At 44.4% G+C, this 71,313-nt stretch overlaps 4 protein-coding genes and 2 pseudogenes across 4 annotated transcripts; 2 read left to right on the forward strand and 4 right to left on the reverse strand.

Moving 5' to 3' along the window:
• Window positions 1-2,557: 2,557 nt before the first annotated feature.
• On the reverse strand, window positions 2,558-4,400 carry LOC123482523 (annotated as a pseudogene).
• Window positions 4,401-4,726: 326 nt separating this feature from the next.
• Window positions 4,727-7,880, forward strand: LOC123482524 (annotated as a pseudogene).
• Window positions 7,881-11,269: 3,389 nt separating this feature from the next.
• LOC123482525 (histone-arginine methyltransferase CARM1-like) lies at window positions 11,270-28,726 on the reverse strand. Its single transcript, XM_045210676.1, is given in 17 exon segments — window positions 11,270-11,973; window positions 12,311-12,379; window positions 12,525-12,602; window positions 13,017-13,129; window positions 13,239-13,328; window positions 14,511-14,648; window positions 15,119-15,208; window positions 15,848-15,933; window positions 18,817-18,898; window positions 19,105-19,184; window positions 19,186-19,196; window positions 19,404-19,581; window positions 21,801-21,911; window positions 22,080-22,184; window positions 22,350-22,456; window positions 22,809-22,934; window positions 28,550-28,726. Coding segments are annotated over 17 exon segments (1,758 nt in total). The 5' UTR covers window positions 28,692-28,726; the 3' UTR covers window positions 11,270-11,821.
• Window positions 28,727-29,474: 748 nt separating this feature from the next.
• LOC121551334 (guanine nucleotide-binding protein G(I)/G(S)/G(O) subunit gamma-5) lies at window positions 29,475-33,285 on the reverse strand. The gene is made up of 3 exons (XM_041863940.2): window positions 33,102-33,285; window positions 31,649-31,775; window positions 29,475-31,330 (listed from the first exon to the last, which is right to left on the reverse strand). The coding sequence occupies exons 1-2, from the start codon at window positions 33,192-33,194 to the stop codon at window positions 31,650-31,652; spliced, it is 219 nt and encodes a 72-aa protein (XP_041719874.1). The 5' UTR covers window positions 33,195-33,285; the 3' UTR covers window positions 29,475-31,330; window position 31,649.
• Window positions 33,286-41,518: 8,233 nt separating this feature from the next.
• Window positions 41,519-46,735, forward strand: LOC123482526 (ATP-dependent Clp protease proteolytic subunit, mitochondrial-like). The gene is made up of 7 exons (XM_045210677.1): window positions 41,519-41,622; window positions 42,191-42,292; window positions 42,489-42,560; window positions 43,262-43,358; window positions 43,918-44,105; window positions 44,383-44,488; window positions 45,717-46,735. The coding sequence occupies exons 1-7, from the start codon at window positions 41,611-41,613 to the stop codon at window positions 45,941-45,943; spliced, it is 804 nt and encodes a 267-aa protein (XP_045066612.1). The 5' UTR covers window positions 41,519-41,610; the 3' UTR covers window positions 45,944-46,735.
• A 5,542-nt stretch (window positions 46,736-52,277) lies between these two features.
• LOC123482527 (aldehyde dehydrogenase family 3 member B1-like) lies at window positions 52,278-58,122 on the reverse strand. Its single transcript, XM_045210678.1, has 10 exons — window positions 57,807-58,122; window positions 56,712-56,875; window positions 56,322-56,435; window positions 56,045-56,165; window positions 54,236-54,321; window positions 53,984-54,065; window positions 53,456-53,848; window positions 53,024-53,190; window positions 52,708-52,807; window positions 52,278-52,600 (listed from the first exon to the last, which is right to left on the reverse strand). Exons 2-10 carry the CDS (start codon window positions 56,871-56,873, stop codon window positions 52,401-52,403), a joined length of 1,425 nt encoding a protein of 474 aa, XP_045066613.1. The 5' UTR covers window positions 56,874-56,875; window positions 57,807-58,122; the 3' UTR covers window positions 52,278-52,400.
• Window positions 58,123-71,313: the final 13,191 nt, after the last annotated feature.

The raw sequence follows: 71,313 nt of genomic DNA on the forward strand, positions 1-71,313 counted from the left end.
GCAAGACATCCAGGTCTTGGAATCAGTCACAGCAGCACTGAAGCCACTCCAGGACTTTACAGATGCCCTGTCAGGAGAAGCGCTATGTGAGCGTGTCCTATTTGAAGCCTGTCATCAATCTGTTAAATGCAGAGGTTCTAAATCTGAGCAAGGACGATACAGAACTGACCAAAGAGATCAAGATCAAGGTTCTTGATTACTTGAATAACAAGTACACTGACCCTGCAACAGATGAGCTGCTCTCCATGGCTACCTTTCTAGATCCAAGGTTCAAGACCAGGTACATGTCCGCTGAGAAACTGGAGGACATTAAGGTATTTATTCATTTGTTCTTGTTTTATTGCTTCAAATGTAAAGCACTTTGGGCTGCATTTTATGTATGAAAGGTGCTATACAAATAAAGTTTAATTATTTTCATTTTTTAAGGTGAGAGCTGCCTCAGAGACCGAAGCCCTCCTGGTGGAGAACACAGCCCTGGGAAAATCGTCTCTTGCAGAGGATCACACTGACAGGGAGAAAGAAGCTTCCACTGCTCATCAATCAGGCAGAAGCCCAAGAAGAGCCTTGGGAGCTTCTTTAAGCAGACCAGCAGTGCACCTGCCTCATGTTCAGAGAGGCAGATCATTGAGCAAGAGCTGAATAGCTACATTCTGGCAACGGCAGCAGACAGCGAGTCTGATCCTTTGGAGTGGTGGCGATTTCACGGATCTAATTTTCCACGTGTGAGTTGTCTGGCAAAGAAATACTTATGCATCCCTGCCACAAGTGCCCCCTCTGAGAGGGCATTCAGCACTGGGGGCAATGTGGTGACATGTCACAGGGCAGCACTAAAGCCAGAAACAGTCAACATGCTGGTATTCCTGGCACGGAACTTGTGAAGAAAGTTCTAGTGAAGATTTGTTGATATTGTTGATAATTGATGGTTGAGGCTTGAAAGGTTTAGTTTCAAACGGTTAGTTTTTTACATATCTACGGACCGTAGCCAAAACAAACACACGTATTTGAATTTGTAATTACCTTATTTTCTTTATCTCCTGTTATTTTTTATTTAATTTTACTTAATATCTAATTTATATATATATATATATATAGGCCTACCTACCTCATGTTTACGGAATGCATGTTTGCACAATACAAATAAAAACTTTTCAGGTCCATACGGTCCAATGCCTCACTCTTTCTGGTTATATAAGGTTCAAATACATATTTTTCCTTAACTAATATAATTTAACCAAGAAGGGATATTAAAATGTGATTCATATTTTTTTACGTCATATATCGTGATATCATATCGATATCGTCTGGACAGTGGAAAATATCGTGATATGAATTTTAGCTCATATCGCCCACCCCTACCCTGTCCTAGTGTGAATGGCCCCTGATCAGGATGAATGATGCTGTCGTAAAGATCAGATAGCGATCAGCAACTGGAGCCAAAGCAGCTTCAGTGTCAACACAACAGCAGGATCAATAACAGACATGAACAGAGAGAGAAGAGAAATGGCGTGAGAGAGAAGGTTATGAGAGCGATTCATCTGGAGAGGATTTTTCCACAAAATGAGTTAAGCTCCACAATGATAAGGGAGGTCGGTCAAAGGCAATGCGATTAACGGAATAATTACTCTCAAATGTTAAGAAGAAAGGATGCCCATTCAATCTGCCTGATGGGCAGCACAGCAATACACAGCTTCTATAATCCCAGGAAGAGGAGGCGGCAAAAACACTGATTGACTTAACTCATGGAGACAAACACTCACAGTTTATGGAAGAAGTCACACAATGAGAATTATCGATCCACGCTACGGTCACAATAGTCTGAGGAGGAAAGTATTGAAACAGTCTGGACTGGAAGAATCAAAAATGGCTACCAGTTCAACTTAAATTGAATATCTTGGTATATTCTTCCCTGAATAGTGCCTCTGCTTCCTGCCTAAGATTAAATCAAGGGGAGGCATTCAGAGTAAATTATCATCACAAAACTCACAAATTCATTACAATAGTACTTTAATTTGACAATACTTCATAAATGATAAATCCAGACCATTTAGAGGAGGCATATTGTTAAAGACATGCTCTGGAACTTTGGCGACTTCTAAGTGTTTTTTAAACCTCCCGCTTTGGGCTGGATGTGTCAATGTGTAGTTCATACATGCATTATCTATGAGCAGAATTACGGTATCACCTCAATTAGCCACGAAATCCCTAGTTTGAAAGCAATAGTTTTTCTGGAAGCTGTGCTGTGCCATTTTCCCTGCATTTTCTCCCACATGGGCCAGCGTCCTAACAATTCGAGTTCTAGCTAATGAGCTTCAGCCCCTCGCCATTTGAGTGACAGCTAGCAAGATGCACACACAGCAGCGAGAGAGAGAGAGCACAATGACATGGTGCACACATCTGCACATATGTGACGTAGTACGCAATTCTCGGGGACCACTTTTGTCTCGTGAGCACTACTTTCAGAACTACTGGCTAAAAATAATATAAAAGTACCAGAGAATCCTCTTAAGTTAGTTGAAGTTTGTAGTGTCTGTAACAGGTTGCTGACCATGGCTAAAATATCATATCTCTGTATAGAGCACTATATATCAAATAAGTATCATTAGTAAACTGTTAACAGTAATATATTTTATAAAGGAGACCCTTTATCATCATGTCATGTGTGGCTATAGTCCACAGTGTTAATAGGCTTGGGCGCTATTTAACACGTTACACAGTGCAGCAGGTACTCTTATACACACTTTACACCTCTCTCATACCATCTTGTCAAAATCCAATAAATATATCCATTTAGAGATTCTTGTTCAGCCATCTCATTATGTCTGCCAATCATGACCTTGACCTGATACTGTGTCCACCAATCATTGTCCTGCTAGTGTGAGTCCATTGGTCCATGACACATTAGGCCTTTGCTTGAGCTTGTGTCTGCTACTCCTGTGTCGCCTTCTCAGTCTTTGTCAGTGTCAGCTCCTGTGGTTCTGGGTCAGGTAGCTCCTGTGGTTGAGCTACAATGCCGGTCTTTATTTTGATTGTTTCTACAAGATCTCCACTGCCCATCTTTACTTTTTCTACAAGATCTAAACTGCCCATCTTTATCTGTTCTACAATGCCGCCCTCCTCCTCTGTGGCTGCCTTTTCCTTCTCCTCGTCCTCCTCCGTCTTCAGGGGCATCCATGACTCTTTGTGCAGCCTCTCGTTCTTCTCCACCCCCTGGACACCAGGGGGCACTGTGGCGGCCATCGCGGGCGGCAGGTGCTTGAACTCTTCGCCGTTCACATCATAGTCCTTCATCTTATGGTCCAGGATCCACCAGCGGCCCGCAAAGCCCACATCCAGTACCCGCGTGTGGAGCTCCCTCCAGGGGACAGAGAGTTTGGAGCACTGGGCCTCGTAGAGGCTGGCGTCTGGGTTGTAGTCGGCAAAGTAGGTGAGTGAGACCATGCCCAGGCTGAGGTGGCGTAACCTGCCCTCGTTGAAGCTTCGCCAGCTTCTGCACGTGCCCATCCGACGTCCCACTGCGTATCCACGGCGTCAGGAGCCCGAGCTGATTGGCCATATCCAGGACGGTTGTCTCAAAGGAGGCGTCGTCAGGGTTGGTGTAGATGCACGGCGCGCTCACAAGGAGGCCCAGATAGAGGGAAGCTTTGATTGGCCTCTCCCACGCGCCCACCACAATCTCACGACCCGCCTCCTTGTAGTCTCTGGACATGCCGCTGAACCACACACCTGATGGAGAGGGGAGAGAATTGTGAGATAAAGACAGACAGCATTCACATGAGATAAGATAGGTGATTTACTAAAACAAAGGCAGAACAGACAATATCCCTAGACATGGTAATGATGCATGCACACAATTATGTTTTGTGTGCCAACACTGTATTGTATTGCATCTCCAAGCTGACAGGGGTTGTCTCAGAGAGAGGTCACAGCAATAACCTCAGTCACGTGCCTTCCTCCACCCTGTGATTGCAAGCAGGGGCAACTGTGAAGGATCAAAAGCAAGCAATGCCTTTACATATACATGTATGAAGTACATTTTCAAATCTAACTAGTGTAAAATCCACAACGTGATACAGTATGTTTGAAGCTAATGTCACACAATCTGATTACATTATGAATGACTTTGGCAAGACAGTTAGCTAAGCAAGAAGATCATGAGTTAGTTCAGGTTCGTCAAAGGCGTGGTGGGCTAACATGGCAACCAAGAGATAGAGGATTTCTTACCCAATTTGCTATTTTTCAACCTCTCCCATCGGGTGCCCTTAACGGGTGCTGCTGCTGCTGCTGCTGCTGCTGCTTCTGCTACAGAGGTGGAGCACCATCTCCTGAGCACCCACGAGGCAGCCATGTTCGTCAGACAGAAGCGGATCGTTCCGGAAGTTCAAATTGGGACTGGCTCGGACCGGAAAAAACACAGCGTTCCTCTTGATGCATTCATTTCAATGTGAAAAGACGCAACTTGAATTTATTGAGCCAAAATTGCATGCCAGTGAAAAGTTGTATTATTATTATTATTTTTCCGTAAGGAAACAAATATCCAATATCCAGTCTGGCTTAAAATTAATGTCATTAAATGCCTGTAACATCATTCTAAACTGATAAATATGTAAGTACAAATGTTGTTGTTTTTTACATTCGGATAACACCAATATTACAAAGAAATCACTCTGAAAATAAATATATTTCCCATCACATTATCTTCCGGCTATACCTGGTCACGTGAACATGATGATCCGTCTTGAGCCAACACAGGATCCGTTGTTTACATAAGGTGACGTGGAACAGGGGAGCGATAATGGGAATTTAGCGCACAATAGTTGAAATTAACAGCATTAGCTAGCTAACTTCTTCAGACATCCAACGCAGTATGTGCTGTTGTTGTTAGGTGAGTTGATATTGAGATATAAAGACGCGAGAAAACAGTGATAGCTCGACAGCTGTCAGGCTAGCGAGGTGGTCGTGTCAGCACTGCAAGCTGACAGGCTCGCATTGCGGATAAAAGAAGCCCCTGCGACAAACAGGTATGTCTCGGATCACGACCACGAGGGCCGTATGACAATAGATCTGAAGCTAGCTAGCTAGTTAGAGTCACAGTAAACTATAGGCATAAACATGATATACACAGACTGCTAGCCTGCCAAACAGATCAACATAATCTGGCATTTGTCATATTAAAAAGTTGCACATGCATATTCGATGACGCATGCCTACACATGATGCTGTTACTTACATGCTTTAGAAGGCAGCCAACAAAGAGAGAACATCTTGTCCAGATGTAGCGAAAGCTAGCTAGCTGGCTCAGCTCTCCGGGAGAGGAACACAGACTGTGGCCATACGTCACACTCAAAAGATAAGAGTACGTTTTCTCGTCTCCTTCCAGGTCTTGTGTGAGGTGGTCATCTTTCCAGTGTTCCCATGGCGAGTCCAGATGATCTGAAGTTCCAAGGTGAGACTCATGGAGTGGCTCCCATCCTCCTCTTTCTGTTTATCCTCTCCTAGAGCGGTCTCTGTTTCATGTTCATCATCCCCTTCCTTTCTGTCTCCCGTTCCTCTCCTCCCTAGCTGTTATTTATCTTTCTGTCTTGTTTATCCTCTCTTTCACCTCCTCTTCACTCTCTACATCTCTCACTGGCAGTCCCGTTCCTCCTCTCTCTCTGTCCCTCCCTCTATCTAACCTCCTCTGTCTTCTCCTCCTCTAGAATTTGAGGAGGCCACTGACCTGCTGTTAGCAGACCATGGGGCCTCCACTCTCAGTATGTCTGGCTCCAGCAGTACGGCCCCGGCCAGTGCCACAGGGGACATCAAACTGGACATGTCTGATGATGAGGGACAGGAGGAGAGTTCAGAGGTCAGGATGATGGAGTCCAATCATATCGCTGCATTGATCATCTGCAATTTTGCCTTTGTAATGACGTCTACACAAACAGCCCAAAACCAAGCAATATGGTGATTACTGAATGTCATTACTGTTTACAGCTCATAGGAGGGGAGAAAGAAACTAGCAGCTTCTGGACCTTTGAGTACTACCAGTCATTCTTCGATGTGGATACAATGCAGGTACAATATGCTTGAAATAACACAGTATAATCTGCACTCATGAGACTGGCCTGTATGTTGCGGTTTAACATCTCCCATATAGAAACCGTAAATGTAGTGGTGATTCTATTGGTGGAGAATGGAGATAATTGCTGTACAGATTCCATTGATTGACTGACTTCCTGTCATGTCATGCAGGTGCTGGACAGGGTCAAGGGGTCGGTGATGCCTTTACCAGGACGGAACTTCATCAAACATACCCTCCGGTCGAGTCCGGATTTATACGGTAATGGGAAACAATTGTTCCTAGATAGTTAGAATGCACATTAGAATGTTACGATCATAACTTTTATTGTCGTCAAACTGGAAGACAGTTTGCCAAACTCTGCATATCTTAGATTGTGATGTGAACCACCTCTACCCAGACTAACCTTACCTCCTGGTCCCCCGTATGTCCAGGTCCCTTCTGGATCTGCGTGACACTGGTGTTCTCTGTGGCCATCAGTGGAAACCTGTCCAACTTCCTCAACTCCCCTAGGGACCCTCAGTACCACTACAGAACCCAGTTCCACAGAGGTATGGTACCTGGGGTTACAGCTTAGCTCCTTCTCAGTGGTTTCATGTGAGATTTGCTATATAAAAAAAGAGATTGTTGAGACTATTATCTTTACGTTTCAGTACAGAGGCCTTTTTCAAGACCATGTTATATTAGATGCAATAGCAGTGTTGATGTTGATTTTGCTTGCTTTTTCTCGCTCCCTCAGTGACGATAGCTGCGGTAGTGATCTTCCTGTATGCCTGGCTGGTGCCCCTGGGCGTATGGGGTTTCCTGACCTGGAGGCAGAGGGAGGAGAGGCAGCAGAGTTGTTACTCCTTCCTGGAGACAGTGTGTGTCTACGGCTACTCCCTCTTCATCTACATTCCCACCTCGGTGAGTCAGCAGACACACACTACTGAATGTCTGGGTCATATTCAGCTAGCAAAACATTCATCCCCAAGCAAAATGTTTCGCAATGGAAAATGAAGTTCAGATGGTACCTACCTCCCCGGTTTAATTGTTTTCTTGTTTTTGTGCCTAGTGAATACGACCCTGTTCTTCATAGTATATTTCTATCTGATTGGGACCCAATACCAACCAATTAATGCAGAACATTTTATTCTCAAGTAACAAACCAATCACCTCCCTCTCAGGTGTTGTGGATCTTACCATTCGAGTGGCTCAGATGGCTCCTCATCCTGGTCGCCATGGTGATCTCGGGTCAGTCCTTGTGCTCACCTTCTGGCCCGTCGTCCGGCGACGACACCGAGGTGACTGCTTTCGCCACCGTGGCAACAATCGTCGTTCTCCATGCGCTGCTAGCTAATTGGCTGCAAGGTAAGAGCCCACTATAAGAGTGCTATGGGTAAAAGTTACCTAGCCCCCATCATCCTAGGCCCTGTTCAAATATTTTAAAGAAGCATGGCAGCAGTCATGGTCCAACATGAATGTAGAAAGTAGAGCCCTCATTTCACTTATCTGTGGAAGGATGGACTTTAAAGATGTTTGAACCAGGCCCTAACCATAATCTAAATGGGAATGTCTCAGCTGTGTGAGCCTCAGGGGAAATGTCTCATCTCCTACACCCTACTCCATAGTCTATGGCTAGCTATAAACCTCATAGTTCTTTGTTAAATCATGTTGTTTCTAACCCTTTATACCCGTCTCTTCTCTGTTCCTATATGCTATCTTTCAGATGTACTTCTTCCAGACAGCGACTCGCACAGTAACACCGACAGTTCCTACACCCAACCACACAGCAGCAATATTGAACACCAAGACCCACTGACCAAGAGGAACCGGAGGGAGATAAAGGGAATGAGTTCATCGTTGTGTCCCAACACTTAATCACCCTCTTCTCATAGTCATAATGTTTGAGACCACTGGTGAATCTGAAAGGACTGGATAAAAGGTTTAGGCTAGATGGATTGCCACCATGTTGTTTTTGTTACCCACTCTGTGAGCATTGGAAGAGTAGCTAGCTAATCGCATGATGATAAGCGATATTGCCATTGACTAACTATATTGTTGTTGTTGTGTGAGTAGAACGATATGAGTTGAGAGGGAAAAGCGTTGTTGGATGAAATCTTTGTTTACGACACCTGTGTGGATGTTGTTTAGAGTTTCGGTTATTAAGCTCATAGTGGGTCACACATTATCCAGTCCTTTCAGATCAGAGAAGGGGATGTAGCAAAGTAGGGCCCACATACTCTGACGCTTTAACCAATAAGAAGGATACACAGAGGACCAACCAGTGGTCAGAAAGGTACCCATAAAGTTGTGTTGGAGGTTCTGGGTGTGTGAGGCCCTACTCTAGTACATTATGGACTTAACTGGCCCAGCAGCCCCATGAAGTGCTGTGCAATTGACTACATATGTTATCACAAAGAGAAGGGACAAGGATAGAGACCTATAAGATTATTTTGCGAGTATACAAATTATGGGTTGCAATAATTGCATTGGGGGGGAAATGTCTTGCTTATGCTTCAGAGATGATTCCGCTGTAAACTCTGCATTTGTATATTTCAATAAATCAAGATTTATCATGGAGAAGTTGGGTGCGTCTCACTAGTCAGAGACTAACTCTTATCTCCTCTCCTTTTATCTGCACTAAAAAATATAGGAAAGGAGGAAGCATTACGGTGGATGCATGAGATATCTGCTCTAACCAGCTCAGTTCTGTCAGTGCAGATTAAGGAAAGGAATCATTTTTAGACTTGTCAAACTCCTCCAGCTGCAGTCTGATATTGAGATGCACCTATTGAAGGGAAATGCTGGATGAATGTGGCCAACCTTGTCCACAAAGGTGCATGCTTTTGTTCCAGCCAAGCAAACACACCTGCCGATTCTACCAATCAAGTCTACAATCAAACCTTTTGAGGAGTTGGATCAACAGGTATGTTACGGCTTGGCTGGAACCAAGGCCTACTACACCCAAACCAGCTCTCTGCGGGTAAGATTGTTAACCTCTAACTGTGAGACTGAAAAGGCTTGTTCTAGAAGTCAAACCACTCCTATGACCTGGAACACGTGTAGTACTGTGCTGTCTGTAATGTATCCACACAACTTTTTCTTTTTGTAGATAGACTTAAGTTAAGGAAAAAGGGTTTGTCAGTGTATTTATTTATTCCTTCCTGTGTTGCCTTTTATTTTCCCTTTGTTCAGACTTCAGGGTTTGCATGAATAAACTGTCATTCCAGTCTGAATTGCTTCGTGTTCTTGGTGTTGACTACAGCCCTAGGGCAGGGGTCTCCAACTCCGGTCCTGGAGGGCTATGTCTGTGCAGGCTTTTGTTCCAGCCCAGCACTAACACACCTGATTCAATATTAGTTCAGGTGTGTTGGTAGGTACTGGGCTGGGACAAAAGCCTGCACAACAGGGCTGAGATGAACGCTGCCTTCATCTAGCTGTGGAATTTCCACCATCTTGATTTCAACCTATCTACTATTTCATATGGGGAAGTAGAGAGATCTCAGGTAGGCAGCATTGGTTCCAGCCTTCGAGTTGTCAGTGCTCTGCTTACTGTAACTGGGATTGTTTGTTCTGAAGCCTCAAGACTGGCTAGGCCCAGCAATGATCCCTGAGATTTATGGGACAGCTGAGCACTACAGAGGTAGCTGCTTTGTGTGTGTGTGCTTGGAGGACACATTTACAGTCAATGTCTGCTGACTATATAGGCTCAGTGTATGGCACACAGAAGGACCAAGATTTTTAACTTACCCTCAAGGAGACGTTATTGCAGTTATGAAAACAGATTTCATTAGTCGTCCCTAACTGCTGTTTATGGTTAGGAAAATCTGATCCTAGATCTGTGGCTACTTGTTAGGGGCAATTTCTTACCTCAAGCAATAAAAACAATGAACAAGAGACTTCCTGATGCACCTTCCATCAATTAGATGTCCCTTCTGAGGTCAGAGAAACGTAGTGTTTGAATGCTAAACTAGCAACTATCACAACATTGGTGTTATGTATGATTCTAACTGCAATATCTCAACAAAAGTAAAATATTATAAGACTTAACCCGAGGATTTTTTTTGGGACTTCTCCACCAACATTTAATTTACTCCTTTTATACTTTTTTTTGTTTGTTGCTTTTCTGTGAAAGAAATAAAACAAATAAAGACAACTGAAAAAAAGTTAACCCTACAAACTAGCAAGACATTTTCTCTTCATAAAACTTGCTAAATCAAAAAAATGTAATTCAACTCAGTCCATAAATTGTGACTGGAAGCAATGCATACATGTCCATGAAGTCTTTGTCCGAAGGTTGGGCAATTGGCTTGTCTGGGAAAGGAGGGAGGAGATTGGAGGGGTGAGGTTTAGATATGTTAGAGTCTGGAGATCATAGGTAGTGAGGAGAGGGAGGGAAAGAGGTGACTCCCTACTCCCCTCTATCCCAAACTCCCCACCTCAGTCTGAAAATGAAGGAAGGAAAGGAAACTGGGGAAGGATGTAAACTAGGATACAGCTGCTCCAACGGCCCACACCACTGTCCTTGGTCCATACTGGCAGTCTGTGGGTCCATCCCACCCCTGCCTCCATCAATACCATCAGCCCACTCCGGCTCACTGCAATCCTGATGGGGAGTGGGGGGCTGGGTCTGCTGCTGTGTCCTCGAAGCTCATTGGCTTTGGACGACACACCTCACAAGTCAATCAGTCCATCAGAGGTGAGGTTCTAACATCAGGGTTCCAGAGGTGGTGTTCTTCAAGATCACATTCTACAGGGTTCTCCTACACACTGACATCTAGGCTACGTCTCAAATTACACCTTATTCCCTATATAGTGCACTTCATTTGGCCATGTGGCTCTAGTCGAAAGTAGAGCACTGTATAGTGAATAGGGTGTCTTGAGGGACAGCCTAGGTCTACTGGGCTCAAGACTACCACTATGGATGACCAGACAAACAACTTGGGTGGGGGTGGGGGGGGTGGAGCTAGCTAGCGGTCTGGAATGGGGCCGTCTCTTAAGGAGAGGCAGGCAGGTGGAGAAGTGCCTCGATATGAAAACAAAATGGCGGTCGGTGATGGGTGTTCATAGTGTTCTACTGTACAGGAAAGCCCCGTCCTTTCAGTGCAGATCTGTAGTGGGGGACATCCAATCCAGCGATGAGGGAGGGGGGATAGCGACTGGCTGTAGTGGATGGGGTTGGGTGTGTGTTTGGTGGAGGAGGGGGAAGGGTGGGGCATCACACGGCACTATGGGAGGCCAAATGTCCAAAAGGGAGGAGAGGAGGGAGGGAACCCGGATAAAGGAGATGATACCTGCTGTACAGTCGTACAATGAGTTCTTCTTTGCAACAAATGTCTCTGTGTTCAATATGTGTGTGTAGGTGTACATGTATGCGTCTGTAAAGCATAAAAAGGTCCAGTCAAACAAAGTTCACATCAGTTCAGCTCTCCATTAAAACAAACTGCCAATTTCTTGTGCTGATCAGTCTGTCAGTTGAACGTAGAGGTGCTGCCACCCTCTGGCTGGACTGGGGATATCATAGCAGCTGCTGCACGATGATGAGAGAGGGAGGGAGTAGGGGGAACAGCTCTCAAAACAGAGAGAGTGTCTGTAGCGGCGGGGAGGGACGGATATGAGCGAATAACACCAGTGATAGATGGAGAGATGGACAGTAAAGGAGAAAGAAGGTGCTGAAGGGACAACATGACAGCACTGGTTTTGGTATTCTGGCTGTGGTGGGTCAGGGGGAGGGGCTAGTAGAGGTCATGCAGGGGGTCGGAGGTGAGGGGTGACAAGGTCTTAACTCCCATAATGCATGGTGTTGCTAGGGATGGCCATGGGAGAGGCCATGGAGATGGCGGGTCCCCCCATGGTGAACTGGTTGGTGACGGGATAATGCTGCTGCTGGTTAGAGCTGCTGCTGCTAGGACCTGACTGGCCAGTAGAAGCTCCTGGAGAGATGAGGAAGAAAGAGTGATGGGGAGAAAAGGGGCGGGAGAGAGAGGGAAAGAGTGTTATCACTTTCCCTTGATTGGTTGTGGGCCAACTATGTCACATACTTCAGAATCCATCCCCTCTATTTACACAAATGATAGGCGTTTAGGAAAATGTTGACTTGATGTAGTATAGTGCAGGTTTTCCCAAACTCTGTCCTGTCCTGCCTCCTCATCATCAACCTTTGATTATTTGAATCAGCTGTGTAGTGCTAGGGTAAAAACCAAAACGTGCACCCAGGGGGCCCCAGGACCGAGTTTGGGAAACTCTGGTATAGTGTATAAAGAGACGTACCCTGGACGATTCCTGTGCTCATGATGGAGCCCATCCTGGAGTGGGTGTGATTCACTATCCCTGTGTTCACTGAGGGAGGGCAGGAACAGAGGTAACAGTGAGACTGTGTATTAACAAACACACACAAAACGTGCACACACACACACACAGTCAGTCACACTGTCTGTGATGTCTGTCAGTCTGTCGGTTTGTCAGTCAGTTCATAGTATCCTACCGAGGGGGATGAGGTTGTTGTGGGACACCGTCGAGCCGCTGCCCATGACCGTACTGAGGTCATAGGCTGTAGGCATCCCTGAGAGGAGAGAGAGATGAGAGGGTGAGACGGGGAAGAGAGAGAGTAAGATGGGGAGAAGAGAGAGATGGGGAGTGAAAGGGAGCAAAATGGGAAAAAAGCACAGGAGAAGCATAAGCATCCTTTCTCTCACACACCGTTTTCCCCTCAGAGAGAATATGCATCCCCTGTCTGTCTGCTACTCTGTTAGCCTGATCTATTCTGGGATATTACTACAGTTTAGTAAAACATTTGGTCATGATGTTGTACGGATGCCTTTCGCCTGATGATGCTATCATGGGTCAGATTGTGTTAGTTTTTTGTCTGTGTGTGTGTTTACCCGACACAGCATTGTTCTGCCTCATGCAGTGTGTGTGGGTATGTCTTCTGTGTGTGTGTCCCCTCTACCTGTGTCCTCTATGTGTGTGTATTTACCTGACACAGCCATGCCCTGGCTCATGCTGTAGGCCCCCCCATTGTTCCACATGGTCTCAGAGGGGGAGGTGTAGTGCGACCCAGGAGGGGGAGTGGGGGTGCTGCCTGTGTACCTACAAAAACACACACAACAGCATACACGCCATGAGAGGGAGCTCCCCTTCCCCCCCCCTCGTTATCCTGAATGGCACAGGCCAAGGGCAGCGGAACAGACCAACTCACCTGAAAAAGGGGTTCTTCAAGTCCAGGAGGTTGCTGGACTTGGAGCCTGTCTGGTCCACTTGGGCAACAATACTGATGTCATAGCTTTGTCTGTGGGGAGGGAAGAGAGCCGGGGTTGGTATGGGAGGAGAGAAGGGGTTGGTATGGGAGGAGAGAAGGGGTTGGTATGGAAGGAGAGAAGGGGTTGGTATGGGAGGAGAGAAGGGGTTGGTATGGGAGGAGAGAAGGGGTTGGTATGGGAGGAGAGAAGGGGTTGGTATGGGAGGAGAGAAGGGGTTGGTATGGGAGGAGAGAAGGGGTTGGTATGGGAGGAGAGAAGGGGTTGGTATGGAAGGAGAGAAGGGGTTGGTATGGAAGGAGAGAAGGGGTTGGTATGGAAGGAGAGAGGGGGTTGGTATGGAAGGAGAGAAGGGGTTGGTATGGAAGGAGAGAAGGGGTTGGTATGGAAGGAGAGAAGGGGTTGGTATGGAAGGAGAGAAGGGGTTGGTATGGGAGGAGAGAAGGGGTTGGTATGGGAGGAGAGAAGGGGTTGGTATGGGAGGAGAGAAGGGGTTGGTATGGGAGGAGAGAAGGGGTTGGTTTTCTACAATTTCTAAAAACGTGTTTTTGCTTTGTCATTATAGGGTATTGTGTGTAGATTACTGAGGATTTATTTTATTTCATACATTTTAGAATAAGGCTGTAATGTAACAAAATGTGGAAAAAGTCAAGTGGTCTGAATTCTTTCCGAAGGCACTGTACATAAAGTGAGCTCCAAACGTATTGGGACAGTGACACATTTTGTTGTTTTGGCTCTGTACCCCAGCACTAATTTGTAGAGTCACAAGCTTGGTGTGGTCATTGCGTGCTATGACGATTGGGTCCAAATACTTAACTTTTTACTACTTTAATACACACAAGTGAATTTGTCTCCATACTTTTGGTTCCCTTAAAATGGGGGGACTACATACAAAAAGTGCTGTCATTTCTAAACGGTTCACCCGATATGTATGAAAATACCCTCAAATGTAAGCTGACAGTCTGCACTTTAACCCCATAGTCATTGTATGAGGCAAAAAATAAAATAATTGTCACTGTCCCAATACTAATGGAGCGCACTGTACATCACCTACACACACAAGTGTCATATTATAACACAAGCCTGGGCCTAGAGGGGAATGACAACACAGTAACACCAAAGCCTCCCATCCCCAGTAGAGCCCCAACAGACCCCCAGTAGACCCCCAACAGACCCCCAGTAGACCCCCAACAGACCCCTCTACAGTCCCTTACCTCTTGTTGGCGATGAGCAGTGCTGTGCCGGAGAGTGTGTCTCCTGCCTTGGTGAAGAGGGGTGACTGGAGCAGACAGCGTACCTGGTACCAGTGGGTCAGGGGCTCTGTGGGAGCCGTGGAGAGCCACACTGTCACCCTGCAGAGAGAGGGAGGGGGATTAGAGGTCAGGATACTTTAAGGTTCAATCAACATCATCCTACTACAGTACAAGCATTGTCAGATATACAGTAGGAACAGCCATTTACAACTTATTGTGAAATGTTTCTATAGTTACAACTAATTTTGAAATGTTTCTATAGCTACAACTTATTGTGAAATGTTTCTATAGTGAATGTATTGTACTAGATTTTATTGCTTTTAAGTTGCACCCGCTTTCTGTCTTGGTGTTTGCTGCAACGTCTGTGAGAAATAAAAAAACAAGTGATCAAAGAAAAAGGAAAGTGAGGGTGTAGATATAGTCAGGATCCATATAGGTCAGGAGTCCTGGATCAAGTGATCAGATTTTACAATAATTCCTGTGACCTTCTGACCACACACACACACACACACACACACACTTCAGCCCTGGCCCCCGGTGATTGGTTAAGGCAGCTCAGGCCGACTTACATTGATCCCATGAACGCTACATCGAACCAGAAGGCCAGGCCGTGCACCAGCCCTGAGTGCATCATATGGAACTTAAAGGGAATTTCTATCCTGAAAGAGAGAGAAGGGGAGAGAGAGGGAAAGAGAGAAAAGAGTGGGATAAGTGTTAGTCTAGTTAAAGGGGCAATCAGCAGTTGCTACATCCCATTTTGGACTTATAAATAATGATATGTACCCATTGAGTCTTGAAGTATTTAACTTAGAAATGCCTAATGAGCTTAGTTCAACTGTCATAACCCATCAGAACCCAAAATATTTGTTTTACTCCAATGTTTGTAAACAAAGTAAATGTAAACAATATATCAAGTCAAAACATGGTTAAAACTATAATTATGATATCATGGATGGTCAGTCCTTGCATCCATAGCTCGGTCTATGAATTTGAGAGTGGTTACATTTTTCCAGCCCCATCCCTCAGCTTTTTACCTAAAGAGGGGTGGGGAATTCACTTTGTAATCGTTTCTACTGCTGATTGCCGCTTTACGGTTATTTTTACACACTAGTAGAAGGAATTATGTACTATGTTTTGCTGATGTAGGAATTTCAAATTGGAAGTAGCACCATATTAGAGTAGTAGGACATCCCCACATTCAGTAACATGTATCATAATTCTCAACTCAATCTAAGAATAATAATTCAATAATATGAGGGAATAACAGACACAGACAGACGGCACAACGACACACACACCTGTACAAATCCTCCTCTTTGGCCTCCAGGAAGTTGACTGTGTATTTGACAGACTTGGCCATCAAGATACGGATATCAAATGTGTCCTGAGAGGGGAGGAAAGAAAAAGGAGGAAGGAGAGATAGAGGGGAGGGAGAGAGAGAGGGAAGAGGGGAGGGAGAGAGAGGGAAGAGAGAGAAAGGGAAGAGAGAGAGAGGGAAGGGGAATAGAGAGAGAGGGGAGAGGGGAGGGAGAGATGAGAGAAGAGGGAGAGAGGGAAGAGGGGAGGGAGAGAGAGGAAGAGAGAGAGAGGGAAGAGGGAATAGAGAGAGAGGGAATAGAGCGAGAGAGAAGACGGGAGGGAGAGATAGATAGAGGGAAGAGGGAAGGGAGAGAGAGGGAGAGAGGGGGGAGAGAGAGGGAGGGAGGGAGAGAGAGGGAAGAGAGAATAGAGAGAGAGGGAATAGAGCGAGAGAGAAGAGGGAGGGAGAGAGATAGATGAGGAAGAGGGAAGGAGAGAGAGGGGGAGGGGGAGAGAGGGAAGAGGGGAGGGAGAGATAGAGGGAAGAAAGGGAAGGATAGATAGAGGGAAGAGGGGAGGGAGAAAGAGGGAAGAGAGAGATAGAGGGAAGAGAGAGAGAGGGAAGGGAGAGATAGAGGGAAGAGAGAGAGAGGGAAGGGAGAGATAGAGGGAAGAGAGCGATAGAGGGAAGAGAGCGAGAGGGAAGGGAGAGATAGATAGAGGGAAGAGAGGAGGGAGAGATAGAGGGGGAAGAGGGGAGGGAGAGAGAGAGGGAAGGGGGGAGTGAGAGAGAGGGAAGAGGGGAGGGAGAGAGAGGGAAGGGAGAGATAGATAGAGGGAAGAGGGAAGGGAGAGATAGAGGGGAAGAGGGGAGGGAGAGAGAGAGGGAAGGGGGAGTGAGAGAGAGGAAGAGGGAGGAGAGAGAGGGAAGAGGGGAGGAGAGAGAGGGAAGAGGGGAGGGAGAGAGAGGGAAGAGGGAAGGGGAGAGAGGGGGGAAGAGGGAAGGGAGAGAGGGAAGAGGGAAGGGAGAGAGGGAAGAGGGGAGGGAGAGAGAGTGAAGAGGGGAGGAGAGATAGAGGGGAGAGAGGGAAGAGGGGAGGGATAGATAGAGGGAAGAGGGGGAGGCGAGATGGAGGGAGAGAGAGGGAAGAGAGAGATAGAGGGAAGAGAGAGAGGAAGAGGGGAGGGAGAGATAGAGGGAGAGAGAGATAGATAGAGGGAAGAGGGGAGGGAGAGATAGAGGGGGAAGAGGGGAGGGAGAGAGAGAGGGAAGGGGGGAGGGAGAGAGAGGGAAGAGGGGAGGGAGAGAGAGGGAAGAGGGGAGGGAGAGAGAGAGAGGGAAGAGAGAGATAGAGGGAAGAGAGAGATAGAGGGAAGAGAGCGAGAGGAAGGGAGAGATAGATAGAGGAAGAGAGGAGGGAGAGATAGAGGGGAAGAGGGGAGGGAGAGAGAGAGGGAAGGGGGAGTGAGAGAGAGGAAGAGGGGAGGGAGAGAGAGGGAAGAGGGGAGGGAGAGAGAGGGAAGAGGGGAGGGAGAGAGAGGGAAGAGGGGAGGGAGAGAGAGGGAGAGGGGAGGAGAGAGAGGGAAGAGGGGAGGGAGAGAGGGGGGAGAGGGAAGGGAGAGAGGGAAGAGGGAAGGGAGAGAGGGAAGAGGGGAGGGAGAGAGAGTGAAGAGGGAGGGAGAGATAGAGGGAGAGAGGGAAGAGGGGGAGGGATAGATAGAGGGAAGAGGGGGAGGGAGAGATAGAGGGAAGGGAGAGAGAGGGGAAGAGAGAGAGGGAAGAGGGGAGGGAGAGATAGATAGAGGGAAGAGGGGAGGGAGAGATAGAGGGGAAGAGGAGGGAGAGAGAGAGGGAAGGGGGAGGGAGAGAGAGGGAAGAGGAGGAAGAGAGAGAGATAGAGGGAAGAGAGAGAGAGGGAAGAGGGGAGGGAGGGAAGGGGGGGAAGAGGGGAGGAAGAGGGGGGGAAGAGGGGGGAAGAGGGAGGGAGAGAGGGGGAAGAGGGGAGGGAGAGAGGGAGGAGAGAGGGGGAAGAGGGAGGGAGAGAGGGGGAAGAGGGGAGGGAGAGGGGGAAGAGGGGAGGGAGAGATAGATAGAGGGAAGAGGGAAGGGAGAGATAGATAGAGGGAAGAGGGAAGGGAGAGATAAATAGAGGGAAGGGAGAGAGAGAGGGAAGGGGGGAGGGAAGCGAGAGTATCCAGGTAAGTCCCAGTGAGATATAAATGTTTTACGGCAGCATTGGCTTGAGTGGGTACGGAGACGGTCTATGCCTTATTTGAATGATCTAGAACAGAGGCTGTACCCAGAACCAGGCCCTCCGGCCTGGCCCGGCTCTCCCAGCAGAGTAACACTGGAGCAGGCACGGAGGAGGCCTGCCCAGCTGACTACCGCTGGAAAAGGGTGTGTGTGTCGCTGTCGGTGTGTGTGGTGCTGTGTGTGATAAAAGGGTTGAGATTCATATGAGCAGTGATAGTACTGTTGAATCCTCACTGTTGGTTCTGTGGTGTTAGACTAGGGGAGCTGGACTGGGCGAAAACATTGGGATCCTACACTCAGACTGAATCTAGCTTATTTATCCCAGCCTTCATAACACACACACAGTGTAACTGTGGTATCTCCTACCACAAACACAAACTCCCATACAGGCAATCTCCTATCCTACATCAGTGTTTGCCCATAGACCACACACACCTCATGTACCACCCTTGGAGGTAAACAAACACACTGGCCAGTCCGTACTATGCCACCCAATCTTCCACAAACAGCTCTTGTCCCCACATACCCCCTGACTATTTCAGGCCTTAAACACCCCTCCCATATACATTTCCTAGTTAACCGTCCCCCTGAACCCCATAATCATCTTGGGGGGGGGGGGGGGGAATATCGCTTTAACCGACATGGTGGGAGGTGCAGGCAATGTCAGAAAATAGGTGTTCAAGAGTCTGACATACAATTGAGAAATCTACGTACCACAATGGGCTGGCGAAAGTACTCGTCCACCGCTGCGCCTCGCAAGGCTGAGAGGTCCACACCATGGAAGGAAGGCTGGTACCTGAGTGAGTGAGAAATAGAATCATTATCATCATCAACTCAATCCCATCAACTACAGCAGCCCAATGAAAAGTTACTGATATCTCCTTCCATTCACTGCTTCAACTCCCAGAGCTTCTTCTCCTCTTGCCATATCCCCCCCCGTCCCTCCAACCCCATCCTTCCTCCCACTCTCCCTTTTTCTCTCCTCCCTCCCCTCCTACTCACCAGAAGTTGGCCTTGGTGAACTGCTCCATGTAGAGCTGTTCGTCTGTGAAGGGGGCCAGGTGCACGTCACCGATGGTGGGGGAACATTTTACCTGCGACACACAGGAAGTCAGTTAATGATGGTACAATCACTAGTGGCTAGTCATGATGAATATGTCTCTCAGTTTTCAAATGTAGACTTTAATATTATTTACTGCTAGGGATTCAAAATAATCTTCAGACCTCTTGACATTTTCTCCTTTCTCCTTCCCTCTCACGCTACCCCTTTCTATGCTCCCTCCAACCTTCCCCTGTCTCACCGCTAGGCTTGAGGAACTTCTTGGCGTGGAGGTAGCTCTCCAGCATCCTCTCGTTGAAGAGCATGTAGCCCATGGGCTCTGAGATGATGATGTCCACCTGCTCCGGTAGCGTAACCTCCTCTACTTTACCAGGGATCACCACCACACGGTCCCCCAGACGGTTAGTGTTCACCAAGACCTAGAGGAGGGGAGACCAGACGGTTAGAGTTCACCAGGACCTAGAGGAGGGGACACCAGAGGGTTAGAGTTCACCAGGACCTAGAGGAGGGGAGACCAGAGGGTTAGAGTACACCAAGACCTAGAGGAGGGGACACCAGAGGGTTAGAGTTCACCAGGACCTAGAGGAGGGGACACCAGATGGTTAGAGTTCACCAGGACCAAGAGGAGGGGAGACCATTAGAGTTCACCAGGACCTAGAGGAGGGGAGACCAGACGGTTAGAGTTCACAAGGACAAAGAGGAGGGGACACCAGAGGGTTAGCGTTCACCAGGACCTAGTGAAGGGGACACCAGAGGGTTAGAGTTCACCAGGACCTAGAGGAGGGGACACCAGAGGGTTAGTGTGTGTGTGGGAGGAAAATAGTGTGTGTGTGCATTAGAGTGAGACTGATACATTTGCCAGACTTATGGCTACCTAGCATGTCAAGAAGAGGATAGGGTTAGAGCAGGGGTGGGCAAACTTTTCATCTCGAGGGCTTCGAAATTCAACGGAGGACTGCACAGATTTTTTTGGGACTGATTTGTTTGTCAAAATCAATTTGCGGCCCAGAAAAAGTGCAGTTAATTGAAAATATATACACTACCAGTCAAAAGTTTGGACACATCTACTCATTCAAGGGTTTTTCTTTATTTGTACAATTTTTTACATTGTAGAATAATAGTGAAGACATCAAAAATATGAAATAACACATATGGAATCATGTAGTTGCCAAAAAAGTGTTAAACAAATCCAAATATATTTTACATTTGAGATTCTTCAAATAGCCACCCTTTGCCTTGATTACAGATTTGCACACTCTTGGCATTCTCTCAACCAGCTTCATGAGGTAGTCACCTGGAATGCATTTCAATTAACAGCTGTACCTTCTTAAAAGTTAATTTGTGGAATTTCTTTCCTTCTTAATGCGTTTGAGCCAATCAGTTGTGTTGTCACAAGGTAGGGGGGGGTATACAGAAGATAGCCCTATTTGGTAAAAGACCAAGTCCATATTATGGCAAGAACAGCTTAAATAAGCGAAGAGAAACGACAGTCCATCATTACTTTAAGACATGAAGGTCAGTCAATACGGAACATTTCAAGAACTTTGAAAGTTTCTTCAAGTGCAGTCGCAAAAACCATCAAGCGCTATGATGAAACTGGCTCTCATGAGGACCGCCACAGGAATGGAAGACCCAGAGATACCTCTGCTGCAGAGGAAAAGTTCATTTGAGTTACCCAAATAAATGTTGCAGCCCAAATAAATGCTTCACAGAGTTCAAGTAACAGACACATCTCAACATCAACTGTTCAGAGGAGACTGTGTGAATCAGGCCTTCATGGTCGAATTGCTGCAAAGAAACCACTACTAAAGGACACCAATAAGAAGAAGAGACTTGCTTGGGGCAAGAAACACGAGCAATGGACATTAGACCAGTGGAAATTTGACCTTTGGTCTGATGTGTCCAAATTGGAGATTTTTGGTTCAACCACTGTGTCTTTGTGAGACGCGATGTGGGTGAACGGATGATCTCCACAGTGTATTTCCCACCATAAAGCATGGAGGAGGTGGTGTTATGGTGTGGGGGTGTTTTGCTGGTGACACTGTCTGTGATTAATTTAGAAAAATCGAGGCACACTTAACCAGCATGGCTACCACAGCATTCTGCAGCGATACGCCATCCCATCTGGTTTGGGCTTAGTGGGACTATCATTTGTTTTTCAACAGGACAATGACCCAACACACCTCCAGGCTGTGTAAGGGTTATTTTACCAAGAAGGAGAGTGATGGAGTGCTGCATCAAATGACCTGGCCTCCACAATCCCCCGACCTCGACGCAAGTGAGATGGTTTGGGATGAGAAGTGCTCAGCATATGTGGGAACTCCAAGACTGTTGGAAAAGCATTCCAGGTGAAGCTGGTTGAAAGAATGCCAAGAGTGTGCAAAGCTGTCATCAAGGCAAAGGGTGGCTATTTGAAGAATCTCAAATATAAAATAAAGTTTGATTTGTTTAACACTTTTTTGGTTACTACATGATTCCATATGTGTTATTTCATAGTTTTGAGGTCTTCACTATTATTCTACAATGTAGAAAATAGTACAAATAAAGAGAAACCCTTGAATGAGTAGGTGTGTCCAAACTTTTGACTGGTTCTGTAGGTCAATTTTAATTTCGACATGGTTTTGTGTGTGTGTGTTACCTCTGCGTGCTGGGCCATGGTGCTGGCCTCCACAGCGTAGACCTTCCTGGCCCCAGCCTGAGCAGCAAAGAACGACAGAATCCCTGAACCACAGCCCACATCCAACACCACCTAGAGAGAGAGGGGAATGGATTATAATTCTTCCCTGATAAAGACATCAATGAAATCCAGCAGTGTCTACATCCCAAACCAATTAAACATCAGTTTAGTTTCAAATACTCAGCAAAGGACTCAATTCAGAGGAAGCTATATTTAAGTTCCAGGACAGTGCATCAGTACCTTATCCTTGAAGTCAGTGTGGTTCTGGAGAATGGCCCTCTGATAGGTTCCTGTCCTGACGTAGTCCTGCATCATGTTCTGCTGCTGGGAGAGGTAGCCATAGAACTGGAAGAGCGAAGGAGAGAGAGAACGAGAGAGAGAGAGAGAGAGAGAGGAAAAGAAAGTGACAGAACAGCTTATTTTTCATGAGTTGTTTTAATATTGTCACTGAGCTAATCAAGGTTGGAATAAATGAATTCTTGCAATGAGTGGCAGATTCTGCGTGTGTACCTGGAAGTACTGTACTGCGGATGATTCCTCTGTCCTGTCGCTGAAGACCGACTGCTCTCCACTGTGGCCGCGGCAGTTCTTCAGGAGGTTATAGAACGATGAGAACTCTTGAGAAGATAGTCATAACAGGTTATAAGCAGGACAAATCAGACATAACAGATCTAAACGGTCTTAAGCCAGTCATAATGAAAAATCAAACGACCAGTTATAACAAATTATAACAGTTCACAAACATGACAGAGGCAAGACAAGTTTGAGAAACAATAAGAATCTCATTATGAGGACAGGAACATGTGCACCAGGACAGGGACTCAAGAAACACACAGGAGACAGAGGGTCAATGACAGAGACTGATATAGCTTACTGGCAGGCAGTCAAAGACAGATGGAAACACCAGACAGACAGACAATGACAGCATTCTCTGAGACAGAGCGGTGGTTGTTGCCAGGGGTTACCTACCCGCAGGTGAGGTGAACTGTAGCAGGACGCTGTTGCAGCCCAGCGTGATGATGAACGACTGTTTCCCCACGCGACTGCACTCTGTGTCCCGGGAGACCGAACACTTGAACACGCATGTCTCCTCTGCTGTGGGAGGAGGCATACATTAGTTAGGGCACGGCAACACGCCTACAACAGGTCATTCATGGAATATGCATGGCACAGGAGTACGTGGTAGGTCACACAACATGAAGAACAACATGCTAACACAGAATTGGCCCGATCGCACACAGTGCTTTATTGACTCAATTAGCATCAAAGCAACTCAACCATAACAGCAAGCAGAGCGCTATTTTTAACCTCCTTTAGCAGAGGGAAAGTGAGTAATGTATTCTGTTGAAGCTATTTCACACACACTCCTGGATGATAAAGATCACAGAGTTTTAAAGACTGGATATGTGAAAGCAATACTTTGGCAAGGTAGGTCTAGTGCTGTGCAGGCATGGCAGTGAGATAATCTGCGGTTTAATCCAGCAGTTGTGATGGGATTAAGACTAGCGCTGTTACTTAGATTAGCCAGATGCAGCATGTTTTATTAACAGACCAAACTAGCTACTGACACAGGATTAACCTGCGATAAATACATATGAGGGAGTGTGTGTGTTGCTTAACAAGTGTGTGTTCGACGCAAGGGCTGAGAGAGAGATAGAGTGCATGCTTTAAAATATTTAGGCTACAACCATCTCCCTCCACTCGACAGGTCCTGTCAACAAGGCCTACAGCTGAACATTGTGGGCAATGACAGAATGACAGATGGGGACAAGGACTGTCACTATAGACATGTTACAGATATGTAACAACCAGATGATAGCCATGTCAATGTTCTAACAAGGTAATGTCAGGTCATCATAAAAATTAAAATTAAATTAAATATTAAATTAAAAATAAAGACACTTGTCAAAGTGAAGAGCAAAATTATGATATTTTTGCTGGGCCAAGACATTGCCCCTCATGGACAGGATTTAAATACACCCATTCCAGTATGATGAGCCCACTATAATAAATGTCAATAGCCATTACTAGTGTGCTGTGTTTTATTGAGGTGCTATTGTGGCTATAATAACGCAGAAATAAAATGATTGTGTGGCAAGACACTAGGGGTGGGCGATATGAGCTAAAATTCATATCACGATATTTTCCACTGTCCAGACGATATCGATATGATATCACGATATATGACGTAAAAAAATATGAATCACATTTTAATATCCCTTCTTGGTTAAATTATATTAGTTAAGGAAAAATATGTATTTGAACCTTATATAACCAGAAAGAGTGAGGCATTGGACCGTATGGACCTGAAAAGTTTTTATTTGTATTGTGCAAACATGCATTCCGTAAACATGAGGTAGGTAGGCCTATATATATATATATATATAAATTAGATATTAAGTAAAATTAAATAAAAAATAACAGGAGATAAAGAAAATAAGGTAATTACAAATTCAAATACGTGTGTTTGTTTTGGCTACGGTCCGTAGATATGTAAAAAACTAACCGTTTGAAACTAAACCTTTCAAGCCTCAACCATCAATTATCAACAATATCAACAAATCTTCACTAGAACTTTCTTCACAAGTTCCGTGCCAGGAATACCAGCATGTTGACTGTTTCTGGCTTTAGTGCTGCCCCTGTGACATGTCACCACATTGCCCCCAGTGCTGAATGCCCTCTCAGAGGGGGCACTTGTGGCAGGGATGCATAAGTATTTCTTTGCCAGACAACTCACACGTGGAAAATTAGATCCGTGAAATCGCCACCACTCCAAAGGATCAGACTCGCTGTCTGCTGCCGTTGCCAGAATGTAGCTATTCAGCTCTTGCTCAATGATCTGCCTCTCTGAACATGAGGCAGGTGCACTGCTGGTCTGCTTAAAGAAGCTCCCAAGGCTCTTCTTGGGCTTCTTGCCTGATTGATGAGCAGTGGAAGCTTCTTTCTCCCTGTCAGTGTGATCCTCTGCAAGAGACGATTTTCCCAGGGCTGTGTTCTCCACCAGGAGGGCTTCGGTCTCTGAGGCAGCTCTCACCTTAAAAAATGAAAATAATTAAACTTTATTTGTATAGCACCTTTCATACATAAAATGCAGCCCAAAGTGCTTTACATTTGAAGCAATAAAACAAGAACAAATGAATAAATACCTTAATGTCCTCCAGTTTCTCAGCGGACATGTACCTGGTCTTGAACCTTGGATCTAGAAAGGTAGCCATGGAGAGCAGCTCATCTGTTGCAGGGTCAGTGTACTTGTTATTCAAGTAATCAAGAACCTTGATCTTGATCTCTTTGGTCAGTTCTGTATCGTCCTTGCTCAGATTTAGAACCTCTGCATTTAACAGATTGATGACAGGCTTCAAATAGGACACGCTCACATACGCTTCTCCTGACAGGGCATCTGTAAAGTCCTGGAGTGGCTTCAGTGCTGCTGTGACTGATTCCAAGACCTGGATGTCTTGCCAGGTAGGTACAAGGTGCCGTGTCTTTTGTCCCCTGCCAGGACCTGTGTAATGGCCTTTTCCTGCTCCAGGACTCTTTCCATCATTTTCAGACGAGATCCCCCACCTTGTCGGAGATTCTGTGATGAGCTTGTGCAGGGGCAGGCTTAGTTCATTCTGTGCTGTCATCAGGGCCTTCTGCTTTTTCCAGCTGTATGAGAACGTGCTAACCACCTTTTTGCAAACCCCTGTGGCCCGGGAAATCGCACACCCCTGTGGCCCGGGAGCGTTTTGGACACTCCTCTCTGGAAATTGGGAATAAGAAATCAAAATAATAGGGTGAAAAATAATCGAATCACAATACAATAATAATTAATAATAATGCATTTTTATATAGAAATCACAATACAATATAACTTTTAATCTTTGTTTGAGGATTTACGGCATTTACATTCAACTGTTACACATTTTACAAATCTGATGTGCTTAGATTTAGCCTACGGTACATGGCTGATGTGAGCTGTATTTTTCTTAATAATAAGCATCATACAGGGTAGGCCTAGGCTACAGTCCTGAAACTTACCAATAGCATTGTGCAGCCTGTGTCCGAAACATCCAAGGTTTGCCCACTTGTTCAGCTGCAATGCCTTGATCATGTTCGATCCGCTGTCGGTCGTCATACAAACTTGACGCGACTCTTTTAATCCCCAGGACGACAGTATGTCCCTCAGCCCACCTGCAATTATTTCCCCGGTGTGGTCGTCTGGGAAATAAGACGTCTGTAGGCACTTACTTTTCAGTTTCCAGTCACCGTCTATGTAATGGATTGTGAGGCTTATATAAGGTTCTGTGGTACGACTTGACCATAGATCGGCAGTAGTGGAGAAGAATGGAATGTTATTTATCTCACTGTAAACTCTGTCCCAGCATTCTGTGTAAAGCTGTGGCAGGCATTTTTGGCTAAAATATTTGCGGCTCGGGATCTCATATCTTGGGTCCAGAGTTTGAATCAACTTTCTGAACCCCTCTTTCTCCACAGTTTGAATCGGTACCATGTCCTTCGCTATGTGATTTGTAATCGCAGCTGTGATGTCTATCCATTTTTGCTCGTCTTCTCATAGCAAGTACCGGCAGCAAATGATGATATAATTGATTGTTGAGTGCGAGTCTGGCTTGTCTTCGGGCGAGCTCCTGGGCTTACTGTCTCACGCATTCTGGTGCATTGTTCATACTCACGGACATGTATGTTTTTTAAGTGATTGACACAACTTGCATAGGGTAGTGTTTTGGTCGGGGTCGGAGATTTTAAAGCCAAACCAGTTCCAAACAACAGAGGTGCCCCCTTTCTTCTTAACCAATTTATCCTCCTGCTCTTGAGCAACATCAATTTCTGTGTTTTCGCTCATCCTGGATTGTAAAGTTTTTCCCCCAATAGTTAACCTGCCTCCTAACTGCAGCTGCCTGCACACTTCTTTGTTGCTAGCACTACATGCGTGCAACAAGTGCATGCGACGTGCGCTCATAAAAATAGGTCAACATATTAACATACATTCTTTTATTCGTAAGAACCAAGAAAGGTTGGATAAAAAATAATAAAAAAAAGATGTAGCTACTTAGTACTATCACTCAGTTGAAATTTGGAACAAAAAAATATTGATGCAAAATTCGAATTTATGAATTCTGAATAAATCGCGGTATCCATGATATTGCTAAATCCATATCATGGCGCGGCACAATACCGGTTTTTACTATCAAACCGGTATATCGCCCACTCCTACAAGACACTGAGGTTATTTTTCCAAATGGAAAACGTAAAATTGGTCAGATTACTTTAGACTCTCAGTCATGCTGGTCTAAGTAGCAATTCAATCGAGAGTTCATTCCTGCCTGGTATGGAAACGTTTCTCTTTCATCATCATGGGAATGTTGGGAGGAGGAAACTGCTGTTGGGCCTATGGACCAGACCAGGCAATCACACACATCATAAAACTTTGATAGGACACCTTGAAAAACACACTGCCACACACACACATTTCCACTTTCCCCACAGCCCAAGCTTGACTGTATCAAAACTAGGGACATCACGGCTTCTTGAAAGGGCCATCCCATCTGTGCCTCAGTGTAACAAAAGCTGCAAGCTCTGACCGCGAGCAAACAAGAGAACGACAGGGGAGAGGGTAGATGGGGGACTAGTTGGCTATTGTTCAGGGGAGAACAAAGATGAATAACTAATACGAGCCTGGTTTAGCTCATCGACACGCAAGGCCTCCTGTTTAGCCTGTTCTTTGGAACGATTTCGATTATCGCCAATTATTAACTCAGCTAGGTAGCTACAGTAGATGAGAGAACCATAAAGTAGCACGCACGAGCCACCGGGTTTAGCTTGCTTGCACCGCTACTATGATCTGTGCGCAAAGACGACGACGTTCCAAAACAACACACACTTAAGATACACATCTCAAAGGGTCAAACGTTATCTTACTTTATCATAAAAAAACATCTAACTAGCTAATAAAGAGGGCAATGCCCATATGACGCAGTTGGTTTTAACTGTTAGTACTGTGTGGCATGAAGGGCACAACATTGCGTAGTAGGGCTGACAGTTAGTTTTTTGGAGCAGAAATGAAAGCGCACGCTAACATGTCAATTAGCATTGGCTATCTGCATCAATGTGTAGCGAGCTGGCTAGCAGGCTTGGCTGCGGGACAGGATGGTGCATCATTGAAAGATAATCTGGCGCTAAATTGTTAGCAAGTTGATATTAGTAAACAAGGGTAGCTAGGTAACTAATATGTTTGGTCACACTTAGTTAGCTGTCCAGGAAACGTCTCGTGTGAGCAAAAACAGACTACTTCGCATGAAATAACTACTTTAAAGAATATTCTTCAAGACAAATAGCTAGGTAAGATAAAACGTGGTCCACAAGCCACGAAATGAACGCAGTAAGCTTGATAATGCTAACCACCGATAGTTAGCTAAGCTACCAACAGTGTGCGCTGTCGCGGTGCTGGAGAAGTAGCTAACGAAGTTATATTAGCTAGCTAGTAGCGATAAGCGAAAACAACAGTCCCCATTACGTTGGATTCTATAGGTGGAACCAGTCGGTTTTGAAGTGGAACCCCCATCCGCACACATGTGCAAGACAAGGCACTCGCATCGGTTAGCTAGCTAGCTTGTTAGCATTTAGCTCTGGCTAGTTAGCCAGGGTAACGTAAGTTAGCCAGGAGCCCAGGCCGAACCGGGGTATGGAAGAGCTGTCTCAAGACCACTCACCATTGGAGAGGTTGATCAGGGCAGCGTCCTGTGTGGCTTTCACCTCCAGTCGTAGAGGCTGCTGCTCGGAGTGACGCTGTATTTCTCCGTTTGCGTCTCCGATAGAGAGGAGCCGCACGCCGGGAAACACCGACACCGCCATCTTCGATCTGGGGAAGAGACAGCTCACAGTGGCGCTCACATCCAGCATTGGACACGCACTCACGACAGGAAACGGGATACACGCAGCTTTACTGCCACTCTGTGGCCGAGAGGCAAACTGCTTAGTGCAAATACAGTAGACTTTGCACCGACTTCTGTTGTACTGCTGTATACTGTTTCAGCATAGACATTATAGTTAGTTGAACAAATAGAGAAATAGGGGATCTTGAATAATCGTATGAATAAAATAAGAATGTCAGACTGTCAGCCAGGCTGCGTTTCGTATCCTGATCTGTTAAATCTATGTGAATAGTATATGTTCTGCTGTGTAACATGTCATGCAGCAAGTACCAAAACCTACAACTTTGGGCAGTAGCCAAATACAGTTTCTCTGGCAGACTATTGGCAAATATGCACTGGTATTACTTGAGCAGCATTCTATATGACAGGGATGAGCAAGTCTGGTCTACAGGGGCCTGAGTGCATGTCTGCTGGCTTTTGTTCTCTCAAAATCAGCATCTGATTTATAAACCAGGTATAATATAATAATAATATGCCATTTAGCAGACGCTTTTATCCAAAGCGACTTACAGTCATGCGTGCATACATTTTTGTGTGGCATAAGTGGATTAATTAAGTGCCAGGCAAAAGAGAAAAGCAGCAGACACTCAGGTCCTTGCAGGACTGGAGTTGCCTACCCCTGATACTGTGTGTTCTGGCCAGTCAGCTTAAGGGGGCCTCTCTTAAGCAAACTCCTTGATAAAACATGAGACTCAAGGAGATGTTGAAGGTGAAATAATACATTTATTAAATGATTCAGTCAATACATGGTACCATTCTAAGACAAATACAAAAAAATACAAAATAAATGTTAAGGCACAAGAGGTTGACAGTGTTTCCACATGTAAAAATCCTTCCACCAGAGCATTTCAGTGACTAATATTTGTAAAAAGAGGTGCTCGGCTTTCCCATGCATTATGGACACTGTAGTTCTCAAAAATGTATCTCTTCACTTTATTATAACGTCAGAGGAATTCAGAGCTCAGTGTCTGTCACCATAGTGAAAATAGCTTCCGTTCCTCCATCTCCTTTCCTGCATGGCCACTGATATGAAATGACTTGGTAGGCAAGATAATAGTACTGTGAAAATCTATTTAGGCCTAGTCCTTTCACCTATCAGTGGTCATGTCAGAGGATATTATTAAAGACATATGTTTCTGGGTATTGGAACACGTTCAAGGGCTGTTCTCCAGTTTTTAGCAACACTTCATGTTGTAATAAAAACACAGTATGGTTCCTAAACGTTACTCATTCTCTGGTGTTGTTTTTCAACTCCTTCAGGTCCTCTTTAAGTGTTTCTGATTAATCAAGTGGGAAAGTAAATGCAGATTTAGGCCTCAACAGGTCTCGTGTTAAAATCGGGGCATTTAAATTAACAGAAGTATGGCACATACTAAGGCACATTAGTTTGAAGCAGTAGAGTAAAATGTAAAAGGGGTGGGGTGGGGAACCCTAAAAATGACTTTCAAGCATTTACAATGTGTGCTTACTTTAACTTAGATGCACCAATGGAGTAGCAGGCTCTTTCCACTGAGTGTCCTGAGGTAAGGCTTATTTATAATGATGATACACAGCAATTATACTTATCTATAGTGTCAGTACAGTAATCATAATCCTTCATATTCTTGTTATGATCCTTCATGTCATTATTCTGATGTTGACTGAGAAACACCACAAAACCAGCATTGAAACAGATCTTTTGCACGACCTGAGTTTGAGATCTCTATATGCCAAGACTCACAATAAACCTCTAACATCCTCTCTAAGTCACTCGTTTCAACACATAGTAACACTATCTCCTTTTTAATTCAATTTTGCATCACAGTGGTTTAACTGTCAACTGAGGATCTTAACAGTGTAGTCGAGTGATTAACACATGAGAATCCGCGTAACATTTCAGTCAAATGGCTCAATTCTCTTGAGACGCTCATAGAGTCACCACACTCTTAGCAGAGAATCATAAATGACACTTATCGAAATGCTTCACAATTTCATCTGACAAAAATCACAGTGACAGTGTTAAGGTGAGTTTGTGTGGAACCTTCATTTGTGTTTGCGACCAACTGAGCACCATTTTGAAAAACAAGCACTGAGATAAAACTCAGGTGTAATATCTTGCAGTGTGTTGAATATAGCTTCACAACAATGATACTGTAGGCTATACTCATGTAATGGCACTTGGTCAACCACTTTAAAAGACTCGCTAACAACAATGTGTAAATCCTAATACAGTTCAATTTCACTTTGAGTAAAAGAAAAGTAACAAAAACGTAGAGACTACAGGGAGAGTTGGGTTGAGACTGCCATATTTATACTTTAAGGAGTGCTGCCATTCTAATGATCTCAACACACAAAAGACTGCAAATGTTATCCTTATTGAGCTGAAGAAATCCAGAACAGAACACATGTCAAAACTTACTCAGCATAGGGTTAAATGCTTGTGATTGTGTTCTGGCCTTGAGGTCTTCAGTGACTGGACGTGGTGGGGTAGGGTGTAGGAGATGCCGAGGGGCTGGGAGAAGAAAGGCATCCTTAGGGAATGTTCAGACGTGTTTTACGAGCCTCCATCATCACCATTGCCTGCAGTGAGAAAGAATGGAGTCCGATCAGATCACAGGCACAGCAGTTAGACGAGATATGGCTGCTATGGGTTATGTTCTCTCTGCAACAATCAAAGCCATAAAGTCAAAGGTTAGCAAACAGAGAGAGAAAAGGAGAGTGAGGAACAGGGGTAGAGAGGAAGGTAGAGAAAGAAAGCAGGACAGAAAGAAACAGAGAGAAAATGTGTGTGTGTGTGTATGTGTGTGTGTGTGCGTGTGAGAGAAAGAGACAGAAGAGAGAGATTGAGAGGGAGTTAGTTGAAGCCTACTCTAGCATATCATCAGACTGTCATCTCACCTCAGAAGAGGGCGCAGGACTTGGGGGGTCTGAAGGGGTTGTCGCTGGAGGGCACCCCTATGAGGAGAGGGTCTTTATGGGCGTTCTGCAGGCAGAAGGTCTTCAGGTCCGTTGCTGCCTGGGACACCTGAGAGTGGAAACAGAGAGACACTGTCAGTTCCCTTATACTTTAATTCCGTGTCATAAGGGCTACATAACACTGTTGTAAAGATGACATATAGATGTCATGGGCATTCATGAGAATGAGTCATCATTGACAATGACAGCGTTTTCTATAATGAAGTTCCAAGTAAATTGAGATCAATCCTGTTCTACTTAACTTCTACTTGCTTTAACGCAGCTTTTCAAGAGAGACCTGGTCCACGCATCAATAAATAGAGGGGCCAACCCTTTCACTCTGCCACAATACTCCTACTGATACTCAGTCTAATGAACCTACAGTAATATGGTCCAAGCTCACACTGCGAGAGAATCTGAGAAATGAGCAGCTATTTTCCTAAAGTTCCTACCTGGAACTTGACTCAGCAATAGCATAATAATTTGGTACTTTACTAGAGGGCTTGTTTCATGGGTGAAGTCTACAACATTGTCCCCATTAACACAAGATGGCACTTTAGGACCAAGTCACAAATGGGCTATACATTGAGTTTGTTATTTGTCTAGTTAGTTGATAATATTTCATAGGCTATAGATACAAGTCACCCTATATTTTTCCTGCATTCTAATATGTCCTTCAAAGCACAGCTTGCTTGACTGCTCCAGAGTAGTTTAAGGTCTGCGGACTAATCTCTAAAAGAGTAATTCGGCCAACAATCGCACTACTGTCACAGCTACAATCAACAAAGGCCACCACTGTGCTGCACCAGCGCGGAAACTAGCCTACGAGCTGTTTGCTTTCTCCGGATTACACAGCCTACAGCAGGAAATCATCATATTTCACATTATTAAATTAGATCATAATTAACAGCAAATCGTTAACATCTAAATATATCTTAAATACATCCATTCAAAACGGTGTTAAACTAAGTGAAGAGCTGAGGAGTAGCCTAAATGTGCCATAACACCCTATGCATACAGCAAGACTAGAACTACGTTATAATCTTACATTCTTCTTTAGGTAACAAAGTGTTTAATTGGCTTTCGTGACTCAACATGACAGTTGAAAGGCGGCGCTCGATTGAGCACGTCAATTTACAGGATACTCCTCTAGTCTACTGGACACCTCTGCAGTTAGTTACAATTCTGCAAACAGCTGGCATAATTCCAATGGAACAGCATTTTGTAACAAATGGCCTGGAAATAGCAAAATAACGCGTTGTTTTCCATAAAATAGTGAAACTTTACATACAATATAGCTTTTCACTAGTTACTAAAGGGCCATGTTGACAAGTCAGTAAGTCACACCCAATGCAGAATAGTTTTTTATCAGTCTTTCTGAATGTCATTTATTTACCTTGATCCTGCGAACACTCGCCTCTAGCCGAAGTTGTTTTACCACCTTCTGAGCGATAACCAAGTTGCTGCTGTTTGCGCTGTTATTCGACATGTCTGCGTGGTCTGTCCAACGGCCAAGTGAAAGTGTCCGGCTATCACTTGAAAGAACGAGATTTCTGACGAGGCCAATGCGACTGAAGTGCTCCCCCTCTCTCTGAAAAAACGCACGGCTTTTCTTGCGCCATGTTCTCCCCACTGCTTTCATAATGGCCCCTAATTAAATATGGTTATCAGTAAAGAGAGGCACTTATGTGTACATACATATACAGTGGGGAGAACAAGTATTTGATACACTGCTGATTTTGCAGGTTTTCCTACTTACAAAGCAGGTAGAGGTCTGTAATTTTTATCATAGGTACACTTCAACTGTGAGAGACGGAATCTAAAACAAAAATCCAGAAAACCACATTGTATGATTTTTAAGTAATTAATTTGCATTTTATTGCATGACATAAGTATTTGATACATCAGAAAAGCAGAACTTAATATTTGGTACAGAAACCTTTGTTTGCAATTACAGATATCATACGTTTCCTGTAGGTCTTGACCAGGTTTGCACACACTGCAGCAGGGATTTTGGCCCACTCCTCCATACAGACCTTCTCCAGATCCTTCAGGTTTCGGGGCTGTCGCTGGGCAATACGGACTTTCAGCTCCCTCCAAAGATTTTCTATTGGGTTCAGGTCTGGAGACTGGCTAGGCCACTCCAGGACCTTGAGATGCTTCTTACGGAGCCACTCCATAGTTGCCCTAGCTGTGTGTTTCGGGTCGTTGTCATGCTGGAAGACCCAGCCACGACCCATCTTCAATGCTCTTACTGAGGGAAGGAGGTTGTTGGCCAAGATCTCGCGATACATGGCCCCATCCATCCTCCCCTCAATACGGTGCATTCGTCCTGTCCCTTTTGCAGAAAAGCATCCCCAAAGAATGATGTTTCCACCTCCATGCTTCACGGTTGGGATGGTGTTCTTGGGGTTGTACTCATCCTTCTTCTTCCTCCAAACACGGCGAGTGGAGTTTAGACCAAAAAGCTCTATTTTTGTCTCATCAGACCACATGACCTTCTCCCATTCCTCCTCTGGATCATCCAGATGGTCATTGACAAACTTCAGACGGGCCTGGACATGCGCTGGCTTGAGCAGGGGGACCTTGCGTGCGCTGCAGGATTTCAATCCATGACGGCGTAGTGTGTTACTAATGGTTTTCTTTGAGACTGTGGTCCCAGCTCTCTTCAGGTCATTGACCAGTTCCTGCCGTGTAGTTCTGGGCTGATCCCTCACCTTCCTCATGATCATTGATGCCCCACGAGGTGAGATCTTGCATGGAGCCCCAGACCGAGGGTGATTGACCGTCATCTTGAACTTCTTCCATTTTCTAATAATTGCAGTTGTTGCCTTCTCACCAAGCTGCTTGCCTATTGTCCTGTAGCCTATCCCAGCCTTGTGCTGGTCTACAAACAAATCGAAATATATTTTATATTTGAGATTCTTCAAATAGCCACCCCTTGCCTTGATGACAGCTTTCCACACTCTTGGCATTCTCTCAACCAGCTTCACCTGGAATGCTTTTCCAACAGTCTTGAAGGAGTTCCCACATATGCTGAGCACTTGTTGGCTGCTTTTCCTTCACTCTGCCGTCCGACTCATCCCAAACCATCTCAATTGAGTTCAGGTCGGGGGATTGTGGTGGCCAGGTCATCTGATGCAGCACTCTATCACTCTCCTGCTTAGTATAATAGCCCTTACACAGCCTGGAGGTGTGTTGGGTCATTGTCCTGTTGGGTCATTGTCCTCATCCGTTCACCCACACTGCATCTCACAAAGACATGGCGGTTGGAACCAAAAATCTCAAATTTGGACTCCAGACCAGAGGACAAATTTCCACCGGTCTAATGTCCATTGCTCGTGTTTCTTTGCCCAAGCAGGTCTCTTCTTCTTATTGGTGTCCATTAGTAGTGGTTTCTTTGAAGCAATTCGACCATGAAGGCTTGATTCACACAGTCCCCTCTGAACAGTTTATGTTGAGATGTGTCTGTTACTTTAACTCTGTGAAGCATTTATTTGGGCTGCAATTTCTGAGGCTGGTAACTCTAATGAACTTATCCTCTGCATCAGAGGTAACTCTGGGTCTTCCATTCCTGTGGCGGTCCTCATGAGAGCCAGTTTCATCATAGCGCTTGATGGTTTTTGCGACTGCACTTGAAGAAACGTTCAAAGTTCTTGAAATGTTCCATATTGACTGAACTTCATGTCTTAAAGTAATGATGGACTGTCATTTCTCTTTGCTTATTTGAGCTGTTCTTGCCATAAAATGGACTTGGTCTTTTACCAAATAGGGCTATCTTCTGTATACCCCCCTACCTTGTGACAACACAACTGATTGGCTCAAACGCATTAAGAAGGAAAGAAATTCCACAAATTAACTTTTAAGAAGGTACACCTGTCAATTGAAATGCATTCCAGGTGACTACCTCATGAAGCTGGTTGAGAGAATGCCAAGCGTGTGCAAAGCTGTCATCAAGGCAAAGGGTGGGTATTTGAAGAATCTCAAATATAAAATATGTTTTGATTTGATTAACACTTTTTTGGTTACTACATGATTCCATATGTGTTATTATGAAAATGTATGCACTCACTAACTGTAGGTCGCTCTGGATAAGAGCGTCTGCTAAATGACTAAAATGTAAAATTTCATATTTTTGATGTCTTCACTATTATTCTACAATGTAAAACATAGTAAAAATAAAGAATAACCCTTGAATGAGTAGGTGTGTCCAAACTTTTGACTGGTAGTATATATATGTGTATATATATACAGTGCCTTGCAAAAATATTCATCCTCCTTGGTGTTTTTCCTATTTTGTTGCATTACAACCTGTAATTTAAATTGATTTTTATTTGGATTTCATGTAATGGACATACACAAAATAGGCCAAATTGGTGAAGTGAAATGAAAAAAAAAAACTTGTTTCAAAAATTCAAAAAAATAAATCACGGAAATGTGGTGCGTGCATATGTATTCACCCCCTTTGCTATGAAGCCCCTAAATAAGATCTGGTGCAACCAATTACCTTCAGAAGTCACATAATTAGTTAAATAAAGTCCACCTGTGTGCAATCTAAGGTCACATGATCTCAGTATATATACACCTGTTCTGAAAGGCCCCAGAGTCTGCAACACCACTAAGCAAGGGGCACCACCAAGCAAAGGGCACTATGAAGACCAAGGAGCTCTCCAAACAGGTCAGGGACAAAGTTGTGGAGAAGTACAGATCAGGGTTGGGTTATAAAAAAAAATCTGAAACTTTGAACATCCCACGGAGCACCATTTAATCCATTATTAAAAAATAGAAAGAATATGGCACCACAACAAACCTGCCAAGAGAGGGCCGCCCACCAAAACTCACAGACCAGGCAAGGAGGGCATTAATCAGAGAGGCAACAAAGAGACCAAAGATAACCCTGAAGGAGCTGCAAAGCTCCACAGCGGAAATTGGAGTATCTGTCCATAAGACCACTTTAAGCCATACACTCCACAGAGCTGGGCTTTACGGAAGAGTGGCCAGAAAAAAGCCATTGCTGAAAGAAAAAAATAAGCAAACACGTTTGGTGTTTTCCAAAAGGCATGTAGGAGACTTCCGAAACATATGGAAGAAGGTACTCTGGTCAGATGAGAATAAAATTGAGCTTTTTGGCCATCAAGGAAAATGCTATGTCTGGCGCAAACCCAACACCTCTCATCACTCCGAGAACGCCATCCCCACAGTGAAGCATGGTGGTGGCAGCATCATGCTGTGGGGATGTGTTTCATCGGCAGGGACTGGGAAACTGGTCAGAATTGAAGGAATGATGGATGGCGCTAAATACAGGGAAATTCTTGAGGGAAACCTGTTTCAGTCTTCCAGAGATTTGAGACTGGGACGGAGGTTCACCTTCCAGCAGGACAATGACCCTAAGCATACTGCTAAAGCAACACTTGAGTGGTTTAAGGGGAAACATTTAAATGTCTTGGAATGGCCTAGTCAAAGCCCAGACCTCAATCCAATTGACAATCTGTGGTATGACTTAAAGATTGCTGACACCAGCAGAACCCATCCAACTTGAAGGAGCTGGAGCAGTTTTGCCTTTAAGAATGGGCAAAAATCCCAGTGGCTAGATGTGCCAAGCTTATAGAGACATACCCCAAGATACCTGCAGCTGTAATTGCTGCAAAAGGTGGCTCTACAAAGTATTGACTTCGGGGGTGAATAGTTATGCACGCTCAAGTTTTCTTTTTTTGGTCTTATTTCTTGTTTGTTTCACAATAAATAATATTTTGCATCTTCGAAGTGGTAGGCATGTTGTGTAAATCAAATGATACAACCCCCCAAAAATCTATTTTAATCCCAGGTTGTAAGGCAACAAAATAGGAAAAATGCCATGGGGGGTGAATACTTTCGCAAGCCACTGTAAAATATATATATATATATATATATATATATATATATATATATATATATATATATATATACACAGTGGGGGAGAACAAGTATTTGATACACTGCCGATTTTGCAGGTTTTCCTACTTACAAAGCATGTAGAGGTCTTTAATTTTTATCATAGGTACACTTCAACTGTGAGAGACGGAATCTAAAACAAAAATCCAGAAAATCACATTGTATGATTTTTAAGTAATTAATTTGTATTTTATGGCATGACAAAAGTATTTGATCACCTACCAACCAGTAAGAATTCCGGCTCTCACAGACCTGTTAGTTTTTCTTTAAGAAGCCCTCCTGTTCTCCACTCATTACCTGTATTAACTGCACCTGTTTGAACTCGTTACCTGTATAAAAGACACCTGTCCACACACTCAATCAAACAGACTCCAAACTCTCCACAATGGCCAAGACCAGAGAGCTGTGGAAGGACTTCAGGGATAAAATTGTAGACCTGCACAAAGCTGGGATGGGCTACAGGACAATAGGCAAGCAGCTTGGTGAGAAGGCAACAACTGTTGGTGCAATTATTAGAAAATGGAAGAAGTTCAAGATGACGGTCAATCACCCATTGACCATGCAAGATCTCACCTCGTAGGGCATCAATGATCATGAGGAAGGTGAGGGATGAGTCCAGAACTACACGGCAGGACCTGGTCAATGACCTGAAGAGAGCTGGGACCACAGTCTCAAAGAAAACCATTAGTAACACACTACGCCGTCATGGATTAAAATCCTGCAGCGCACGCAAGGTCCCCCTGCTCAAGCCAGCGCATGTCCAGGCCCGTCTGAAGTTTGCCAATGACCATCTGGATGATCCAGAGGAGGAATGGGAGAAGGTCATGTGGTCTGATGAGACATAAATAGAGCTTTTGGTCTAAACTCCACTCGCCGTGTTTGGAGGAAGAAGAAGGATGAGTACAACCCCAAGAACACCATCCCAACCGTGAAGCATGGAGGTGGAAACATCATTCTTTGGGGATGCTTTTCTGCAAAGGGGACAGGACGACTGCACCGTATTGAGGGGAGGATGGATGGGGCCATGTATCGCGAGATCTTGGCCAACAACCTCCTTCCCTCAGTAAGAGCATTGAAGATGGGTCGTGGCTGGGTCTTCCAGCATGACAACGACCCGAAACACACAGCCAGGGCAACTAAGGAGTGGCTCCGTAAGAAGCATCTCAAGGTCCTGGAGTGGCCTAGCCAGTCTCCAGACCTGAACCCAATAGAAAATCTTTGGAGGGAGCTGAAAGTCCGTATTGCCCAGCGACAGCCCCGAAACCTGAAGGATCTGGAGAAGGTCTGTATGGAGGAGTGGGCCAAAATCCCTGCTGCAGTGTGTGCAAACCTGGTCAAGACCTACAGGAAACGTATGATCTCTGTAATTGCAAACAAAGGTTTCTGTACCAAATATTAAGTTCTGCTTTTCTGATGTATCAAATACTTATGTCATGCAATAAAATGCAAATTAATTACTTAAAAATCATACAATGTGATTTTCTGGATTTTTGTTTTAGATTCCGTCTCTCACAGTTGAAGTGTACCTATGATAAAAATTACAGACCTCTACATGCTTTGTAAGTAGGAAAACCTGCAAAATCGGCAGTGTATCAAATACTTGTTCTCCCCACTGTATATATATATACTACTGTTCAAAAGTTTGGGGTCACTTAGAAATGTCATTTATTTAGAAAGAAAAACATTTTTCTTGTCCATTAAAATAACATCAAATTGATCAGAAATACGGTGTAGACATTGTTAATGTTGTAAATGGCTATTGTAGGTGGAAGCGGCTGATTTTAAATGGAATATCTACATAGGCATACAGAGGCCCATTATCAGCAACCATCAGCCCTGTGTTCCAATGGCACGTTGTGTTTGCTAATCCAAGTTTATCATTTTAAAAGGCTATTTGATCATTAGAAAACCCTTTTGCAATTATGTTAGCACAGCTTAAAACTGTTGATCAAATAAGCAATCAAACTGGCCTTCTTGAGACTAGTTGAGTATCTGGAGCAACAGCAATTGTGGGTTCGATTACAGGCTCAAAATGGCCAGAAACAAATAACTTTCTTCTGAAACTCGTCAGTCTATTCTTGTTCTGAGAAATGAAGGCTATTCCATGCGAGAAATTGCCAAGAAACTGAAGATCTCGTACAAAGCTGTGTACTACTCCCTTCACAGAACAGCGCAAACTGTCTCTAACCAGAATAGAAAGAGGAGTGGGAGGCGCCGGTGCACAACTGAGCAAGATGACAAATACATTAGAGTGTCTAATTTGAGAAACAGACACCTCACAGGTCCTCAACTGGCAGCTTCATGAAATAGTATTCGCAAAACACCAGTCTCAATGTCAACAGTGAAGAGGCGACTCCAGGTTGCTGACCTTCTAGGCAGAGTTGCAAAGAAAAAGCCATATCTCAGACTGGCCAATAAAAAGAAAAGATTAAGATGGGCAAAAGAACAGAGACACTGGACATAGGAAGATTTGAAAAAAGTGTTATGGACAGACGAATCGAAGTTTGAGGTGTTCGGATCACAAAGAATAGCATTTGTGAGACACAGACCAAATGAAAAGATGCTGGTGGAGTGCTTGATGCCATCTGTCAACCATGGTGGAGGCAATGTGATGGTCTGGGGGTGCTTTGGTGGTGGTAAAGTGGGAGATTTGTATAGGGTAAAAGGGATCTTGAAGAAGGAAGGCTATCACTCCATTTTGCAACACCATGCCATACCCTGTGTACGGCGCTTGATTGGAGCCAATTTCCTCCTACATCAGGACAATGACCCAAAGCACAGCTCCAAACTATGCAATAACTATTTAGGGAAGAAGCAGTCAGCTGGTATTCTGTCTATAATGGAGTGGCCAGCACAGTCACCGGATCTCAACCCTATTGAGCTGTTGTGGGAGCAGCTTGACCGTATGGTACGTAAGAAGTGCCCATCAAGCCAATCCAACTTGTGGGAGGTGCTTCAGAAAGCATGGGGTGAAATCTCTTCAGATTACCTCAACAAATTGACAACTAGAATGCCAAAGGTCTGCAAGGCTGTAATTGCTGCAAATGGAGGATTCTTTGACGAAAGCAATGTTTGAAGGACACAATTATTATTTCAATTATTTCTAACCTTGTCAATGACTACATTTCCTATTCATTTTGATATATGTCCTATTCAAATTCATTTCATGTATGTTTTCATGGAAAACAAGGACATTTCTAAGTAACCCCAAACTTTTGACCGGTAGTGTGTGTGTGTGTGTGTATATATATATATATATATATATATATATAGAGAGAGAGAGAGAGAGAGATAGATCAGTCAGTAAAACAAATGAATGGGCTATTTTCAGAAAATGTAATGTTCCTTTGGGTTTTATATTGTGTCGCCAATAATGCACTGGTTTATAGGCCTACAGTTGGCTATGGTGAAGTAAATGTACAGAAACGTATTTTATGAGAATGGCTCTCAATTGCTGTTTTATAAAACTCAATTGTATAAAGAGCCTTTTTCAAAACAACCCTAGAACCACGAGAATTTCATTAGCGAAATAAAGTCCCGTCATGTGCTCCTTTTTTCATTTGTTTATTTATAGAGACCAGACCACCATCTACAATGTCACGAGTTTTTGCTCTTCAACACACATTTCTGTCTTTTAATGAAATTGAATGTTAAGCATTATTCATCACATTATTCAATTGTATATTTATATAACAAGTAGGCTGTTGTATTTTACAAATATTTGATATCTGAAATGTATTGAATTATCAAGTCAACAATAAACAATAGTATTAAATTAGTGGGTTTTTCTTGTGCACGATTGCCATCTAGCGCCAACAGCCAGTAACTATATATTCGAGGCTTTAAACACAAACTCGTCACATGACAGAGGAATATTGCTCAGCGACTTCAGGAACAGTTCAACGCTCAAAATATTATTGTTTCCGGTTGAATTGGGGTCAAACAGAGGGGATTGCACATTACAATACATCACAATGCTTATACGAGTAAGTATTGGAGAGAAAGACTGAAAACACCTTTTGGAAATGCATCGTTTGTGTTGTAAACTATAGGGATTACAATGCGCAAAGGTTATTTGCCTTCTGAGCGGTGCATTCTCGCCTCAGGTGAATAGTTTACATCATGCACCTGCGACGATGAAATAGCCAGTGAGCTAGCTAGCCACACTTGTGTAACTTAACCAAAATTGTGTAGCTAACCTAACCCATTCCCATCTTCAGCTAGCTAAATCTGGCGACACTTTTGAAAGAAAAACATTTTCCTAGCTGTTAATGTGAAATCATGAGCAACTGTAACATTTTCTACTTGGGAGTGGCAAGAAAAAGATGTGTGTAATGTTCAGAGTAAGATCATAATACATTTGATAGCTTTGTCTTGAACACACTTCAAGAGGCCAGGGTTGGAAAAAAATAACCATGCTATCTCTGAATGGAACTTTTCCATATAGAATTATTGAAATAACCTAAATGTAAACCGTGTTGGGCAGGTTTAAGACCTTACAGAGACAAATGTCAATAACTCTCTTTCTCCCTTCTCTCCATCCCTCTCTCTTAGAGGGTGTTACAATGTGGAGTGACAGCTTTAAAGTCACACAGGACCATCCACCACAGTGCTCAATGGAGGAGTCCTCTCATACCTATCGTTGTGGAACAGACGGTAAGAATTGGAACCCCAACAGAGTTCTATTTAGGACTGCAACATTTCTATGCAACCTGATTCACTCTCGGTTTCGAACGGTTTCGAAATGAGTTGTTCAGCTGTCAGTTCCTGGTCCTAGCTGGTCTAACTGCTTTCCAATGTTCAAATATCTTCCTCTTGCTTTCTTTTTCCCTGTCTTTCTCTTCTTTCTTAGGGTCGAGGAGAGCGGGCATATGACATCTACTCTCGTCTGCTAAGGGAGAGGATAATCTGTGTAATGGGGCCGGTAAGTCTAGCTGTGTGTCACTGTCTGTGTAATGGGGCAGGTAAGTCTAGATGTGTGTCACTGTCTGTGTAATGGGGCAGGTAAGTCTAGCTGTGTGTCACTGTCTGTGTAATGGGGCAGGTAAGTCTAGCTGTGTGTCACTGTCTGTGTAATGGGGTCGGTAAGTCTCGCTGAGTGTCACTGTCTGTGTAATGGGGCCGGTAAGTCTCGCTGTGTGTCACTGTCTGTGTAATGGGGCAGGTAAATCTAGCTGTGTGTCACTGTCTGTGTAATGGGTTGGGATTCAAACCCTACACCAGGAGAAATTGAGTATGTTTACATGCACACTAATAATTCGATATGAAACTGATTATGGCAGTAGGCAGAGTATGGCATTAGTCATGACACATGTATACACCTTACTCTGCTTATCTTTATCGGCATAATCGACACACATCGACAACAGTCACCCTCGAAGCACCGTTACCCATCGCTAAACAAAAGCCGCGGCCCTTGCAGAGCAAAGGAAACAGCTACTTCAAGGTCTCAGAGTCAGTGACGTCACCGATTGAAACGCTACTAGCGCGCACCGCTAACTAGCTAGCCATTTCACACCGGTTACATTAGGACATGTAAACACAATCGGAGTTCCAGCTGAGTGCTGTTGCAGTTAAGATTCATTTGTTAATCTCTCTCTTCTCCCTCTCTCTGCCTTTTTTCAGATTGACGACTCTGTGGCCAGTCTGGTTATTGCTCAGCTGCTCTTTCTGCAGTCAGAGAGCAACAACAAACCCATCCACATGTACATCAACAGTCCTGGTAAGAGAAGAGTGAAAGAGGGAAGGAGATGAGGGGGACCTTCCATAAAAATGGTGGAGGAACAGATGGTGGCAGGGGATGGTTGGCGAAATAGGGATGGGTTACTTGGTAAAAAGCATGTTTCTTGATTGGAGGGGAGAGAACACAAAAGGGACAGATGGATCAGATGACAGTGATAGGAGATAAAGGGTGCATTCAGAATATTTTTACCTTGACTTCAAATGAACATCATAGGTTTCAACGTTAAAGCTGAGATCCGTGATAGGCTCAACAGCCCCAGATGCATTTGTTATTGTTTTGAGGAAATGAGCATCCAGCATCAATGGTAAAAAAAAAAGTATGTTTTATTGTGCGTGCAATGATGTGAGAGGAAGAAAAAAAAAGTGTTGAAGTAATGTCTTTGTTGTAATATCGCAAACAGACGTGGCAGTTTCACCGCTATGGATTCCAGCTTTAAGGAGAGATTAGAAAAGTCTGGGAGAAGAGAACCATTCATGAACAAAATCCAACAAACCATCAATCCTGATTCACCTTGATGTTCCTATTCCCCCCCCCCCAGGCGGTGTTGTGACTGCAGGCCTGGCCATCTACGACACCATGCAGTACATCCTCAACCCCATCTCCACGTGGTGTGTGGGCCAGGCAGCCAGCATGGGCAGTCTTCTTCTGGCTGCAGGCACTGCCGGCATGAGGCACTCTTTGCCCAACGCCCGCATCATGTTGCACCAGCCCTCTGGAGGGGCCAGGGTAAGGAGGGAAAGGTGCAGGGGGGCAAGTGGTAATGGGACCAGGGAGGCAGCAAGAATAGGAGCTGGGGGGGTGAAGTCCGACAGGTAAGGGGATAGGGGGTTAGAGAACCTGGGACAACTGTTGGTTGGTTAGCTTGTGTTGCTATCAAAAGCCAGACCTGTAATTGTCCATAGGCTATTGGTATGAGTTCAGTATTTTGACACCTCAGCTGATAAATAACAGTTGTCAGTTGCCTTTACATAACATCTCTCTTCTCTCTCCTGTGTGTTATTAGGGTCAGGCTACAGACATCGCCATTCAGGCTGAGGAGATCATAAAGCTAAAGAAACAGATCAATCAACTCTATGCTAAACACACTGGCCAGCTGTTGACACATATAGGTAAGTAGCTAAGGCATCCAGTTCAGTAGAATCTGGCTCAGAGGGAAAAGCAGACAAACGTTCCCAATATTGAAAACAGACCTGTGTTCAAATACATGCTTATTTAATTATTTTTTATTTAAATACTTATTTTCTGTGTATTAGAGTATTTTCAAATAATGTGGCCAAATCAGCTACTTCCATTTGAAGTATCTGAAAGTATTTTCTTATAACTTCCTATAAATAGCCAAAACTAATTTCAAATACATATTTCCAAATACATTATTTCAATGGAGTGGCTGAATTCTCTGGACACCTCCTTTTGATAGCTAAACAACCAAACCTTCTGGGCATGTGGGATTTTCTACTTTACAAACAAGCCCATTGTCAAACTCTGGTTACCATGCGCAGAACTTTAGGCTGTACACAGGTACAACAGGCAACTCTGGCTAATTTCAATTATGTGCTGTATCAAATCGTGTGGCGTTGCTTGATCATTGAGAAGCGAAAGTTGTTTTGCCCCAATGCAATGTGTAGACCGCCTCCTGCTTATGTTTGTGCTACTGCAATATCCTTAGTTACAACCGACAGAGAAAGTTATAGCCTACATCCCAAATTAGGGAATGTTAGTTTAAGTCGCTGCAGGGTTTTTATTTCAGCTGTTCATAAATATGAGGCAGAGACGTGATTCGGTTGTTTAGCTCTGGGGAAGAGGCGTCCAGGGGGGCAGGACAGGAGTGGAACGGGGCAGTTTGATTCGATCGTTCAGCCTTATTTCAAATACCCCTAGGACCAAACAGACCTGGGTTCAAATGCATGAAATTATATTTGAAAATACACTTGAAAATACACGTATTTGAGTATTTTCTAATATATGCCAATACTTTCCAAGTGTATTTCCAAATACATCCCAATATTCAACATTTCAATATTCCAATAAAAAATCTCAAAATACTTACTTTGAAATGTCTTTGAAAGTAATTGAAATACCCTAAATTGTCTGATGGAAAATGTTCCATAGCCTCCGAGTCCCATGTTGACAAGGCCTATCAATTAGTGACTCCGCTAACTAAATTCAAGCGCTAATTCAAGGTTAAGTGATTTGATGATTGACTGAGTCCTTCCTCACTCAAAGCACTTTGTAATAATGTGAGAGGAGTGAACTCACCTCAGCCACCACCAATGTGTCACACATTTTCACCAAAACTCATAACCACAAAATGATTCCCTCCTGTTTTCTTTCTCCCAGAGGGTGTGATGGAGAGAGATCGTTACATGAGCCCTATTGAGGCACAGGACTTTGGGATCATCGACCGAGTGTTGGTGCATCCTCCCCAGGCGGGCCAGGACGACCCAGAGCTGGTCCAGAAGGAGCCCCCTGCTGCCACCTGCCCCTCGTCAGCCTCCCAAACCTCCGCCACCGAGCAGGGCCCTCCAGGGACAAACCCCCCCTCCTCATACAAACCCGAACCCTGACCTCTGAGACTACCAGGAAACAGTCCCACGCCATCCCCTAGCTTCTACCCACCTATAGGCACTTCTGTAGATCGGAATGGATTGGACAGGTACAGGCAATATGCCGCACTTCTGTAAATCCAAATGCATTGGAGTGGATACTAATATGGGAGAAGTTACAGGGTAGCCTACCAGAGGGCAAAGTGGAGCTATTACCATATTGCTTATACCTATCCATTCCTTTGAGATCTACAGAAGTGCCCTGGGTGGATAGGGGCTAGGGGTCGGTTTGGAACAGAGGACCTGCGTTGTATACCTCCGTGCTGGAGAAACCTCTGGGAGAGGAGGCGGCAAAATGCAGCAGTATTTGAATATTTACATTTAAGAATTTGATAATTTTTGACCAATCTCAGATTTGTACTGTCCCCCATAATATGTACACTGTATTTACCACAAACACTAATGAGACTGCAGAATTCTACAGTGAAGGAAGCAATATAGCCCCTATTTGTACTAGCCATGACAGTTGTGATGTTGATTTTCATAAACTGGAATAAAATACATTTTCTTTGAATCACACACCCAACCTGGGCCTGTATTCATAAAGCATCTAAGAGTAGGAGTGCTGATCTAGGATCAGTTCCTCCAATCTTATTCATAATGACAGACAAGGCAAAACTGATCCTAGATCAGCACTCCTACTCTTAGATGCGTTATGAATATAGGCCCTGATGTAAAAAAACAAAAACAAATTGGTATCAATGTGTGATTCACCAGTCTGTAACAAGTAAAGTCTATTGATTGCTTCAGTGATGAGATCAACTGAACTGTTTTCTTTTGCAATATACACGTGACTTGTGTAAGCCTATAGAGTGCCTCACTCTGTCAGCCCAGATTCTATGATGTGACTTGAGGGCTTTTGGAGATAAAGAAAGCCGTCTTGTAAGAGTTTCTATGCGTTTTCATGATGGAAATTGTAAATATTTATTTTTTTGTCTCCATGACATTGACAAACTTTTTTCAGTCACCTTACCATTATATTCAATAGCATTACCTAATATTCTGTATGTTCAGAAAGTAATTGAGTAAAGCACTAATGATGCAATGACTTGCATAGAAAAGCAACATGCTGGGATGAGGGTGAATGGGGCAAATAACAGTGCAATTGACACTACTTTAACAAGCTTAAAGTATAAGCCAATAAATGTATTCATGTAAAGTAAGGTTTTATTAGTTAAACATGCCTTCTGGACAAATAACTTTATAAAATTAACAAAAAACATCCATCCACCACCTAACATACAATATATCATACAATATACACACTACATACAGCATCTAACAAAACCCAGTAAAATTGTTACATAATACCGTAATGTGAAGAACTATGTTAAACAAAGCAGGTCTTGTGCAACAATGCTAAAAACCCTTTAGCTCTCCAGATCCTGGTAGCCAGTCCATTTAAAAAGCTGGGGAAACATTTCAATATAGTGGCTTCCACTCATCTATACTGATCTGATAAGATGGGTCAAAGCAAGACGAGTGGAGGAAGCAGATGCAGAAGTGAACACACAGAACTGAAACCACACCCTGGGTGGATGGCAATAGTGGCTCTCCTTCCCTTTAACTGCAAAGACTTGAAAGAACAGGACAGGTGAAAGCCATTGGCATCTACCACATTACTTTCACCTTTCTTCATTTTTCCAGATCATTGTAATGGAGAGGAGATAAGGGAAAGAAGCCAATCAAGACTATTGAGATGCAGCCTGTGTCCCTGCCTTGAATAACCTGGTTAAACCAGAACCACAGGTAGCACCTCTTTCCCCTTTTCTCACAGCTCCTTTCTGCTGAGTCAATGGCCCTATCCAAATACAGCCTTCTTTTCAAGTACTCAAACCAAACAGGCACATTGAAACTGACTTGTGACAAACAGTTAATGGAGAAACCTTGTGTGGCGTGTGCCCATGAGAAACCACAGACCAATGAAACCAAACAAGTACCGGGACAAAAGTAACAAAAAAAGATAAAATGTGTGTTGAACTCAGTCCAGTTGGTAAGAAATGAGCAGCAAACACTGCATTGTCCAAGATGTGACAGTGTCATTGATAGTAAGATTTGTTGACAGCAATACAATATACTATAAAACACCACTTTAAAAATTACTCTTCTGAGAGTAAATGGTCAGGTAGCAAGCTGATTAATGTAAACAGTTAATGCAAAGGTCATGCACTAAATGCATTAAAGTAACTGTCCAGTGAAAGTCTCATTTTTAAAAGCTCATTCTGTTTGCTCATACCCAAATAATGTTGTTGACTCATCATTTACTTGTAGTTGTGGCCAAAGCATAAATGAGAGAAAACCTGCTCAGTTAAACCCCATCTCAAACAAACCGTATCAAAAAATGCTTGAAATTTGCTTGGAGAATGACATCATCCTCCTTAGCCGGGACAGGCCCGCCTGATTGGTCCAGCAGCTTTTCTCCCAAATTCTCTGATGGGGAGCAGAAGAGTACACTAGGGGAGCCACGGGCTCAGAGGGCACACTGCAGCGCACAAGCCAAGCAATCCACAGGTTGTGTTAGCAAAAAGGAGTCAGTCTATACAACTTCCATTTCAAATGATGGGGTTTGTAACTTCGCTAGCTAGCTGAGCAACAAGAAAGCAAATCCTCCACACAAAAACCATCGCCATTCCCTATTTTCAATCCTGTGGTTTGTAGCTAAAAGTTGGATGTGAAGAACCGAGGAAACCTAGTTAGCTGTTGTTGATAGATGTAGCAGCAGCTATCTAGATAGCTAGCTTTGCTCCTAGCAATCGCGACTTGCTTGCTAGCTGTAACTAACGTTAGCTAATAACAAAAATATCAGGAATTTAAATAGTGAAAGATCAAATGGACACAACTCAATGTTTATTGCTGTTATAGTGAATTGCTCTAGAAGTTCCATTATGAGTTTCCAAATCCTTAATCCCATTTAACTACAGGCAGTAAGTAGCCTTCGGTATTGGTACAAAAATGGAGTGGCCGCAATTTTCTGGAACCCAACTTGCCATGGCAAGAATATATTATTTTTTGTAGCTGCTGTCCACTCTGCTGCTTACATACACAAAAGTATGTGGACACCCCTTCAAATTAGTGGATTCTGCTATTTCAGCCATACCCGTTGCTGACAGGTGTAGAAAATCAAGCACACAGCCATGCAATCTCCATCGCATACAATAACATTCTAGACGATTCTGTGCGATTCTGGAGGCTGTTATAGCAGCAAAGGGGGGACCAACTGCATATTAATGCCCATGATTTTGGAATGAGATGTTCGACATACTTTTGGCAATGTAGTGTAGCTTCTGCTTAGTGCTCCAACTGCTCCGCTGCCGCTCCCCCTCTCCTTGACATGGAGGGGGACACTTTGTGTTGTACACTAAAGATATGGTGGGCATGTTCGAACTATGCATTCCATGCCTCAAGTGCAATTTCATGTTCTTTTTCAGGAGGGGTGTTAGGCTAACATGCAGCTATCATGTTGTACACAGAAAACATGATCAACATGTTCGTCCAAACTTTGTTGTAACAGTATATTTAGGCAAGTATATCAAACACAAGTAAGACATACAGGCAGTCAAGATAGCAATTATTTTTCTTGTCATTGCAAACATTTGGCTAGTTCTTTTTTCAGCAACTCTCGCTACAATATGGCAGCATAACTATAAAAATGATCACAAATATACTGAACAAAAATTAAAACACAACATGTAAAGTGTTGGTCCCATGTTTCATGAGATTAAATAAAATATCAAAAAATTTTCATAAGCACGAAAAGCTTATTGCGCTCAAATTTGTTTACATCCCTGTTAGTGAACATTTATCCTTTGCCAAGATAATCCATCCACCTGACAGGTGTGGCATATCAAGAACAATAAAAGGCCACTCTAAATGTGCAGTTGTGGGAGCGTGCAATTGACATGCTGACTGCAGGAATGTCCACCAGAGCTGTTGCCAGAAAATGTAATGTTAATTTCTCTACCATAAGCTGCCTCCAACATTGTTTTAGAGAATTTGGCAGTACGTCCAACCGGCCTCACAACCGCAGACCACGTGTAACCAGCACAGGACCTCCACATCCGGCTTCTTCACCTGCGGGATCGTCTGAGCCCAGCCACCCGGACAGCAGATAAAACTGTGGAGTATTTCTGTCTATAATAAAGCCCTTTTGTGGAGAAAAACTCATTCTTATGGGCTGGGCCTGGCTCCCCAGTGGGTGGGCATATGCCCTCGAGTCATGTGAAATCCATAGATTAGGACCTACGGAAATGATTTCAATTGACTGATTTCCTTATATGAACTTGATAGATTAATTTGTATTTTAAGAATAATGACTAAAGGATTTCACCCCAAATACAGTATAAATGTGTGAGGTGTTAGAGTTATAATGTAGTGTCAACCCACTAACAGAGGGGGGAAGTTAGAAACTGCTGAGAAAGCATTCCAGGGTGAAGGGGACTAAGAAACGGTTTAAAGGTGGGCGGAGCAAAGTGCCTTTGTGTGTCAAGGGATATAAAAGCTGTATGTATGTTTTTTGGCGCCAGAGCTCTCCATGATTAAAAATACAGATCATTCTTGCTGGTTGCGGACCTTTGTTTAATTCATGATTAAACCAGAGAATTTACACCCTCTGGGAATTATTCAGAGCATTAAGTTTGATTAATTAAAGATAGAAATTCTCGTGACAGAACTGTAACTCAGTAAAATCGTTGAAATTGTTGCGTTTATATTTTTGTTCAGTGTAGCAGGCAGTAGTTGACAAACGATAAGGGCGCCCATTGTCAGGCTCTGGTTACCGGTCCGGATACACATGCTCGGGCTGCCTAGAATCTTAGGCAGACTGGAGGTGGAACCGCTAGGTAGCCTACTCATTCTGTACTTGCATGATCATTGAGAAGTGAAATAGCAGTTAGTAGGGCCTGTGTGTGGTTGAAACGCAGAGAGTTCCTATGCAAAAGTGGGGAGTTATTCTTTTTTCACGAACTCTACTCCTGTACTTCTCCTGTATTCTCTCGCAATACTACTACTACGATATGGCAGTAACTATAAAGATTAGCCTACATCAGGGGTACTCAAGTACTATTTGAGAAGGTCCAGTCACACACATTTCCTAGGTGGCAACGGTCCGGATGGATAATGTAATTTATCGATGTAGTAACAAACCCCCACCTCACAACCCATGCGACCCCAAACTGTTCACACCCCTCTTGTTGGCGGAGAGAAAATGTTGCAGTTTTAAAGCTAACTTTCCTGCATTCTACACATTATGCACATGGCAAAGATTTTTTTTGCTGTTTTAAAGCAAAACGTCTGCAATTCTACACATTCTTTCATGTCTTGTGTGTGTTTATATGACACCAGGGGTCGAAGGCCGACCAATCCGGTACACCAGTTGAGTATGGGGGGGCCTACATCACACAAAACGCTGTTTGTTTAATGAGTCCCGCTTGTGCAACTAAAATATCTGTTACAACCGAGAAAGGTTGTATAGCCTTCAATAAATATTTTGGGGAATGGTCATTCAGTTTTTATTTTATTTCAGCTGTTCAGAAACATGAGGCAGAGATAGGCACCATCATCATGGTTCAGAAGAGGGTGAGTAAAGACAGAACCTAAAGGACGGGGGAGTGTAAGCAGCAGTCATGTAGTGTGCATAAAATAAAGTGCAGAATGTGATCCGGATCCTTAGTGGACGGGGCGGAAAACGTATTCACAGCCAAGGCCCCCAAAAAGAAGGCAAGCCTGCTGCTCCACATGGAGTTGGTAGCTAATTTGAATATTCAAGTGTTTGTGCATCTCATTGGCTGAGCTGGCAAGTCAGCTTTTTTTACCAGTATACGCCCAAACCACTGTTTCCAATCAGGCCAAGCAAGGAACAGAGAAAAGCTGTTTTTTAACATCCTTAATTAAATTCATTTTAGGTAAATTATTTAATAGAAATCTGGAACACTGGACAGATACTTTAAAGGCCCAGTGCAGTCAAAAACATGATTTTCCTGTGTTTTATATAATTCCACACTATGATGTTGGAATAATACTGTGAAAAATTATAATACCCTTTTAGTGTAAGAGCGGTTTAAAAAGACTGCCTGAAATGTAAGCCCTTTTAGGTGGGATGGGAGTTTTGTAATACCTGGTGACAACACCAGGCGGTAAATGAGTTACTAGACCAAAAAGAAAGAGTTCCAAACCTCTCTGCCAAGAACAGCTTGTTTTCCACTCCCAGACAGTCCTAGCAAAATTCTTGCTTGAGAAAATGCTCTTTGCTAAGAAACTATTTTTGTTGCTTTTTGACCATTTTAATTGAAAACAAATCACAGTAAGGTACTTAACTGTTACCCAAAAATGATTTGATATTGAGATAAAAATGGCTGCATTGGACCTTTAAGGAAAGCCCATTTGGCTTTGGGAGTACAGTCATGCACGCACTGAGTGTCATTCACATGACTGAGCAGCCTCCCCAGCTGTTCTTCTTGAATGTGGTGGCCCAGCGCAACCAGCCTAGGTTGTAGTCGCTGTAGGGCGGGTAGCGCAGGACGTTGACCCTCTCCAGCAACCAGCTCCGGTTCATACAGCCCCGCCTGTGGCTGAACGTCTCAAAGCCCCAGCGGCCGTGGTAGCTGCCCATCCCACTGGCACCTGGAGGGTAGATGACAGGGCAACATGATACACGGTGATCAGATCCATGTCTAGTGCTTTTCTTCTGATAATGACTACTTTATTTACGTTGTCAGACACACACTTACCAACTCCTCCAAAGGGCAGGCCTGGCAAGGCCATGTGTACTATACCATCATTGCCGCAGAAACCCCCACTACTGGTATTGTTCAACACTGTGGTCACCACCTGACAGCGAGAGGGGAGGAACATGCATTTATTCCATAAGAGTGGAGCCACAGTGAAGGCAGAGGCGGCCATAGAACTACATATACAACTTTAAATTATAGGAGCTCTGTGGAGGAGGCCAACATGACTATAACAATATAAGAAAATAACATATATGTGCTGTAATGAAGGTCCCCTATGTGCTGTAATGAAGGTCCCCTGTGTGCTGTAATGTACCGAGGTCTCGTCAGAGAAGACGTAGAGAGCCAGGGGTTTCTCTTGGCGGTTGATGTAGTCTATGCCCTCCTCCAGAGACTCTATGGTTAGGATGGGCAGGATGGGGCCAAAGATCTCCTCCTGCATCAGAGCATCTGACTCCTGCACGTCCACCAACACTGTGGGAGCTAGAAACACCATAGAAACATCAGACTCCTGCACGTCCACCAACACTGTGGGAGTTAAACACCACTTGGTCAGCAAGCATTTGCTTCTATATGCCCGCTTACTCATATTTGAATGTCAAGCCACTTTAACAGCAAGGCTACCACCTAAACCTATTTCAACAATCTTTCAACTTGCATTCACACCCACAAGGTGGCAGCAGTATACAAACCAAACAACACCACTGCCTGCATCTCATAGTCCTCTCCTGTATCACCCCAAACTCACCGATATACCTGTCCTCCTCGCGGCTGTCCCCTCCGATCACCACCTTCCCCTTGGACTTCCCCAGCATGTCCACCAGGCGTCTCCAGTGGCGCTGGTTGACGATGCGCCCCATGTCTGGGCTCGCCCCGGGGTCCAGCCCGTAGAAGGTCTGTAGGGTCTCCTGGAGGGCGGGCAGCAGGGCGTCCCGGGTCTGGGCAGTGCAGAGGAGGTAGTCGGGCGCCACGCAGCTCTGGCCAGTGTTGAAGAACTTGGACCAGCACAGGCGCTTGGCGGCCTTCTGGATGTCGATACGGCCATAGATGAAGCAGGGGCTCTTGCCGCCCAGCTCCAGGGTGACCGGGGTCAGGTGAGGCGCCGCCGCTAGCAGGATGGAGCGGGCTACTGCCTGGGAACCTGGGGAGGAGATGGGGGAGGGTGAAGGGAGAGGAGGGGGAAAAGGGGCATACAGCCGACATTTTAAAACATACTAAAAACAGGAATTGAGGTAATACATATTATTGGTCTAGGGAGTCCTCTGTGTGACTTTACCTGTGTAGAAGATGTGGTCAAATTTATTCTTCAGCAATGACTTGGTGTCCTCTGCTCCCCCACATAGTACTGCATAGCAGTCCTACAATAATCAGAGGGCAAAACTCAAACATTAAAAACAAACTGTAAGTGACAGTAGTGATAAATGGGTGGATGGGTATTGAGCAAATATGGCACAGTTGTGCTGCATTGCACTGATGATCCACAACTGGTAACAGAAGCAGGGGGGAACCAAAGCAGTGTGTGCGTTACCTGAGACAGGTATTTGGGGAGGAGTTCTGCCAGGAGTTGCTCGGTGGCCTGACAGATCTCTGACGGCTTCAGAACGGCACAGTTTCCTGGTTCATGACATCATGGAATAAATATAATGTCATCATCACAAAATCAAACCTAATCAATAATGACATGCTAAGAGAATAAGCATTCACTTTACATATACAGTACCAGTCAAAAGTTTGGACACACCTACTCATTCAAGGGGTTCTTTATTTTTACTATTTTCTACATTGTACAATAGTAGTGAAGACATCAAAACTATGAAATAACACATATGGAATCATGTAGTAACCAGAAAAGTGTTAAATCAAAATAAATGTTATATTTGAGATTCTTCAAAGTAGCCACCTTTGCCTTGATGACAGCTTTGCACATTCATGGCAGTCACCTGGAATGCATTTCAATTAACAGGTGTGCCTTCATAAAAGTTAAATTTGTGGAATTTCTTTCCTTCTTAGTGCGTTTGAGCCAATCAGTTGTGTTGTGGCAAGGTAGGAGTGGTATACAGAAGATAGCCCTATTTGGTAAAAGACCAAGTCCATATTATGGTAAGAACAGCTCAAATAAGTAAAGAGAAACAACAGTCCATTAATACTTTAAGACATGAAGGTCAGTCAATCTGGAAAACTTCAAGAACTGAGTTCTTCTTCAAGTGCAGTCGCAAAAAACAAACGCTATGATGAAACTGGCTCTCATGAGGAACGCCACAGGAAAGGAAGACCCAGAGTTAACTCTGCTGCAGAGGATAAGTTCATTAGCGTTACCCGCCTCAGAAATTGCAGCCCAAATAAATGCTTCACAGAGTTCAAGTAAGACATCAACATCTACTGTTCAGAGGGGACTGTGTGAATCAGGCCTTCATGGTCAAATTGCTGCAAAGAAACCACTACTAATGGACACCAATAATAAGGAGAGACTTGCTTGGGCCAAGAAACACGAGCAATGGACATTAGACCGGTGGAAATGTGTCCTTTGGTCTGGAGTCCAAATTGGAGATTTTTGGTTCCAACCGCTGTCTTTGTGAGATGGAGTGTGGGTGAATGGCTGATCGCTGCATGTGTAGTTCCCACCGTGAAGCATGGGGGGGTGCTTTGCTGGTGACACTGATTTATTTAGAATAAGGCATACTTAACCAGCATGGTTACCACAGCACTCTGCAGCAATACGCCATCCCATCTGGTTTGGGCTTAGTGGGACTATCATTTGTTTTTCAACAGGACAATGACCCAACACACCTCCAGGCTGTGTAAGGGCTATTTTACCAAGGAGAATGATGAGTGCTGCATCAGATGACCTGGCCTCCACAATCACCCGACCTCAACCCAATTGAGATGGTTTGGGATGAGTTGGACCGCAGAGTGAAGGAAAAGCAGCCAACAAGTGCTCAGCATATGTGGTAACTCCTTCAAGACTGTTGGAAAAGCATTCCAGATTAAGCTGGTTGAGAGAATGCCAAGAGTGTGCAAAGCTGTCAAGGCAAAGGATGGCTATTTGAAGAATCTAAAATATATTTTGATTTGTTTAACACTTTGGTTACTACATGATTCCATGTGTTATTTCATAGTTTTCATGTCTTCACTATTATTCTACAATGTAGAAAATAGTAAAAAAGAAAAGAAAAACCCTTGAATGAATAGGTGTCCAAACTTATGACTGGTACTGTACATTACTGACAAGGCAACATTGGTGGTGGATGTAAAATGCTTTGAGCTACTGTAAAAACGCTATAAATCCAATCCATTATTATTAACAAAGCCTATAGGTATACAAATGATATATGTGTACCTGCAGCAATTGCAGCAACCAAAGGTAAGAGAATAAGATGGAGAGGGTAGTTCCACGCCCCGATGATTAAAACTACCCCCAAGGGTTCCCTGCGTATGAAACAGTCGTCCATCCTAGTGGCCTAAAAGGATGGAGAGGAAAAAGGGTTTTCTTGGACAGTTATTACAGAAGCAGCATGTCAGTAAAAAATATTCCAATTGTGTGTGTTTACATGTTGAGACATAGTAAAAAGTGGTAGAGTCAAACAGTTGACAGTGAACGTTGACGGAATCTATACCAGATTCTTGCCAATGTTGTATTCCGGCTGCATCCAGGTCCTGAGGTTTTCCATGGCGAAGTACAGGTCATTCAGCGTTATCTGAATCTCTGACAGGACTGACTCAAACTTGGGCTATGGGGGGAGAGAGGAGAGAATCAAATCAAATGTTATTTGTCACATACACGTGTTTAGCAGATGTTACAGCGGGTGTAGCGAAATGTTTGTGTTAACCAAAGACTGAACAGGTGAAGGTGAAACAATAGCGGGAGAGAGGGAACAGGACAAAAAGAGAAATAGAGGGGAGAGGTGAAGAAGAAGGGACAGGGAAAGAGGACGAGGGGCGACCAACAGAGGAAATAATGAGAGGTGGAGAGAGGGAGGCAGAGGGGACAGAGTGTATAGTAGTACCTTATGGAGGTCCTTATGGAGAGCATCTTGTATAAGCTGCTCGTTTTCTTCGACCAGGGAGAGAAGGTTCTGGAGCTGGGTCATACGGAACTGCTCTGGAATGGTCACGCCCGACCGGAACGTAGCCCTCAACCGGTCAATCACCTCACTCTGGCTGGCCATCTCTATCCACTCACAGACAGACATGGACACAAAGTGAGTTAGTGTTGAGACACCACACAACCAAAATAACCAGTGATGAGAGAAGAGCATTGCTATTGCACATTCACTTGGCCAATAGTAATAGAGTTGTAAATTCCAGACATAAATAAAATTCAATTTTATTGGTCAAATACACATATTTGGCTGCTGCTTTGTGCAATCTTGGCCATTGTCTAACTAAACTTCGGTGTCTTTTAAAAACGCCCACATGAAGTAGCCTTGAGCACAGTTTTATATTTTCAGTCAAGATGCGTTAGTTGCTCATTGAGAACACACGATGAATCCAGGGGTGTATTCATTAAGTATTTTAACGGAAACCTTTTACCAGTTAAGAACGGAACAGGGAGGGACCTAGTGGAATGTGTCCAATATAAATGTTCGTTTTCGTTGCGAAATAGGCGTAATGAATTGGCCTACACATCAGGGCCCGGTTTCATCGTTAGAATCACCCGGCCCAGGTCAGGTGTAGAAAATGCAAAAGTAGGCTAAGAAGGTAAGATTACATTATATGCGCTATAAAGAGGGAAAATTAGGCCCTGCCGCAAGTTATTCACGGTTGATTACTCACAGCTGTGTGAATTATGGGTAATTTGGAAGAGCGCGGCAAAGACTTGCATTTCCTTCCGAAATTATGTGAAAGCGTGGGCGGGATGTCACTAGTGTGACAGTCATGGATGATGCAACTTTGTAACGATTTAAACCGGAGACTATCGAATTGTTACACATTCAAACAGTTTGTCGGAAACCCTCTTTGTTAGGCTATTGCACTCTTTCAGGATGGATCAAGTTGTGAAGTGCTACCTGAATTTTCCCGTAAATGGATGCTGCTGATGAATGAATAAAAAATAAACTAAGTTAGTCGAAATTTCTGAAGAAATGAAAGTTCAAACTCACCCGTTTCTGCTCAAAAGTAGCCTAAATGGTCGTATGTTGCCCTGTCGAGACACTCTTAGACCTGTCTCTGAACTCAGATAAATCACATTCCAATTTGCCGGTGGCTTTGACTTGGTATGGGAAGCCGATGAAGGTGGAGCATTTCCGGGTGCCAGTGGTTTTCCTACCCACGCGGCTGGTTTATCTGGAAACGAGAATAGACTTTTGATAGAACTTGAAAAACAAGCCTGGAAACCTGTCTGAGGGAAAAAGAGAAACATGGGTATCCATAGACTATATGCTCCTCAAATTAAAACCTGGACCTAAAGCCAGTTCCGCTGCTTTTTTTTCCATTATTCCCCTCTAATCAGGGAATGATTTAGACCTGGGACACCAGGTGGGTGAAATTAATTACCAGGTAGAACAAAAAACATGAAGTAGGCTAATTCAGACCTCATTGGGTAATATTTGAATACCCCTGGTATATGCCTATAGTGCAGTGAAATGATGCTTGCAACTTTTGCCCATACTACTACTCTGTAGCCTAATCATAGTCTAGTATAAGCCCCCAGTCCAAAGATTGACTCTGTAATACCTATTATTAGGTTTAGGCTACTTGCACTGCATGCCTGTTCTATCTCAAGTTCAAAGGAAATACAATTCAGGTTCAAGTGGGCAGACGGTCTTAGTTTCCATAGACTAGCCTACTGAATACAATTCATTGCATACATTTATGTATACAGCATTATCTCGCAAGCAGCATTATTTAATCGTATGAATAGTAGATGTATACTGAACAAAAATATTAATGCAACAATTTCAAATATTTTACTGAGTTACAGTTCATAGAAGGATATCAGTCAATTGAAATAAATTCATTAGGCCCTAATCTATGGATTTCACATGACAGGGGCGCAGCCATGGGTGGGCCTGGGAGGGCATAGGCTGACCCACTTGGGAGCTAGGCCCAGCCAATCAGAATGAGTTTTTCCCCACAAAAGGGCTTTATTACAGACATAAATACTCCTCAGCAAAGCCCCTCTCCCTCCTCAGATGATCCACAGGCGAAGAAGCTGGATGTGGAGGTCCTGGGCTGGCATGGTTACACATGGTCTGCGGTTGTGAGGCCGGTTGGATGTACTGACAAATTCTCGAAAACGACATTGGAGGTGGCTTATGGTAGAGAAATGAACATTACATTTTCTGGCAACAGCTCTGTTGGACATTTCTGCAGCCAGCATGCCAATTCCACGCTCCCTCAAAACATGAGATCTGTGGCATTGTGTTGTGTGACAAAACTGCACATTTTAGAGTGGCTTTTTATTATTCCCGGCACAAGGTGCACCTGTGTAACGATCAGCTTCTTGATATGCCACACCTGTCAGGTGGATGGATTATCTTGGCAAAGGAGAAATGCTCACTAACAGGGATGGAAACAAATTTGTGCACAACATTTTTGAGAAATAATATTTTTTGCATATGGAACATTTCTAGGATATTTTATTGCAGCTCATGAAACATGTGACCAACACTTTACATGTTGCGTTTATATTTTTCTTTAGTAGTAGATATCTTCAAGTACACACACACACACACATGCACACACACACCGGCCCTGCTCTGCTTTTCTCAGTTGTGTCTGTTTCTCTCACACACCCCACCCCTCTCTCTTCCTCTCTGTGCCCCTCACAGCTGTGTGGCACCACGCTTGGTGAACTCCAGTCTGTCACCTGGGTGTTTCAGGGTCCCAGTTTAGCATCTCTGACGATTAAGATAGACAGACAGTGAAAGAAGTTAAGTAGCCAAGGGACTGTCCCTGTACACATTCATGATCTAATTCTCACTACCTTGTTTCAGCTGAGGAGAGACCGCCTTTTGCATAAGCCAGCTGGTGGCTGGTTACCATACAATGTTTCAACCACATGAACACGATTTGCATTTGGTTTGAATAAATGGTGAGATAGATAAAAAAAATCAGACAATTTCATCACTATTTCATTTATATTATAGACCTTGTCAACAGTTGTATTAATTATATTATTTAATATTTTCAGACACTCACATACTTTTCAAGAATTGCATTGAACAATGAGTCCTTAACTAAAATAACAAATTGCTCTATGTGGTTTCTCATAGCTGTTCTGGGCACCTCCCCCTAAATTATTTAGTATGTCCCTGATTATAATTATTCATAGGGGAGAGAGTTTAAGAATGTGTTTTTATAAGGCATCTATCAAAATTAGTTTTGGGTGCAACAGTTCAAAGCTACGCAAGCATGACTTCTACCCCAGGATGCACCTGCACTCAGATCAAGCCATTTCCCTGATATAGTATCTTGATTAACCCAAAAAATTACCAATGTATCATTGTAAAAGTGCAGTAACACATTAAAAAACTACACACAACAGTGATGAATTGCAGATGTGGGAGAAAATGACAAATTATGAATTGAAAAAGTAATTGAGTGAAGTTTAGCCATCTAAGGGAAGTAGTTTGGTGACAGTTGCCGACCATGTGATGTTGAAACAATGGGAACACATTTCAGGGTACAGTACTTCAGGATTTGAATGGACTTTTTTGGTTTGTTATTATCTTTTTTTATGTGTTGTTTAAAAAAATATATTTGTAAGGTCTTTTCTGACTTTATTCAACAGATAGAGAGGATGACAGTGATGAAAGATAGAGGTTGTGTCAAAAGGCAGTAGGCCAGATTCAAAACTATTCCGAAAACGAATGAGACAACAAACCACAATTTCTTACAGATACCACTTGTATGAATGTGTTTGTTGTGAGAAATATCAACATTTAATATGATTTATTTCATGGCTCACTGTTGAAAACAACACACAAAAAACAATGAATTTACTGTCTGAACAATATAGAAAATGTTTGCTGATTGACAGTGATCACTGGCTTCATCAATAAGTGCATCGATGACGTCGTCCCCGCAGTGACCGTACGTACATACCCCAACCAGAAGCCATGGATTACAGCCACACTGAGCTAAAGGGGAGAGCTGCCGCTTTCAAGGAGCGGGACTCTAACCCAGACACTTATAAGAAATCCCGCTATGCCCTCCGACGAACCATCAAACAGGCAAAGAGTCAATACAGGACTAAGACTGAATCATACTACACCGGCTCTGAAGCTCGTCGGATGTGGCAGGGCTTGAAAACTATTACAGACTACAAAGGGAAGCACAGCCGCGAGCTGCCCAGTGACACAAGCCTACCAGACAAGTTAAACACTTCTATGCTCGCTTTGAGGCAAGCAACACTGAAGCATGCATGAGAGCATCAGCTGTTCCGGATGACTATGTGATCACACTCTCCGTAGCCGATGTGAGTAAGACTTTTAAGCAGGTCAACATTCACAAGGCCGCAGGGCCAGACGGATTACCAGGACGTGTACTCCGAGCATGCACTGACCAACTGGCAAGTGTCTTCACTGACATTTTCAACATGTCCCTGACTGAGTCTGTAATACCAACATGTTTCAAGCAGACCACCATAGTCCCTGTGCCCAAGAACACTAAGATGACCTGCCTAAATGACTACCGACCCGTAGCACTCGTGTCTGTAGCCATGAAGTGCTTTGAAAGGCTGGTCATGGCTCACATCAACACCATTATCCCAGAAACCCTAGACCCACTCCAATTTGCATACCGCCCCAACAGATCCACAGATGATGCAATCTCTATTGCACTCCACACTGCCCTTTCCCACCTGGACAAGAGGAACACCTACGTGATAATGCTATTCATTAACTACAGCTCAGCGTTCAACACCATAGTGGCCTCAAAGCTCATCACTAAGCTAAGGACCCTGGGACTAAAGACCTCCCTCTGCAACTGGATCCTGGACTTCCTGACGGGCTTCCCCCAGGTGGTAAGGGTAGGTAACAACACATCTGCCATGCTGATCCTCAACACGGGGGACCCTCAGGGGTGCGTGCTCAGTCCCCTCCTGTACGTCCTGTTCACCCATGACTGCATGGCCAGGCACGACTCCAACACCCTCATTACGTTTGCCGACGACACAACAGTGGTAGGCCTGATCACCGACAACGATGAGACAGCCTATAGGGAGGAGGTCAGAGACCTGGCACCACAAAGTAGTGGTCGGAGACCTGGAGGGGAGTTGCAGTGAGATTAGTAGAAGAACAGCATCTAGTAAAGATGAGGTCAAGCGTATTGCCTGCCTTGTGAGTAGGGGGGGACGGTGAGAGGCAGAGGTCAAAAGAGGAAAGAAGTGGAAAGAAGGAGGCAGACAATACGCTTGACTTTATCTGTTCAATAAAGTCAGAAAATACATTACAAATGTATTTTTTTTAACAACACATAAAACAATGAACAATTCACATCCTGAAGTACTGTACCCTGAAATGTGTTCCCGTTGTTTCAATGTCACATGGTCAGCAACTATCGCCAAACCAGTACACGTCCAAACTTCACTCAATGACTTTTACAATTCATAATGTGTCATTTTCTCCCAACATCTGCTGTTGTGTGTAGTTTTTAAATGTGTTACTGCACTTTCACAATGATACATTGGTCCTTTTTAGGGTTAATCAAGATACTGTATCAGGGAAATGCCTTTACCAGAGTGCAGGTGCATCCTGGGGCAGAAGTCATGCTTGGGTAGCTTTGAACAACTGTGCCCAATGCTCATTTTGATAGGCATGACTGATAAAAACACATTCTTAAACTCTCTCCCCTATACACAATTATAATCAAGACATACTCAAGTATTTAGGGGGAGGTGCCCCTAAATTTGGTCAAAATCTGTGACTATCCTATTTGGCTGCTTGTACATTTTACTCCTTAAAAATGACATAAAAGTCACTATGTTGTTCGACGAGTTTAAAATGAGGCTGAACTTGTTTTTCAATTAAATACTTGTAGGATGTGTCTCTAGTATATATGCTTCCAATCCACTCCAGTGCTTTCCCTGCAGGTTGTCGAATCCAAGATGTGGTTTGTGTTGAAGCTGAACTGGTGGGAGATTATCTTCTCCAGGACTCAGAGGGATGTGTTATGACACACACACAGAGCCTGTTTATACAGTATAAGGGGAAGGGAGAGGGAGGGAGGGAGAGAGAGAGGTAAGAGACATTTGCATAATAAAGATAGTCAGGTATAAAAGGACTGAGAATATCAGTGCAAAATGAGGGGAAATGTTCTGTTCATTTGTCCGTTTTTGACACTACACTTATAGGAGATATGGGAGATATGTAGTAACTCCTTATAATGGTTAATAATTCTCTATGGGACACAAATGACATGGGTGCTCATTATTGGTAATCCTGGCCGTGACCCCACTCTCTGAGGGTGTATCAGGGGGAGTGGGATACGCAAAAATACATATTTACATTTCACACGTGTATAATACTCACCTGTACATGTGTGAAATAGGACAAATGTAAGCACCCACCTAATCATTATTATTATTAATCCTTTACTATATGTACAGTATCTACACTATGTGTGTTTTTTTTTAAAGTATGGCTGAGCTTGTGCTTTTAAACCATTCATCTGAAAGAAATTAGGTTGTCTGTGCTAAATGGGGAAGTGATTTTGTACAGCTCTCCCACCACTCTCTCTCACTGTGTGTACCGGGCACAGTAATACACTGCTGTGTCCTCACTCTTCAGGCTGTTCATATGTAGGTACAGCTTACTGCTGGAGTCGTCTCTGGAGAGGGTGAATCTACCCTGAAATGACTGGGAGTAGTAAGTAGTAGCACCACTAATATGACCAATCCACTCAAACTCTTTCCCTTTAGCTTGTCTAATCCAGCCCATATAATAGCTACTGAAAGTGAACCCAGAGCCTGTACAGGTCAGTTTGTGGGATTCGCCAGGCTTTTTAAGCACTGGTCCAGACTCAGTCAATGTGTGACCATGAACAACTGTGGAAATAGAAATCAGAGATCATGTTGAAGTTGAAACTAAAACCTGATGTCAACTTGTTTATTTGATAAACAGCATAATTAAACATATTATATCCTCACCTGTTAAACAGACTGTCAGTAAGAGTATTCCTGTGGTAGGAAACATGGTGAGCTGTTTAGTTCTCTAAAGGTAGTTGAGACAGTCCTCAGCAGAAACAGCCTTCAACAGAGACATTAATAAAGATGGAGGACTGGAGAGTTTTGCATGAGCTCCTCCTCACTGGGAGGACCAATCACAAAAAGTTATACAGCTGCACCATCGAGAGCATCCTGACTGGTTGCATCCCCGCCTGGTATGACAACTGCTCGGACTCCGACCGCAAGGCACTACAGAGGGTAGTGCGTACGGCCCAGTACACCACTGGGGCCAAGCTTCCTGCCATCCAGGACCTCTATACCAGGCGGTGTCAGAGGAAGGCCCTAAAAATTATCAAAGACTCCAGCCACCCTAGTCATAGACTGTTCTCTCTGCTACCAAACAGCAAGCGGTACCGGCGTGCCAAGTCTAGGTCCAAAAGGCTTCTTAACAGCTTCTACCCCCAAGCCATAAGACTGCTGAACAGCTAATCATGGCTACCCAGATTATTTGCATTGCCCCCCCACCCCATCCCCCTCTTTCACGCTGCTGCTACTCTGTTGATTATTTATGCATAGTCACTTTAACTCTACCCACATGTACATATGACCTCAATTACCTCGACTAACCGGTGCCCCTGTACATTGACTCTGTACCGAAACCCCCTGAATATATCCTCCCTACTGTTATCTTATTTTACTGTTGCTCTTTAATTATTTGCTATTTTTTACTTATCTCTTTTTTTTCTTAAAAAACTGCATTGTTGTTTAAGGGCTTGTAAGTAAACATTTCACTATAATGTCTACTCCTGTTGTATTCGGCGCATGTGGCAAATACAGTTTGATTTGATTTGATGTTTGGCTTTGACTTAGAATTGATTGCCTTGAACACCGTTTATATGCATGTTGCATGCTACCACGCAACCATGGTTGTCTTCCATCCTAAAAAGATGACAGGCAAACTACACCTCCTCCTGGTCTTGCTGGGCCTCTGTAGTATGTACTCAATAATCTAGCAATTTATTGTAACAAAGTATTTTACGAATAGAGATAATTATAATATCCATTGAGTTAACATATTTGTAATCAAATCAAATCAAATGTTATTTGCCACATGCGCCAAATACAACAGGTGTAGACATTACAGTGAAATGCTTACTTACAAGCCCTTAACCAACAAAGCAGTTTTTTTAAAAATAAAAAAGTAAAATAAAAAAGTGTTAAGTAAAAAAAAATAAAAGTCAATAACTAAAGAGCAGCAGTAAAATAAGATAACAGTAGGGAGGCTATATACAGGGGGTTTCGGTACAGAGTCAATGTACAGGGGCACCGGTTAGTCGAGGTAATTGAGGTCATATGTACATGTGGGTAGAGTTAAAGTGACTATGCATAAATAATAAACAGAGCAACAGCAGCGTAAAAGAGGTGGATGGGGTGGGGTGGGGGGGCAGTGCAAATAGTCTGGGTAGCCATGATTAGCTGTTCAGGAGTCTTATGGCTTGAAACTGTTGAGAAGCCTTTTGGACCTAGACTTGGCGCTCCGGTACCACTTGCCGTGCATTAGCAGAGAGAATAGTCTATGACTAGGGTGGCTGGAGTCTTTGACCATTTTTAGGGCCTTCCTCTGACACCGCCTGGTATAGAGGACCTGGATGGCAGGAAGCTTCGCCCCAGTGATGTACTGGGCCGTACGCACTACCCTCTGTAGTGCCTTGCGGTCAGAGGCCGAGCAGTTGCCATACCAGGCGGTGATGCAACCAGTCAGGATGCTCTCGATGGTGCAGCTGTAGAACATTTTGAGGATCTGAGGACCCATGCCAAATCTTTTCAGTCTCATGAGGGGGAATAGGCTTTGTCGTGCCCTCTTCACGACTGTCTTGGTGTGTATGGACCATGATAGTTTGTTGGTGATGTGGACACCAAGGAACTTGAAGCTCTCAACCTGTTCCACTACAGCCCCGTCGATGAGAATGGGGGCGTGCTCAGTCCTCTTCTTTTTCCTGTAGTCCACAATCATCTCCTTTGTCTTGATCACGTTGAGGGAGAGGTTGTCTTCATTATTTTTTTCTCTATTAGGGGTGTATGGTCAGAGTCTGGAGGCCATTCCCTCCAGTCCTGAAAAAGCCTGTAGAAACTCTCTCCATTAAAAAAAGATCCTGCTTCACATTTAGTAGCTACAGCATTGGCTGGATACATCAACCTGCAGGAAGCACACTTGAATGGATAGGCATTATATGGACTGATAGTGGAACTGTGAACGCAAAAAGTGTTGAAGGATTTATAGAAGTTATCATAGAGATTTCTAACAGCATGGTGTATCTGAAGCTGTCTGGTCTGAGATCAGAGGACTCTGCTGTGTATTACTGTGCAGGAGAGGCAGTGGTGTGAGTGAGTGGAAGAGCTGTACAAAATCCTAACCTGGTCTCAGAGCGTTTCATATTGTTCTGTATGTTTCCGATACACTCCATTTAGTACGATATGTTACATTTCATATGGTATGTATTAATTTGTGGATGTCCATCATTCATTTTATATGATATGTTCCAAATTACAATTTGTATGATATGTTACGAATTTCCCAAACTTACAATATGTTACGAATTTGCTGAACTTATATATTTAAGGTTTATTTTGAATTGTACACATTTGCAGCTAAACGCTGAATTGCAGTATACATAGGCCTACGTAAGTAATTAAATACAAAAATGAGATATACTCTACATGACCAAAAGTACACCTGCTCGTCGAACATCTCATTCCAAAATGATGGGCATTAATATGGAGTTAGTCCCCCCTTTGCAGTTATAACAGCCTCTATTCTTCTGGGAAGGCTTTCCACTAGATGTTGGAACATTGCTGCGGGGACTTGCTTCCATTCAGCCACAAGAGCATTAGTGAGGTCGGGCACTGATGTTGGGCGATTAGGCCTGGCTCGCAGTCGGCGTTCCAATTAATCCCAAAGGTGTTCGATGGGGTTGAGGTCAGTGCTCTGTGCAGGCCAGTCAAGTTCTTCCACACTGATCTCGACAAACCATTTCTGTATGGACCTCGCTTTGTGCACAGGGCATTGTCATGCTGAAACAGGAAAGGGCCTTCCCGAAACTGTTGGCACAAAGTTGGAAGCACAGAATCGTCTAGAATGTCATTGTATGCTGTAGCGTTAAGATTTCCCTTCACTGGAAATAAGGGGCCTAGCTCTTACCGTGAAAAATTGCCCCAGACCATTATTCCTCCTCCACCAAACTTTACAGTTGGCACTATGCATTCGGGAGGTAGCGTTCTCCTAGTTTCCGCCAAACCCAGATTTGTCCGTCGGACTGCCAGATGGTGAAGCATTATTCATCACTCCAGAGAACACATTTCCACTGCTCCAGAGTCCAATGACAGCGAGCTTTACACCACTCCAGCCGACGGTTGGCATTGTGCATGGTGATCTTAGGCTTGTGTGCGGCTGCTCGGCCATGGAAACCCATTTAATGAAGCTGCCGATGATCAGTTATTGTGCTGACGTCGCTTCCAGAGGCAGTTTGGAACTCGGTAGTGAGTGTTGCAACCGAGAACAGACGATTTTTACGCGTTACTAGCTTCGGCACTCGGCGGTCCCATTCTGTGAGCTTGTGTGTTCTACCACTTCGCAGCTGAGCCATTGTTGCTCCTAGATGTTTCCACTTCACAATAACAGCACTTACAGTTGACCGGGGCAGCTCTAGCATGGCAGAAATTACACAAACTGACTTGTTGGAAAGTGGCATCTCATGACGGTGCCACATTGAAAGTCACTGAGCTCTTCAGTAAGGCCATTCTAATGCCAATGTTTGTGATGGAGATTGCATGGCTGTGTGCTCGATTTTCTACACCTGTCAGCAACGGGTGTGGCTGAAATAGCCGAATCCACTAATTTGAAGGTGTGTCCACATACTTATATATATAGTGTAGTATACAATATTACAGTTAAGCAGCATTAAGCAGTCTCACAAAGGCATTGGGCTGTTGTAGTATCTGTCAGTCTGAGTAGGGGTTCTTGATCTTGCTGCCTTTATCTCTTTCTGGGTTTTGTTCCTCAGAGTGCGCCATGAAGGCCAGTCTTTTTCACTGGAGGCGTTCTATCTGCTTTTTATCAGCTCTTTGATTCTAGGTGCAATCCACTCCTTATCCTGTGCGTGAATCCTAACCATGTTTTGGGAAGTAAGCTGTAATGGCGTGATTCAGGGCGTTATAGAAGTTGTCTGTTTTCTCCTGTGTGCTCTCCATATTTGTTACTTCCGGCCATTTATGGAGGGAAAGCCACTGACCACATGCTCTGATGCTTGACTCTTTCATTGGTTGAATAACTTTTTTCCTGGTTGTGTTAGTGACATAATGAGATTTCAGTGTGGTAACAACAATATGATCACTGAGACCCAAAGGTGACATTCCCTGAGCATAGTCCAGACACATCAACATGGTTAAAATCAACCATGATAAGGATCCAAGCATCAACATACTTTGCTCTGATAGTATCAAGGCTGTCCGTTAGATGTTGGATAAGTTCATTTTCTGAATTGGATTGAGGGGGGGAACATACCATCTGTTATAATTGATCCAACTTGCCTTGCTAACCGTTTAGGTCTAAGCCTTAGCCACAAACACTCCAATTCAGGTCGTACCTCTATGAGTGGGAGAGCGTGAGTGCAGAAATGTCCTCTCTTATATAAAGTGCCACACCCACTCCCCTTTTACCTTGTCTTGGTTTGGAGTAGCTGTTGAAACCATAGATTTCCCAGAGTTCAGGTGGTACATCTGAGTCAAACCCTGTCTATGACACAGCAGCAATTTAAGCCCTCTCTGACAGCGGGATTTATTTAAATTCATCCAACTTGTTAGCCATTGACCATGCGTTGCATACTATGACCTTAGGAGTACTATTAGATTGTTTCCTATTCAATTTAGGTGAGCAAGTTTGTTTCCTACCTGCGTTGTGGGTACAGTGGCTTGTGAAAGTATTCACGCCCCTTGGCATTTTTCCTATTTTGTTGCCTTACAACCTGGAATTAAAATTGATTTTTGGGGGGTTTGTATCATTTGATTTACACAACGTGCCTACCACTTTGAAGATGCAAAATCATTTTTGTAGAGCTACCTTTAGCAGCAATTACAGCTGCAAGTCTCTTGGGGTATGTTTCTATAAGCTTGGCACATCTAGCCAGTGGGATTTTTGCTGATTCTTCGAGGCAAAACTGCTCCAGCTCCTTCAAGTTGGATGGGTTCCGCTGGTGTACAGCAATCTTTACCACAGATTCTCAATTGGATTGAGGTCTGGGCTTTGACTAGGCCATTCCAAGACATTTAAATGTTTCCCGTTAAACCACTCGAGTGTTGCTTTAGCAGTATGCTTAGGGTCATTGTCCTGCTGGAAGGTGAACCTCCATCCCAGTCTCAAATCTCTGGAAGACTGAAACAAGTTTCCCTCAAGAATTTCCCTGTATTTAGCGCCATCCATCATTCCTTCAATTCTGACCAGTTTCCCAGTCCCTGCCGATGAAAAATTGGATGGTGTTCTCGGGGGTGATGAGAGGTGTTGGGTTTGCGCCAGACATAACGTTTTTTAGTCTCATCTAACCAGAGTACCTTCTTCCATATGTTTGGGGGAGTCTCCCACTTGCCTTTTGGCAAACACCAAACGTGTTTGCTTATTCTTTTCTTTAAGCAATGGCTTTTTTCTGGCCACTCTTCCGTAAAGCGTAGCTCTGTGCAGTGTACGGCTTAAAGTGGTCCTATGGACAGATACTCCAATCTCCACTGTGGAGCTTTGCAGCTCCTTCAGGGTTATCTTTGTTCTCTTTGTTGCCTCTCTGATTAATGCTCTCCTTGCCTGTGTCACGATCGTCGGGAACAGAGGACCAATGCGCAGCGTTATTTGCGAACATATTTATTAAATAAGATAACACGAACAAAAACAACAAAACGATAACGTGACGTCCTTAGATAAACACAACCTACTTGGAACAAGATCCCACAAACACTGTGGGAAAACTGGCTACTTAAGTATGGTTCTCAATCAGAGACAACAAGCAACAGCTGATACACGTTGCCTCTGATTGAGAACCACACTGGCCAACATAGAAAACAACTGACTAGAACAGAAACACATGAAAACTCACACCCTGGCTCAACATACTAAAGTCCCCAGAGCCAGGGCGTGACAGTACCCCCCCCTCAAAGGCGCGGACTCCGACTGCGCCAACCAAACACCACAGGGGAGGGACCGGGTGGGCACTCCGCCTTGGCGGCGGATCCGGCTCCAGGCATGATCCCCACTCCCTCTCTAACCCCCCAAAGTACCCCTGGTCCGGTCTGGCCCTGCTAGCCGGAGCTGGACTGAACACTGGTGGAGCGGATTGCTCTAGCTCTGGCGTGGAGCAGCTGACCGGTACCGGACCAGGCACCGGTGGAACAGGCACGGGCTGTGCCGGACTGACGACGCACACCACTGGCTTGGTGTGGGGAGCAGGAACAGGCCGAGCCGGGCTGGCGACGTGCACCATAGGCTTGGTGCGGGGAGCAGGAACAGGCCGGGTCGGGCTGGCGACGCGCACCATAGGCTTGGTGCGGGGAGCAGGAACGGGCCGGACCGGGCTGGCGACGCGCACCATAGGCTTGGTGCGGGGAGCAGGAACAGGCCGGGCCGGGCTGGCGACGCGCACCATAGGCTTGGTGCGGGGAGCAGGAACAGGCCGGGCCGGGCTGGCGACGCGCACCATAGGCTCGGTGCGGGGAGCAGGAACAGGCCGGGCCGGGCTGGCGACGCGCACCATCGGCTTGGTGCTGGGAGCAGGAACGGGCCGGACCGGGCTGGCGACGCGCACCATAGGCTTGGTGCGGGGAGCAGGAACAGGCCGGGCCGGGCTGGCGACACGCACCACAGGCTCGATGCGAGGAACAGGAACAGGCCGGACCGTACTGGGGACACACACCACTGGCCCTACGCAGGGATCAGGAACGGGCCGGACCGGACTGGTAACACACCCCAGTACCTCTCGCCGTGCCTCTACACTCTCCCTCTCCTCTGTGACCAGTGGCCCCCTTAACCTGGCGGCCTCCTCTACAAACCCGCTGGACCGCTCCATCGCGGCCTCCTGCTGCCCCGTCGTACACGGCGTGAGCCCCCTAAAAAAAATTCTGGGTGTCTCTCCTCCCCATGGACCAAGCCTCCCTATCTCTCGCCAGACTCTTCCTCCACTGCTCCAAAGTCCAACCACTCTGCTCTTCATTTGGCTTGACCCAGTCGAGACTCTTCCTCCACTGCTCCCAAGTCCACCCTCTCTGCTCTTCACTAGGTTGCCACGGAGATCCGCTAGCAATTCCCCTGGCGCTGGCTCCTGGACACGCTGCTTGGTCCAGTTTTGGTGGGATCTTCTGTCACGATCGTCGGGAACAGAGGACCAATGCGCAGCGTTATTTGCAAACATATTTATTAAATAAGATAACACGAACAAAACAACAAAACGATAACGTGACGTCCT

Source organism: Coregonus clupeaformis, chromosome 35 (genome assembly GCF_020615455.1).
Source record: "Coregonus clupeaformis isolate EN_2021a chromosome 35, ASM2061545v1, whole genome shotgun sequence".
Lineage (NCBI taxonomy): Eukaryota > Metazoa > Chordata > Actinopteri > Salmoniformes > Salmonidae > Coregonus > Coregonus clupeaformis.

Coding starts and splice junctions, on each gene's coding strand:
- LOC121551334 (XM_041863940.2), bottom strand. CDS start 33,194: ATGTCGAATAACAGCGCAAACAGCAGCAACTTGGTTATCGCTCAGAAG. Junction 31,776..33,101: donor CGAGTGTTCGCAGGATCAAG/GTAAATAAATGA, acceptor TTCCACTCTCAG/GTGTCCCAGGCAGCAACGGA.
- LOC123482526 (XM_045210677.1), top strand. Junction 42,293..42,488: donor CTATCGTTGTGGAACAGACG/GTAAGAATTGGA, acceptor CTTCTTTCTTAG/GGTCGAGGAGAGCGGGCATA. Junction 42,561..43,261: donor TAATCTGTGTAATGGGGCCG/GTAAGTCTAGCT, acceptor GCCTTTTTTCAG/ATTGACGACTCTGTGGCCAG.
- LOC123482527 (XM_045210678.1), bottom strand. CDS start 56,873: ATGGCCAGCCAGAGTGAGGTGATTGACCGGTTGAGGGCTACGTTCCGG. Junction 54,066..54,235: donor TCCCCAAATACCTGTCTCAG/GTAACGCACACA, acceptor TGATTATTGTAG/GACTGCTATGCAGTACTATG. Junction 53,191..53,455: donor CGAGGAGGACAGGTATATCG/GTGAGTTTGGGG, acceptor TGGTGTTTCTAG/CTCCCACAGTGTTGGTGGAC.